General features: G+C 37.2%; 3 protein-coding genes across 7 annotated transcripts; 1 reads left to right on the top strand and 2 right to left on the bottom strand.

Moving 5' to 3' along the window:
• The first annotated feature begins 3527 nt into the window (after nucleotides 1-3527).
• On the top strand, nucleotides 3528-13094 carry LOC308688122 (uncharacterized protein). 4 transcript variants are annotated; one of them, XM_081361027.1, is made up of 9 exons: nucleotides 4499-5183; nucleotides 5711-6190; nucleotides 7103-7268; nucleotides 8023-8505; nucleotides 9384-9428; nucleotides 11314-11355; nucleotides 12261-12328; nucleotides 12607-12650; nucleotides 12906-13094. In XM_081361027.1, exons 2-9 carry the CDS (start codon nucleotides 5978-5980, stop codon nucleotides 12967-12969), a joined length of 1125 nt encoding a protein of 374 aa, XP_081217153.1. In that variant the 5' UTR covers nucleotides 4499-5183; nucleotides 5711-5977; the 3' UTR covers nucleotides 12970-13094. The 4 variants fall into 4 exon arrangements, with proteins under 4 accessions (XP_081217152.1, XP_081217154.1, XP_081217153.1 ...); XM_081361026.1 differs by having other exon boundaries at nucleotides 3528-6190; XM_081361029.1 differs by lacking the exon at nucleotides 12261-12328 and having other exon boundaries at nucleotides 12906-12988.
• A 5656-nt stretch (nucleotides 13095-18750) lies between these two features.
• LOC308688468 (uncharacterized protein) lies at nucleotides 18751-28983 on the bottom strand. Of its 2 annotated transcripts, none has more exons than XM_081361517.1 (18): nucleotides 25728-28983; nucleotides 25251-25368; nucleotides 24887-24979; nucleotides 24545-24755; nucleotides 24041-24210; nucleotides 23847-23945; nucleotides 23243-23475; nucleotides 22977-23155; nucleotides 22796-22889; nucleotides 22306-22650; nucleotides 21975-22092; nucleotides 21808-21899; nucleotides 21588-21705; nucleotides 21194-21310; nucleotides 20390-20581; nucleotides 20012-20164; nucleotides 19135-19337; nucleotides 18751-18986 (listed from the first exon to the last, which is right to left on the bottom strand). In XM_081361517.1, exons 1-17 carry the CDS (start codon nucleotides 25827-25829, stop codon nucleotides 19135-19137), a joined length of 2637 nt encoding a protein of 878 aa, XP_081217643.1. In that variant the 5' UTR covers nucleotides 25830-28983; the 3' UTR covers nucleotides 18751-18986. The 2 variants fall into 2 exon arrangements, with proteins under 2 accessions (XP_081217643.1, XP_081217644.1); XM_081361518.1 differs by having other exon boundaries at nucleotides 19135-19331; nucleotides 25728-28980.
• A 36813-nt stretch (nucleotides 28984-65796) lies between these two features.
• uncx4.1 (Unc4.1 homeobox (C. elegans)) lies at nucleotides 65797-69857 on the bottom strand (the record flags this gene model as incomplete). Its single annotated transcript, XM_081360871.1, has 3 exons — nucleotides 65797-67009; nucleotides 68697-68872; nucleotides 69596-69857. The coding sequence occupies 3 exons, from the start codon at nucleotides 69855-69857 to the stop codon at nucleotides 66101-66103; spliced, it is 1347 nt and encodes a 448-aa protein (XP_081216997.1). The 3' UTR covers nucleotides 65797-66100.
• Between the last annotated feature and the right edge of the window lie 2232 nt (nucleotides 69858-72089).

Here is a 72089-nt window from a genome sequence, read left to right as displayed (position 1 = left end):
TGGTAAACTCCACTTTTACAGCCTTGTTATGCTTATGATTGTGCTCTTATATACTATTCTAACTTAGCCTAGAAATCTAGACGCACCCTAGCGGCAGCAAAATGTATTTCGCAGCCAGGTACGTCTAGCAACTCTCAATAAACCTTCTCGCTGCAAAAACCCAGATTGGGTCAGGCTAATCACGTTGTGTATAGAGTAGGCGGGGGCGGGCTTAACATACACGACAGAGTTGCGACGGTTACCTGGCTGCTGCTACTTGAAAACAAAGAATGGCGGCTGCTGATGGAGGACAACGGTCTTTCGAATCGGCTTTGGCCGCGACTCTGGAGGACTTGGAGTTAATTTTTTCTTTGAGAAAAGAGCAAAGAACGGCACTTAAGTCATTCTTTAAAAAAGGAAGATGTGTTCGTCGTTTTGCCGGCCAGATATGGCAAAAGTTGAATCTATCAACTAAGCTCCGCTGTTGGGAAAACGCTCTGGGGTGCGTTTCCCGAAAGCATCGTTGGCCAACTATGGTCGCAAGTTCATCGCAATGTCCATTGAACTCTATTGGTAACGACGGAACTTGCGACCATAGTTGGCCAACGATGCTTTCGGGAAACGCACCCCTGGTTGGTTGAAGCGCTGTCCTATTGCGTGCAGAGGGAATTTGAAAGACAGCCGTTTATCCCGCCCCTCGGATTGAGCCGTAACTATGGTGAGTTTCCAGACCTAACATCTTGATGTAGGTCTGGCTTGCCAGGCTAATTCTAACTCAAACTTTCAGGAAAAATGTTTTTTAGATAAAAACAGAGAGTTTTCGGAAGCTTAGGAAATTCACGTACAATGAAGTGTGGGACTGTCGTGTAGTTCGTTTATAGACATCCTTTAGCTTTTTACTTCTGGCGACTGCATTTAGGTTCAAAAGTAATAAAAGTTGTGTTCATTTGTGAAAATAATCTTGATGGACAAAACGTGTTAAAGTATCATAAACTTTTGTTGATCACAGAGCTTGTTTTTTGCAATAATCCCAAAGCCTGTGGAAAAAAATCCTAGTTGAGGGAACCAGTGTGGTGATAACTGCTGGTTGCAGGCACATATATATATATATATATAGTACCAGTCAAAAGTTTGGAAACATTACTATTTTTAATGTTTTTGAAAGAAGTCCCTTATGCTCATCAAGCCTGCATTTATTTGATCAAAAATACAGAAAAAAAATTAATATTCTGATATATTATTACAATTTAAAATAATTGGTTTTCAATTTATTATACTTTAAATGATCATTTATTTCTGTGATGCAAAGCTGAATTTTCAGGATCATTACTCCAGTCTATCACATGATCCTTTAGAAATCATTCTAATATGATGATTCATTATCAAAGTTGGAAACAGTTCTGTTGCTTAATATTTTTTCATAACCTGTGATACTTTTTTAGGATACTTTGATGTATAAAAAGTAAAAAAATAAAAAAGAATAAAAAAGAAGCAAATGTTTTAAAAATAGAAATCTTTTGTAACAACAATATACACTACTGGTCAGTAATTTGGGGTCAGTAATTTTTTTCTTTCTTTTTTTTAAATAAATCAATACTTTTATTCAGCAAGGATGTGTTAAATTGATAAAAAGTGATAGTAAAGAAGATTTATATTATTAGAAAATATTTTTTTTATTTTAAATAAATGCAGTTCTTTTTGACCTTTTATTCATCAAATATATTAGGCAGCAGAATTGTTTCCAACACATATAATTAATCAGAATATTAGAATGATTTCTAAAGGATCATGTGATAGACTGGATGTCACATGTGACACTGAAGACTGGAGTTATGATGCTGAAAATTCAGCTTTGCATCACAGGAATAAATTATCTTTTAAAGTATATTCAAATAGAAAACTATTATTCTAAGTTGTAATAATATTTCACAATATTACTGTTTTTTTAATCAAATAAATGCAGGCTTGATGAGCAGATTAAACTTCTTTCAAAAACATTAAAAATAGTAATGTTTCCAAACTTTTGACCTGTACTGTATATATATTATATATTATTTGGAAGTAAGACTGTGACACTATTATTTTTTTTGTTTTTAGTCTGGCAAATGTAGACATCTATCTTTTGCAGATGCAAGGTACGCTTGAAAGAGCAGCAAACTGTCTTCTTTCTCTCTTCATTTGCTTTCACCTGCTCTTAGCCTATCCGCTCCACCACACCAATGTCAACACATCCTCTTCATGTCAAGACAGATTGGTGCATTATCCCGATGCTAAGCCTTGCATTTCAATCACTGCTTTCCCATTCCTGCGCCACGTATTGATTTTGATAAAAAACAACTTGCTAATCCAAATAAACAACATCTCAGTGAGCCATTCAAGCTAACAGAAATATTAGCACAGCATGATCCCTTGGCTGGGCTAGCCCAGGGTCTACCAGAGCTCCTGACCTGGCAGGGGGTTGCAGTGGAGGGTGGGGGCAGTTGTGTGTGTGTTTGAGGGGGATGCTTTTGCATGAACATCAAACCAGCAGTAGTGGCAGATTCCACTTCATTAATGCACCATAATTCAATGACTGTCAAATTTGCACATACATTTCTTGGCAGATTTTTATTTTAAGCTGTAAATTGAATTCACTGCCTCCCGAATTAAACGGATAGTTCATCCAAAAATGGAAATTCTGTCATCATACACTCACTCTCTTGTCGAGACTTTATTTTCTCTGCTGAACACAAATGTGGAAATTCTAACAAGTGTTTCAATTGTTTGAGCCCATATATGAAAGTCAATGCAACATTGCTAAAACAACATTGAACTATTGATTTCATCGTATGGACAAAAAAAATGGTAAAAATGGATACTGTGACATTTTTCTAAATATCTTTTATGTGCTTCACAGAAGAATGAAAGTAATACAGGTTTGAAACAACATGTGGTTGAGAAAATGATGATAGAATGTTTAATCCTTTAAATTCATGCTCTGAATGGGTTGCACCGAAACTAGCCTGACTGGGCCTCTCATTGCCATCTAAAAACAACATTAATCATCTGTGATAGGCCTACATGACCCTCAAACTCGCCTTACTGCTAGATTTACCTCAGACAAATTCAAGTGATGTTAATTTTAAGTTTAGGCCTCTCCCACCTCCTCCCACAGGCCCTTAGCTGCCCCAGTGACCCCTGGGCTAGTTCCACTCACTGCTGCCAACCCAGTCTCACGGCAGTTCGTGACATAGTCACGAAATTTAATCTATTGATTCGTGTTCGTGGACACGATTTTCCCCATTTTTTCGTGTCACTCAGCACGACTTTCAATCTAATGTATTTCAATGGGACGTATTTTTCGTGCCTGCACCACGTTTTTCTTTCGAGAGCACAGTATTGTTTTTTTTCTCAATTGTTATTCATTTTGCAAACTTTAAGAGCTACATTACTCAATATTTAATCAATAGATTTTAATCCTCGTTTTTATTGCTTTATATTCGGTAGGCTACTCAACATTAATCTATTTATTCGTGTCCAAGGGCACAAATATCCTTATTTTTTTCGTGTCACTCAGCACGACATTCAATGTATTTCAATGGGACGTATTTTTCGTGCTTGCACGTCTTTCTTTCGAGAACACACTATTTTTTTTCTCAAATGTTTGGCTATTCCTTTTGCAAAATTTAAGGGCTACATTGCTCAACATTTAATCAGGAGATTTTAATCCTCGTTGTATTGTAGCCTATTCGGTAGGCTACTCAACACGAATTTATTCGTGTCCAAAGGCATTTCATTTTTTTCGTGTCACTCAGCACGACTTTCAATCTAATGTATTTCAATGGGGCGTATTTTTCGTGCTTGCACCACGTTTTTCTTTCGAGAGTTGTTTTTTCTCAATTGGTATTCATTTTGCCAACTTTAAGGGCTACATTACACAACATTTAATCAGGAGATTTTAATCCTTGTTTTTATTGCTTTATATTCGGTATAGGCTACTCAACATGAATCTATTTATTAGTGTCCATGGGCTCAAATTTTCTTCTTTTTTTCGTGTCATTCAGCACGACTTTCAATCCAATGTATTTCAATGGGACGTATTTTTCGTGCCTGCACCACGTTTTTTTTTCGAGAGCACCGTATTGTTTTTTCTCAATTGTTATTAATTTTGCAGACTTTAAGGGCTACATTACACAACATTTAATCAGGTGATTTTAATCCTCGTTTTTATTGCTTTATATTCGGTATAGGCTACTCAACATGAATCTATTGATTCGTGTTCATAGGCACGAATTTCCTTCTTTTTTTCGTGTCACTCAGCACGACTTTCAATCTAATGTATTTCAATGGGACGTATTTTTCGTGCCTGCACCACGTTTTTTTTCGAGAGCACGGTAGGCTATTGTTTTTTCTCAATTGTTATTAATTTTGCAGACTTTAAGGGCTACATTACTCAACATTTAATCAGGTGATTTCAATCCTCGTTTTTATTACTTTATATTCGGTATAGGCTACTCAACACAAATTGATTCGTGTCCATGGGCACGAATTTCCTTCCTTTTTTCGTGTCACTCAGCACGACTTTCAATCTAATGTATTTCAATGGGACGTCTTTTTCGTGCCTGCACCACGTTTTTCTTTCAAAACACAGTATTGTTATTTTTATTTTTTTTTGTGATTCATTTAGAAAACTTTAGGGGCTACTTTGCCCATCATTTAATCAGGAGATTTTAATCCTTGTTTTATTGCTTTTTAAATTATAATCGGTAGGCTACTCAACATTGTAAACCATCGTCAGTGCTTCCTTACATTAAAAAAATATGTATATTATTCCTGAATGCGAGTGCAAAGTTGAGTTACGGCTATTGCTTCTAAATATTCCTGTTTCTTTGCTGAAAAATACCGGTTTTCCATCGGTTTGGCGTGTCAAATCTAACAGTAACTACATTTCCCACGAGCCTTATCGACCGTTACTATGGATGACGACAGATAAAACTGAGGACCCGCCACCGATTCTCTTTTAATGATATCCTCATCTTTTTTCAACACACACGCGAAAGTGTGCTTGATAATTCAACAATACTATGTGTTATGGCCATCAGTTTTATTTGTTTCCAGTATTACCCATGATCATCAGCTTCCGTTGCTATGGAGACGGAGCCAGCCCGCCCTGTAATTGGGTGATTTCTTCAGTGATTTCTCATTGCGCTCAAACCACTTTCCAGGTAAGTTGCTAGGCTCATTCGTACGTAACGATCACGTTTTGCTATAAATAATTGATGCATTTGCCATATTAGATTCACATGATTTACACGTTAGGGCAACGAATTAAAGCCCGTCCAAGGTTTGCTCATTATCAGAAAAAAATCCTGTGAAATTAGGCTTGCTAAATGGATAGCCAACTTCAACATGCTAACTCTAACGTTAGTTATCTAAAATATGTAATTTTCTCTCGATCATCGTGGTTCACCCACAGTGTCACTGTAATGTGTCAGTAATAACAATATTATCACTTGGTCTAAACTTATACTGCACATAACGCTGCCTTTTAATCTGGGATGTCGAACCCCAGGCACATGTTACGCGCGCGCGCCTTTAAAAAAAAATTACGCGCACAGGAAATAGGAGCAACGTGAATCTGTATTTATTTATTTTAAGTATTTATAAGAAAATGGGAATCACTCACTATTAGGGTCATTAATAGGGTACATAAACACTACATAATCAACATTTTCTGTTGTTCTCCATGCAGATCCTGTCAAACACATCACCTGTCCGAACCTATAGCCACACCTGATTTCAAAACCCAAAGGCACTTTTAAGAGCCAACCTCAATCTCTTCTTTATTTTCTATATCTCACATTCTCTCTGTTCTCAATATCTATATTTCTCTCTCCATCTATCTCACAGTCTTTATCTATTGCTCGTTCTTTTCTCTCTGTCTGTCTTTGTCTACTTGTCTCTTATCCATCTTTGTCTGTCTGTCTGTCTGTCTGTCTGTCTGTATCTGACTGTTATAATGCCGGGGGGGTCTACAAAAAAGAACTGCCCTTTTTGTCAGGGCATTTTATTTTGTGCACAAAAGGTCTGTTCACACTGTAAAAAGGAGCAACCTCAGAAGCAGCGCCTCAAGAAGAAGCTTCAGAGGTTTGATGAGAAGCGAGATGAATGGGTGGTTGGTCGTAAGAAAAACCACAACATTGCATCCATCAAGGATGAAGCCAATATCCTGGTACGTACAATTTCATACATGACATTAAACTTTCCAGATCATCTAGGAAGTACATTCAGTGGTACCATTTGTTATTAAGTGAGCATGCCAGCGCAAGGTCAGAAAGACAGTATTTTTTGCCAATATAGATAAAGTTAAATTATTTTTTTCTAATGATACTTTGTCCTCCCTGTGTCATCAGAACTAATTTAAAAGTACAATTTAACTATCAAATTTGAAGGTAGATGTAATTGTGATTTTTAGTTTTTATTTTAGTGGTAGGCTAATACCCTAAAGTAAACACATCTTCACCATAACACATCACAGACCTTAATGATCTACCAGAGCAAAATTTGAACACACAGCAAATATAATTGATACTCAGGAATTCTTGAGTTCATAACAAATACAGGCATGTATTGTGACAGAATTGCAATATAATAATCAAACTTTCTTATCGAGTGGATGAGAAATAACAAATGAACTGCATTCATACTGTACTACTCAAAACAACAATGTGCACGTGTCTACTGTAAATATGTGCAGCATTCACCCATTTGGTCATGTTATCACTAAGGTTCTGCCTTTTTAAAATAAATCTTTAGATTGTCATTGTCCAGTTGCACAATGGCTACATAATCTTATCAACGTAGGTGCAAAACCCAAGCTCCTAATATTACAAAAAGTTATATTTTAACCTTATTTTCTATATATATTTGTTTTTTTTGCTTCTACTGTATGAGCCTTCCTGTTTGCACATACTTGGTTTTACAAAAGCAAAACTCACTATTAGGTTAAAAATCCTGAATGGCAGTAACCTGGATGCTGTCATTAATAATGTTATATTTTCTTAATAATTAATATTCCTAGTTATTTTTTATGTTGTTTTTCTATTTCATTAAACAGCAAAAATACACAATGTTGTCATTGCAGCTTGAGAAACTCCATGCCATTGGATACAAGCCAGTTCTGCTTCTTGGAAAGGAGACCAAAAAAAAAGAAATGAAGTGTGAAATATTAACCCCTCGCTGCACCCTCTCCGCCTATGCCCAGGACTACCTTCAGAAGATAGGTTCATTTTATGAATACCTTTGTGAAGGTGAGATGCATGCACTGTATCTTAAAGTCACAGTTCACAATTTGTGTTGAGAGCGCAAAAGATTTTATTATCTTAAAGGAGATTTAACATTGAGCTTAATTTTTTGTAAATCACAAAAATCTGGACATACTAATTGAACACATGAAATTCGCAAAGACACGTTTTGGTTACTGGGTCAATGAATTAAATGTATATATATATATATATATATATATATATATATATATATATATATATATATATATATATATATATATATATATATATATATATATATATATATATATATATATATATATATCAATAAAACAATATCAAGGACGGCGCTAAAATGTAGAGCATTACCAGAAATAACACAAAGAAAAAGAAAACAATCAAATGTTGGCTGGATACACCAAAAACTTACACTGCTACTAACTTTGAGGCATAACCCAGACTGTAAACAAACATTATACTTGTCATTTTTTGAATAGATATTATGAGCAGTTTGGGTTTTATTTTCCCGACTTAAAGATATATTGTATTGGTTATAGTCATTGGAAATCAATCAAATATATTGCAGATATCTAATACATCCAGTTGACACTCAATAGTTCTCCTGCAATCAAAAGTGCCTTCAAATCTGGTTGGGCAAAATTTGGACTAGGCCTATATGATTCAAACAGATTAAAACTTAAAACAGGTACAGATCAAGCTTATGGTTAACCTCTATGTTTTAAATAAGCAAAACACAACACTTGTTTAACTTGCACAGGTTGGACCCAGGATTCCAGTGGCAATGATGATCAGCTGATTACGCTGCATCTCACACCCTGTGACCCATTGGAGAACAAGCAACCGGAAGAAGGTGAGCAGGCGAGCCCCGTGGAGGGGCAGGTGGATCAGGCGAGCCCCGTGGAGGGGCAGGTGGAGCAGGCGAGCCCCGTGGAGGGGCAGGTGGAGCAGGCGAGCCCCGTGGAGGGGCAGGTGGAGCAGGCGAGCCCCGTGGAGGGGCAGGTGGAGCAGGCGAGCCCCGTGGAGGGGCAGGTGGAGCAGGCGAGCCCCGTGGAGGGGCAGGTGGAGCAGACGAGCCCCGTGGAGGGGCAGGTGGAGCAGACGAGCCCTGTGGAGGGGCAGGTGGAGCAGACGAGCCCTGTGGAGGGGCAGGTGGAGCAGACGAGCCCTGTGGAGGGGCAGGTGGAGCAGACGAGCCCTGTGGAGGGGCAGGTGGAGCAGACGAGCCCAATGGAGGGGCAAGGTAATTAGAACAAATTTAAAGAGTTACAGTTTATATTTGTAAAGGCCTAAAGTGTTTGACCAATGGGTTACCTTGAATTTACTTGACTTCCAGTTTATTTCCCCCATAGAGCTTGATGCAGGTTAGGGCTCTTTTCAGCATCGACATTGCAATGTGTGCATGTGAAATAGTCACAATGCAGGATGCATGATGTCAAGTAGGGGAAATGAACTCAAACACACCATGCTATAACTTTTTTGCTGGTTGATAAATTAAAACTCACAAGGTTCTCATTTTCCATGGATAATCTGCTAGAAAAGTTGATCTGATATTACATAATTAGATGGTCTATCCGATTCTGTACTAGGGCTTTTGGAAGGAATTTTGTGAGTCTATTATAAATCTAAAAGTAAAAAAAAATGCTACTAATCGAATGCTGAAATTACTTGGCCAAAATTAAAGATTAAAGATATTAGGATAATTTGAATATTCAAAATAATTGGGAATGTCAGTGTCCCATGCACACTAAACTTGAAGGCAACATATCTCAATTTATCAGATTGCTATGAAATTTGATGAGCACATTTCATGCTCACAACCACACCACCATTTTCCCACCCCTTGCGTTCCTTGATCAAGTCAGCGAAGGATCAGCTCTTGTTGAAACAAATTAGGATTATCACAAACAGGATGGACATAAGCGAGAAAGTGAAACACGTGGAGTAAATGGAGCAACCTTAATTCAATCGCAATAAGACTACATGTACTTTACACCTATTAATACATGTACTGCCACACTTGTGCGACGTTGTGGTCTTTCAGTATTTTAAATAATAAGTTAAAGATTTATTTGGTATATGAGTAATTTTCTTTCTCCAAACCCATTGCTGTCTTCACAGGGTCAGCCAGGGGCACAGTTGCAAGTCGCAAAAAGAAAAAGTCAGGTATGTAAATAATGTTTGTTGGGTAATTATTGGTGGTTCTGATAACTGTTACCATAGCTCATTAGTCAAGCAGATTCTCTTAAAGGGTTAGTTCACCCAAAAATGAAAATTCTGTCAGTAATTACTCTCCCTCATGTTGTTCCAACATTCATGTTTACCTCGAAGCTAATACTCCCGCTAGCATACAATAGCCACATTAGCAGTTAGCTGCTGTTTGTTACACACAGTAGAGCAATAAAAACACAGTCTTAAGGCCCGTTCACACCAAGGATGATAACTATAAAGATAACGATAAAGATATAATTCTAAAAATCGTTCTCCATATTAAAGAATAACAGAGTTCACACCACAACTATAACGATAAAGATATGAGGAACGATATCATAGGGATCACTTTCAGAACGATTTTTTTCCAGCTGTCGAACGATAAAACACTGACAGCCAATCAGAATCCATTCTAATTTAAAGGTCTCGCGCATTTAAAATGGATCTGGATCATCCGGGCGCGCGCGTGCTTAGAATAAAAAGTCCGTTATCGGTCGCTGGTGTGGACACATATATAGTTATCTTTATCGTTATCTTTATAGTTATCGTGCTTGGTGTGAACGGGCCTTTACCGTTTCAATTGCAGGCAAGTCTCTGATTGTTGAAAATGGCCCCTTTTTCCCGAGCTTCGATGCCAACTTCGCCTGATATTGCCCCAAATTTGTGAAGGATTCCGGCGTAAAATGTTTAGTTAGCACAGACACCAAACGTTAAGCCAGTGGGAAGGGTTGTAGGAACCGCGTCATTAAAAATGAATTTAATCCACTGGTCCCTGATAGCTAGGTCCGTTCTTGGTAGAGAAAACACATTTACATGTTGATTCTGGCAGTCAACAACAGAGCAACTCACGTGTGCACTACGTTTCTGCATCTTTCGCGACTGAATTGAATATGAGGGGGTAAGGGGCAGGGCAGGCTTCCCGCGGCATAGGTCTGCGGTGTCCATATATGGTATATCCTGCCCCGTCATGACGTCAAGTCGGGGCTGAAATTAAAATCTCGTATTTGAGTGCGCGTGCACGCTTGCTGGTTGATGAATCCTGGGGTAAACAAACGCTTCACTTTTAAATATCGGCTTCCCGGCCAGTGTATAATCGTTAGGCAATCATAACATACATTGATTCTCGTGGAAAAGTGAAAATTACAGGTTATGACTCCTTTAAGATTGAGCAACTGGAGTCACTTGGACTATATTAACAATCTCTTTAATACATTTTCTGGGCCAGCAAGTTTCAATCCCTTAGTAGCCTATGGAAATGTGATCCAGCTCTCAGATTTAATCAAAAATATCTTAATTTGTGATCCGAAGATGAACGAAGGTCTTACGGGGTTGGAAGAACAACATGAGGGTGAGTAATTACTGACAGAATTTTCATATTTGGGTGAACTAACCCTTTAAGTAAATAAATGAATTACGCAAATAGAATTTAAAGGGGACCTATTATGCTAATTTCCAGTTCTATATTTTTGTTCTGATAGTCCACTAGAGTAGCTTTGCATTATCCTTAAAAAAAAATCCTTATTTATCTTGAACTGGTCCTTTATGCAGACCCTGTCTGAAACGAGTCGTTTTAGATGGAGTATTCTATAAGCCTACTATGATTACTATTCTAATGAGCCTCAGCCTGCATGTCATGTAAAATGTGGAGCCAAATATAAACAGCGTGTTTGCAGACACATTAACTGAAATAGAGGATGGTCTTTTTCCATATTTCAGGGGTCTCTACTCTCTAGACACACCAGGGAGTCAGGGACACATATTTATGTTGAAAAGACATTACAAAGTGCATTTTGTCTAATTAATGTAAATGTGTTTTTTTGTTTTTTGTTTTTTCTCACAGGGGGACCAAGGCATATGCCGGAAAGGAAAAGGTCACAAAAGAGTAAGTGCATTGCATGTAAATGCAATGATTGATACTTTGCTATACATTGCAACTTTTACCCCGGTTTATTTGCTATAGTTCCATTGCTTTTTTTTAACTACTTAAAACAGACAATTAGTCAAAATTTTATTTATTTATTTAATCATTTAGCAAAAGCTTTTATCCAAAGCGACTTAGCGACCCGCAACAGGGCAACAATATGTAAATGTCTTGACCAGTCCAGCTAGTCCAGCGTAGCACACATAACCATGATTATTCATAATAGATATAGAATAGTAATAATAATAATAATAATAATAATAGTAGTACATAATAGTAATAGTGAGATTAGTACAATTGACAACCTATAAAATCCAACAGGCTTAATTAGTCTAATTTGACCAAAATGCATTGTAGTAGTAGAAGCAGCAGCAGTGGAGTATTCTCAGTTGTGAGCTGTGGCTTAGCAGTAGTATGGTTATTCAAGCAAGCATACCACATTGGAAATTAGTGATTTGGTTCCATGGTACATGTTTTGATTAGTGATAAACATCACTTGTTGTCATCCTTGCAAGTCTGCTCCCTACTTAAAGGGATACTCCACTTTTTTTGGAAATAGGCTCATTTTACAACTCCCCCATAGTTGTACAGTCAAAATACAGTAATATGTAGCAGCGCCTGAAAATGGTCGACCCTAGTCTACCGAGCTGGGGACTATTTTCAGGCGCTGCGTCATATCATTACGTCTGCTGGACTCATGGTACGGCAGCAAAGTTTCTTGATTATTACGCAGGAATGAGAGTATAGTTCCTAGCCATATCAGCCTAGAAAATCACAAAGTGATTCATAGTTGTAAGTCTTCATAGTTGTGTTTATTTTGTTCCTAAACTAACTAATAAGTATTTGAAACGTGTTTTTGTTCACAGATTGCTCCTACCACACTCGCCTAGAGGCTTTCCCCATCAGGAGTGTAGTAAGAGAAAGAGTGAGAAAGGTTAGACAGTCATAAAGGAACTGCAGAGTGTAGGCAGTATGCAGAGTGCAATATAGGATTTAGAAACTTCCTTGTGAGTTGGCAAATACATATTACAGTATACATACCATAATTGTTAGGTAGATGCTTTTTATGTGTTTGGTCTTTTTTGAATTACAGTTTAGAAAGGAGTGTCTACTGAAAATAATGACCCATTGTATCAATGAAACTCAGTGCCTATAACCAGACATAATAGCCTTATGCTAAGAATGGAATTATTTATTTATTTTTCTTGATAGGGCAAAGCAGAAATGTTGGTTGACTGGGAGCCCTGTCCAGTATGGTAAGTATTTCTCTGTTCTTCTGCTTTATGAATTAGAGATAGGGGGGTTGGCTACAATACTTTTTCTATTAATCCGTTCTGTTTCAGATTAAACAAGCATTATAACAAGTGTAAAGCACACATCATTACAGAACTATAACAGTTTCATTTTCCATCTATGAAGGACCACCACCATTAATGCATGCATGAAGGTGGTGGTCCTTCATAGATGGAAAATTAAACTGTTATTCCCTAAAAATTCCCTTCTGTTTTTAGTGGTGAGCAGTGGGCCCAGTCCTGGCAGCCAAAGGATTCTCTCCGAAATAATGAAAATAAATAAAATGTATGTTTTGAACTCCATTTTGGTTTCAGCGTATTTATTCAATTGTTTCTGTTTTGCATTTGAAGTCGTATCTCATCTTTCTGTAGTAATGAAAAGGTGAAAATCTCCAAGAATGTGACCTGGAGTTTAATCTCGAGAGGGCTGTACTAGAAATGTACTTAATCCAACTGAATTTTCTTCTTCAGATGTTATTCAAAAGCATGTTTTCATATTTCATGATTATACATTGCACTTTTATTTTATTACAGTTGACGCGTAACTTGATTTCATGTTCTGTTGTCTGTGCTTTTCAAAGTTCACTTAACCTCACTGTGCACTGTTAAGAAATACAGCCTTATGGCTTGTTTGACATGAAGCTTAAATATGAAGTTCAACAAATAAGACTGACCTTCTTTATACTCACTCATTACTTTATATCTTTTACATTCTCTCTCACTCTCTTCTACTCCAAACTCATCAGCTGACTGGGCGTTTTACGTCTTAAACCAAATGTATTTTCTTCTCAACCCTCTTGAGCCAATCGTGTCATAGGTCCCTCCGCTGTGCTCATCAGGAGAAGAGCTCCACATTCATCCAGATCTCAGCATTGCTACTCACCCCTTCACCACCACCAGTGTCGGCTCCATGTAGGGGATATCCCTCTTCATATCATGCATTTCTCTACAGTACACCTTTAAAAGAACGATGTTTCGATGTGTTCCAATTGCCAAAGACTATATAGTTTCTACTTGTCATGCACCTTGTCAATAAATTTGTTTGATCACCCTTTAAGCCTCTTGTGAGTAATAAAGCAATACATAAGCATTTGGTGTATTTTCACTTATATTTTTGTGAAAGACCACAAATACACTATGATAACACTTGCAAAAGATGATAATTTTTGTTTTTACTTTTCCATACATCAAATTCAAAACAATATGATGATGTGGTTGAGACAAAAGAAACAACCTTCATTGAGTATATTTATATGTGGAATTTGTTTAACTTTACAAGTGGATTCTTTTTAAATGAAAATGTAGCCTATATATAATTTAATCAGGGCCTTCAAGTTTTATAAAAAAATTGGAGTGAGGTTACATTTGTTTGGGGAGGAGCCCCTCAAATATTTGAAACAGTGACCCCTCGGCCCCAAGTTTTTGCTTGCAGTTCAGTTTTATCTATTGTTCATAATTGACCAGCACAAACAAATTATAACAATTGGTAAATCTGATGAAAAAAACATGCATATTTAATCCAAATAAAATAAATGGTTTTATATATTTCAAAAGATAAAGCATAGAACTGTGCGGAGCCGCTTGTTGGCTGAAGTACCAGTTCCATCTGTCACACTTTGATCTCTCTCACACACGTGATCTCTCTCTCTCTCTCTCTCTCTCTCTCTCTCTCTCTCTCTCTCTCTCTCTCTCTCTCTCTCTCACACACACACACACACACTGATTTAATTATAAAGATACATGGATCACCATGATTTTAGCTTCTAGAATAGAACAGTTTTTGTCACTAGTTAAAAGACAAATATTGATTTATTGTGAAGGTCTTGATCTGGACAGTATATCGCACATTTTGTCTCCTAATGCTGACATATTTATACACAGCAGTTTATTACATTCATCAGGGCAGGGGGCAAAACAAACACGTGGAGGCCATAATTAAATAATAATAATAAAAAATTAAAGGTCGCTCTTTGAAGGACTAAACTCCCGCCGACAAACTCGAATTCATTTCTACTGTAGGCTACAGCCTATAGCCTACCAGCTAAAACCACAGATGTTAAATCCTGGCGATTTTGTTTCACCCTGATCATCTAAATGCAGCATAATGTATGTTTTGGCTGTATAATGTATGTTTCTTGATATATATAATAGTAAAGACACATTTTTATAACCCTGGTCGGGAAACCAGAAGAACTACAAGTATGGTGGCTGATTTGTACACTTTGTAAGAAGTTCTATGGCGCGTCTCTTGTGGGAATTGTAGTTTATAAATAGCGTACATTGGAGATGGCCCTGATGGTTGTCCTACAACTACAATATCAGTTAAATATACTTAATGACCTGAGATCCTAGCGATTTTTTTTTATTTTGATCATTACTATCACTATATACACAAACTGTAGTTTTTTTAGGAGCCATGTAGAATCTCAAAAACAAACACACTCTACAATACACACTGGTGAGATAGGCTACATGCAAACCAATACTACAAAAACTAATGCGGTAATACGCAAGCGATGTTGGTTGTGGTTCTCTCCTTCAAAAACGTTTTCACATGATGAACACAACAAAAATTCAAAAATTCAAAAATTCAAACACAACAAAAATTTTTTTTTTTTCATTCCTTAATACAAAACAATACACCAAATAACACCAATAAAGATGATTCTGCTCCAGCATCCCATCTTTGGTCCTAACCAGTCATTGGGGGTAAAATCCCCTGGGACGCATGAAATGAAATGTGCAGGCAGACTTCTTCCAATCCATCGTGTCCTACAAAATTAGAAGCACTGATAATGCATCCTTTTTATAAAATGGAAGCATATATCTGTATGTGAGGCAATTTGATGCATTTCTTTTCATTAAAGTAGTATAGTGCAACAGCCACCATACATGTACAGTATGTGTAGTCACAGCACAGAGTACAGCACTCAAAAGTTACAGTAGAGAGCAGTCTGACCCCTACTGTACCTTTTTTCCTCCCTGAAGTTTCTGATACAGTTTTTCTTGATTGTTTACACACATTTTCTGAAAGCATGCCTCATATTCTCAGAACTCTACACACAAATCAAAAAACACACACACAATGGGCAAAACCCCTCAATTCTCCTGCAAAATGAAACTTTACATTCAAAACAATGTTATTTCTTCTCAAAATGGTATTTTGTTTTCAAATGACACACACAAACCATCATATGAATAGACATTTATAAGAACCAGTTGAACACTGATGTGTTCAGTGTAAAACACTATGATGAATGGAAAACACTTCTTCTCCATCCATCATAATGACTTAGGTATTTTCTTGTTCAGTGTTACACTTACTACAGACAGTACATACATAAATGTTGTAAAATATCTGAGAATATTGTTTTTATACTCAGAACACACAAATACACGGTAACAAATACATTTTATTGTTCCCACAAAAACAATGTACACAGTGTACATCCCAACCAATTAAAAAGTTGTACATAGAGTTGTCTACATACAAAACAACAGAAGAATTGCCTGTGTACATTTACAGTAAAAAATGTTGGCATCCATTGCCCCATTGAAGAGCTGACCTGTTGCTCTTTTATGCTAAAGCTCTGATTGTTAATTGTAAAACTGTGTGACGGGTGTTTGCCCATATGAAGAGTCAGTGTGCATATTTGAATGGCAGTGTGTTCCTTGTGAAAACAAGAGATTTTCTGCATGAAAATTGTGCCATAAGCAGAGAATTGTGTGTAGTGTTTTGAAAATGGTTTTAGAACTGCAATTTGAGTGTAAAGCAGGAATTGTCCTTGTAGTTTCGCAGAATTGGTTCAGGGGGTTCGTGAATGCGTTACATGTTGTGCTCATTGTGTCTCAAGTACCAGTATTTGTGTGTAAACAATTGAGAAAAACTGTAATGGAAGCGACGGTGAAGTGACTCTCAAGTTTGGCTGTACTCGTCGCCCAGCCTCCTTAGTCATAGCCTACCATGGACAAGAACATGGTCAACTAAAAAGGCACAAATCTCATCTGAGACTGCTTGTCTTTTTGCCCTCCCCCTTCTCCTCCCCCTCTCATCTTATCCCTTTCATCGATATATTGAAGGTTCTCGATTGCTGTGTGACCAGTTTTGACTCTTTGTGTTTCCTCCTGGGTGATTGTGTGCTAATTGAGCTGAAGCTGTGCTGAATGCTAGTGCTTTCTAAATTACAACATTGTGTACGGCAATGATAAATGAAGGGATATGTGTGTAAAGTTTTGCAGTGAAAGTTCAAGAAATCTTACTCATGTGTCAAAACTGGGGAATAGTGTTTATAGTTTGGGGAAAAGGGTGTGCTTTTTGATGAATGGTGTTATGGTTTTGAAATTTTAGGGTTAGGGTTAGTGTTTCAGCAATCGAGTAAAACTGTAACATGCCTTAACACACCTTAGATACACATTACTTATTATACTAGATCGATCTTGTTTAATTACAAGCCAGGTTGGTTTGAAAATAAGTAAAAAGACATGCATTAAAGTAATGAATTAATAATGCAGTGTGATGTTAAATTAAAAAAAATTCCACATATAAATACGTGATGTTTTTTTTCTCCAGCTATTGACTTTTATCAACCATAAAAATATAAAATCTTATTTTTCAATAATAATGGATGAAAAAGAAAAAAACATAAAATGCTCATCTTTGGAAATACTTTATTTCTTGTCTTTTACAACAATACTACTGAAAATACACCAAATGCATATTTGTCAAACAAGCCATAAGGCTGTATTTAAAAAACACTGGACTGTGAGGTTAAGTTCACTTGAAAAGCTCCAGCAGAAAAGAGAATCAAGTCATCTGTAATAATATACAATAAAGAATAATCATAACAAAAAAACAGTGTATTTTTCTGTTACATACTATAATGCATCTGTGCAGTAATATAAAATTACACAACAGTTATATCCTACAGTATAATACACTCAATCAAATAGCGATCCATAGGCAGCCTCTGAAAAAAAAAATGACATAGACAGACACAGACACTGCTGCTGCACCGCAGAATAAGTAAATGTGGAGAAATGCAAGTAATCAAGAATGAGTTTTTACATCATGGCCTAAATGTGATGATAAAGGAATGGTCATGAGGTCACCAAAGTCATCATGTGCTTACAAGATTTCATGGCAATCTGCACAATTAGACAATATCAAATACAATGTCAAATTTTACATTCTGGTCTAATGGTTGTGCTACAGGGAATGTCATGAGGTCAACAAAAATGACATGATTCATTGCTCAGCAAAATACAAAAATTGGTTCATAACATTTGTTGTATGCAAGTCAAAAGTTTGGCCTGATGTTGGTGCAAAAGGAAAGGTCACAGGGTCACCACAATCAAGGGGAGTCTCTCTTAAAAGAGTATGAATACACTACCCAAATATCATGTGAGCCCAGTAATTACATCTGGTAATATCATACATGCTAAGTTGACATTTTTGGCTAAGATTGGTGCACCTATACTGGTAGGTTTGTGCATCTTCATTGAACTGTGCAATGTGCTTACTAAATTTAGGACATACTAGCTTTGGGACATACTACTTTGTCATCTTAATGGACAGATCTGTCGCGTGCATCATGTCACCGTTAACTGCCCTGTCAATCATCTTGTTAAAATTCTCCATTCAATCTAATTTTATTTTCTACCGTTTCGGAGAGAAATGTAGTTGCACGTTGATCTGCCAGTCGTGGGTCTTTCATGCGGAGACTCTCCTCATGTGTTTGCAATTTGAATATAATGATGTAAAAGTTAATGGCTAAAACGTATCTTTACAAAAGTCCACAATGCATCTGCAGATGCAATATAATGTAGACAACACTGAATAAATACATTTTCGTCAGGTTAGATACTGATAATTAATCACTCTAACCCCTTTATCTAAACCTCTCTACATAACCGCTGGATTCACGCGTCCTCCATGTCTGTAGTTTTTTAACACTTTTCACTCGTGTTTGTAGTTCTAACCGAATCCTCGTCCAACGCGCGATGGGTTGTGGGCAATATTAGCCGTTATAGTGTGCATTGATCTGCACTTCGGATTCTGACCGGAAATAGTAGACCATCCGGGTATATTTGGAACACTCATTTCAACGATTTGGGACGTACTAATTCTATTTTCGAATGCTATTTAGGATGGATAGTATGCGAATTGGGACGCACCTACAGTTTGAATTTTCAACAAGATATAATGCACACAGATTTTGATGAGGTAAATCAGCATACTAATAATACACAGATATAGGGCAAGTCCATTTCCTTCAACACAGTCCTTCGTTCAGCTTCCATCTGGGGAAATACAGAAAACAATAATAAGAGGCTGAATTTCAGCTGTTTTAGCATAAATAAAATACACAAATAAATTACTAAGAATAACAGTATTAGGGGGTTATTCCAAAAACTAACAAACATACATATTAATAAATAAATAAATGACCTAAATTGTGTTTTCCTCTTCATCCTCACTGGTGTCTGGACTACTGAGGCCACTTTGATCTTCCTCTTCAACATGTAGAAGGACAGAGGCCTCAGGACCTAAGGCAGTCTTATACTGTTGGAGGACCACTTGGAACCTTTCTGACACCTCTGACAGTCTTCTTCTTAAGAGACAGCAAAGTCCCTCATTTCCCTTGTCTACGTCTCAAAATACAAAAGAGATTACATTAAAGACAAACTATGTTAAGATTATTCAATAAGGCCAAAGAACTAACCTATTAAAATCTACATAGCAGGATGGTTGCCATTTTTATGTGTATCGCTGACATGGGACCAGGCTAGCTTCTGTATAAAACGACTTGAGGCAACATGACGGCTCACTGAGATGACTTTATGGAGGGAGGCCCAAAGCAGCATATAAGCGTTTTGTGCCCATGTCTGATAGCTGTTTTAAGTTAACAGTTTTCTTCTTCACTACAGTTATGCTGAAGTAACACATTGTGTTAGTTCCTGACCATCAAGGTTTTCTATGTTGACTGGAGGAAATAATAATAAGATTAATCTTGATGTTATGCTAACCCCATGTAACATATCAGGACACAAATTACAATGGTCAAAATTCTTTTGTTCATTTACGCTTTCAAGTAACAGCCATAATACAACATATCTGCACATCTTTCAAGCATCAATCTTTACAACCTTACTGACTTGTTACCATAGCTACAGTAACAATTGTAATCCCCATTTTATGTATATCCCAAAGGACCACGGCAAAGAGAGCCATAACCGTTCTACTCCATCCAAGTTCTGTGACTGATGTGTTTTTTTGTATGTTTTTTTTAAACACATTAGATGGACAGGGTTTTAATTAAACTTACCCTCCTCAGCCAACTTGTTCTTGAGAACCATTGCCAGGCTCTGCAACCACGTGCAGTGTTGTGCCATCTCCAACACCAAAACGCTTGTTTCCTCATGCAGTCGCCTTGTTAACATCACTTGGTCGTGCACTCGTTTCTTGATCGAAATATTTGCTAAGAATCAATAACAGTTACATGTATCCATGAGACAATCTTGCATAATCACTGCAAACATTGACTTTTTTTTAATCAAATCGATACATAAGAAAACTGAAAATACACCATTAAACTAAATTAATATTACAACACTCAATATGTAACATGCATGCCTTAGTTCAGTATACTCTATAAAGCAGAACTGTAAATAAATTCCTGTGAAGCATCTACAAACAGACATACCACTGCCATGAACCTCCCACGGCCATATTTGAGACACAGTACTCTCTCCAGTTAGGGAATGCTCCACCACAGCTACGTCAATGTTTGTTGCCGATTCTAGTACAAGATCATTGTATTTCTGTATCTCCTGAAGAAGGAGTTTTTTGTCTTCTGCCAGCTTCCTTCGAAGGCGATGGCGAAACTTGCTGCTGTCTAGAAAGACATGAAGTACAGAGGCAGAGGTTTTTGACAGAACTCTTCAACAATAAAAAAATTATAGCACCAAAAAATTGAAAAGCAAAGCTGCAGTTATTGAAAACATAATGAAATACAGTATGTGAAAATTATAATGTAGACTGACATGGGAAACAAATTGTCCAAGGTGTAACATTTAGGGGGGAATCTATTTGCATGATTTTCATGATTGCCTGAAAATAATAATTGTGCATTAATTAATTTAGAATTGGCAGTTTTTTATCTAAATACGTTCCCCTTCCACGGAGGCCTCTATGTTGCACCTCCATGTTCCTACAGTAGCCCACAACGGACAAACAAACACTAGATAGTACCTCTCACATTTTCTCGTCGGCTACCGTAGCTTGGAAAGATAGAGGTGAGGGAAGCTGGTTGCAATCGTCAAACCTCACTGATAGATGCCACTAATTCCTACCACTAAATCCTACAGACTGGTCATTTAAAGAACAGAATTCAACGATTGAGCTGAACTGTGCTACTACACTTATTTGCTAATTCCATGTTGGTGGAGTAGGATGCATACAGTAGCCTGAACTTATCAACCTATTATATTATATTATATAGTTATACCATTCTGACGGTAGAGGGTTCGCTTCCGGTGCCTCACACTAAGGTAGAGCCCCTCAATTGACTGCTGAAGTCCTCTGTGTGTGGTGCCTTGACTGGCACGAGATGTATCAGGTGTCTCTGTAGAAGATATAACGAAAGCAAATTCACTGTTAAAACAACACAGAACCGTTTCTCTGCTTGAATTTCATGTAAAACCTTTTAATCAAACTTATTTAAACTTTGTATGTGCACTTCCTGCAGGAAACTGGAATATACTAATAAACCTGACATCATAAATGTGGCATCACATTAGATGATGATCAACCTACTATTTTTTGCTGCTCTTTAATATCAAACATAAAATTTAGATTGTAGAAAGGGATGTTTGTTGTTTCTTTTATCTGGTCATGCTTACCACCAGCTGCCCATTCCTTTACATCAGATAGCCACTGTGACACCACTTCATCTGTGCAATCTAGCTCTGTTTTTAGGTCAGCTAGCCTTGCAGTCTCATCATGGAGTCTCTGACAAGTCTGATGAACAGTGTTATACAATAATAAGGATTAAAACTTGATTAACAACAGGCCAAGTAAACACAACAAAAGGACACACAAAACAATTAATATGAGACTTACCTTCACATATCTTGTGGAAAGTGCCTGATGTAAAGAGATATTTTTTTTCTCGTTCCACCCCATTGCATGCAACGTAAGCATGTCCACCCGTGCTGTTGAAAGCAAATAATGAGGTTATGATGATCAATCTAAAAATTTTTTACAAGAATATTGCAAACTCCGGTCACCTGCTTTGGACATATATTTGGTCGTCAGGGCACAACGTGAGAGGTAGCTGTTCACTTGCTCCACCTCCTCACCAGCGGTAGTCCCTGCTCCTTCCTGGTTCCTGCCACTCCAATTAATCTGTTAGTAAAGGGTGGAAGAAATTCAATTTAATTTTATTTATATAGCCCAATATCACAAACCACAATTTGCATCAAAGGGCATTACATTCCATGCAAGAAATGGTTATGCAAAAACACAAGATAACATAGTGTAGCTTAACTTATATTTAATATTATTAATGTGCTTGTAAATATTACAAATGTACATAAGATGCCAAAATATTATACACACCTCACACTTAGTAGCATGGGCTCGAGCATGCATTACACTGAGAAAGGGTTTCATAGTGGTCAGTTCCTGAAGAGCAGGAAGGACACTAGCAACTTTCTCCAGGTATGGCCAGTATTTGCATGCCACGTCCATTGCGAAGAATTGTGCCTTGGCTGGCATGAGCTCCTTCTGAAGGTACAGAGGGTAGGCAAATATCTCCCCCCTGTACATATTAAGGGCTTTCAAAAGGAACCCATGGCGACACACAGCAACCTCCATCCCCTCTTCATCCAATTTTGAAGCCCTCCTTGAAGTTTCCCTCGCTGCTGTCCACTGGGAGTCCCCACATGTGCCTCTTCCCTGTGTCTATGAAACACAAAACAAACACGACAAATCAAATAAAAGCAATGGTGTCATTCAATATATGGCATTTTGATTTTGTAATTGATATGCAGGAGTAATTGAAGTGGGGGTTACGTTTATTATTGTAACAACTATTTTGTCAACTTGCATTTTTCACTGCTTTCTGTATGGTGTCGACAAATCTAGACACCGCGCTGTCTTCAGCCACAAAGAGCCCCTCAAAAAAGCCAGGATCATCAGAGCTGAGGAAGAAAGAAAAATAGAAAATCCATTCATGAAATATATGAAGTAAGAAAATAAATCAATAAAAAGACTGGAAGAAAGATCACCTTCCGTTTCGGCGAAAGCGATATAGCTTTCTGTTTCCATCTGCTGAAACAGCCAACATTTCTGGTGTGCAGGCTGGGCAGGTGAAAGGAGCACTACAGCAGAGCTGGTCTTCCTCAAATGATGCATACGAAAGCTCTAAGAAGCTACGCTGCAGTGCATCGCCGTTGATAGATCCAGACTGGAAAATATATAGAATGAAATAGTATTTTGATATTGTCTGCTTATGGAATTTTTTTTATAAAATGGTAATAACATTTACACTTACTCTTCCTCCACACTTAGTGCGATGTTCCAGCAGCTTTGCGAAGGCTTGTCTGGAGAATCCCGGAGAGATGATCTTGAGTTCCTGAAAGGAGCTCAAGAGGTCCAGTGTATAAAGTGTGGAATTGGTGACGGAGGCTGGCCAATATCCACTTCTTAGGAGGTCTTTAAAGTCAGGGGTCCACTGCTGCTGGCATGTTTGACATTCATACAATGGCTGATGCAAGTCAAAACGCCCTTGGAACAAAAAAAAATAATTAAAAATATAATACACATTTACCACATACTTAATTTTACAACACTTAGTTCATTATGCACATTGTGAATGGTTAAGAGACATTGCGCAAGTTCCTATAATCCCACATTTATATTTTCAAATTCACTAAATTCCACACTGCTGTGTTGATTGGACATCATGCTGGAAAGATGCTAGGACAAAAAAAAAAAAAAAAACATCTGTCTTTGTTTCAGTTAATAACATTACCATGTGCTATTCCATATTTCTGTCACTTCTGCAATTGTAAGCACAATGCCACAGCACAATAGTGTGAAAAACATCACATCTACAATATATATATATATATATATTTTTATTTTATTTTTTTTACCATTGATGGTAATTAAAATCACTGGTTTGCCTGGTAACACAGTGAAGTTTGTGCCTCCACAGGAGCAGTCTGGCACCTTCACAGTTGGCAAAATGCAAGCTGGCAAAAAGAAGGAAAACCAATCATTTAGATTATCTGTAACTGTCTGCAGACACACATTGAACAGCAAAATTAAAGCTTTCGTGAGAACGTACCTTGCTCATGGGTGCAATATCCATCCTCCCCTTTAATGATGCATGTGGTCGGAGGAATGGCTTCAAAAAAACCACGAATCATGCATTCCCTGTTGTGGAGTGGATGTTTTTTGTGATGCAATACATCACAGTCCCCACAGAACCACTCCTCAGGAAGACACTCCCTGCACCTAAGGAGAAAATTATATATATAAAATTAATATTATAATATAATACATTATTATATGTTATATGAATAACTCATATAAAGTACTGTACACTCTATTTAAGCTATTTACCTTTTACTAGGTTTGATTTTATTGTATAGGATTGCATAGTGCCTCAGTGTTTAGCACTGTCACCTCACAGCAAGAAGGTCCTAGATGTACTTTTCTCATTAATGTGTTTTTCATCTGGGTATCTAAGTCTTCTCCCATCCCAAAAGACATGCATCTTAGCCTATAAAGCAGGGCACTCTGCAAACCTACCCTGGGTAATTGAAGTTTGATATTAATGAAAACCAACCTAATAACAGCAGGCTCGTTGCAAAGGCAACACAGGGGATGACCAACAGCCTCTATTGAAATAAGGCATTTTAGGTGGTATGGTCTTGCTTCTTTCCAGCGCTCAGAGGCTTTCTGCTGCCGAAAAGACCATGATGATGCAGAGCTACTTTGAGGCTGAGCAGCAGAAGGACATGACGCCAAAATATCAGAGAGCCTCTCCATATTTTTTTCTGTAAAGAAAATCCAAAAATAAAGCGGTAAGGGATAATTTAGATAAGGAACAATTAAAAGTCAACTGATCAGTATTAGAATGAACACTTTTTTTATACTGTGCAAGCTTAAATTAATCACTGTGAATTACCAAATTCCCCTTGAGGATTTAGTTTTGTTGAGATTGCAGTAAGTGGAACCTCCACACTGGATGACAGGGAGCCCTCAACCGTGGGGTATGTGGCTGTAAAACAGCACATAGAAGAATAAGAACAAGTTAGGCTATCACACTCTATTCTTGTTCTTCTTTTCAAACTATATACTAAACAATTTATGAAATCAGACATATTTTTGTTAAGTACTTGGTAGTGTCTTCTACAATAGTGTCACTAATGTTTTTTTAGTTATTTGAATATCTTAAACTCTCAATAAACAATTACAGTGTTCTAATTTGAGTTGGTCCAACATTATCATTGTAAATTCCTCCTACAAATGTCAAATAATTCAGATATAACCTGTAGCGGAGGCATGGCGTCGCCCTCCTCGCCTCCCCCTCGGCTTACCACGTCCTACAGAGTCCCTTTTAGAGGTGTGTGGAGGGTCTCGTACACGTTTCCTCTCATCAGCTGCTCTCTGTGTATTGGAGTGAATATTTCTTGTAAGACTGATGTTGATAAAAGTACGGTAACCAAAAGGCAGGTAACTTGTGAAAGGAAAACACAACATAGTGTGTTAGTAAGGTGTTGAACAGCTTAAATGAGCCTTGGAATAGATTCTCCAAGTCTCTGTAACTCAGAGGGATGGAACTGCATATACTACTATTATTATTATTATATTCCCTTATTAACACGTCACAGAACATGGCAGGATGCATCATGCAATATACCTGTATAAAATCTTCTGCACTCATCATTCTTACATATTCCTCATCACGTTTTACTTTAATTTATGTTTGTTTTTATAAAATGATTGAGGTGTACAAAAACTCTAACCTTGGCTTCAGCTAGAATGTGTTCATGTTTCAGCTCCAGAGCCATGCGTCTCCCCTCTTGGTAGTGGGGATCCTTTGAATCAAGTTTATGCTTGGTGGCCATTGCAATGCAGTCAGATACAGACAGACAGTCAGATACAGACAGACAGTCAGATACAGACAGACAGACAGACAGTCAGATACAAACAGACAGACTGACAAAGATGGGTAAGACAGACAAGTAGTGCTAGACAAAGACAGACAGGGAGGAAAGAAAGAGCAATAGATAAAGACTGTGAGATAGATAAAGATTGAGGATGAAAGAGAGGATGTAAGATATAGAAAATAATGAAGAGATAGAGGTTGGCTCTTAAAAGTGCCTTTGGGTTTTGAAAATCAGGTTCGGATAGGTTCGACAGGTGATATGTTTGACAGGATCTGCATGGAGAACAACAGAAAATGTTAATTATGTAGTGTTGTTGATATAAGATTTAAAAAGTGTACCCTAATAGTGAGTGATTCCCATTTTCTTGTAAATGCTTAGGATAAATAAATACAGATTCACGTTGTTTCTATTTCCTGTGCTACTGTTAAAAGTCGCGTAAGTTAACATTTTTTTTTAAAGGCGCGTAACATGTGCCTGGGGTTCGCCATAAAGGCAGCGTTATGTGCAGTATAACGTTAGACCAAGTGATAATATTGTTATTACTAACACATTACAGTGACGTTGAGTGTGAACCACGATGATCGAGAGAAAATCACATCATCTAAATGTCCCCAATTACTATTCCCCCAATAAATTCTCAATAAGCAGTTACACGTCCAAAATATATGTGGACTACATCATGTGGACATGATATATATATCACAACATGTTTTTTTTATGTGGAAATAGGCTAACGTTACTCATAATTTTATTTTGTATATATACATCTACAGCTATATATCTAGGCTTAGAACATGTTTTTTTTTTTTTTAACTCGTAATTTTCTTCATTTTGGACGTGTAAATAATGCTTATGAATTCATCTTGCTTATTAGACTGTTGTAAGCGACTTACCGTGGTGGAATCGCGCTGGGCAATGGTTTCTGCGATGGTCGCACACAGTGACGTGTTGCACAAAATTGCGCCAAAATATCAATCATAATTAAAAGTACAGTCTTAATATTTTATATCCGTGCTCAATTTTAAAGGGGTCAGCATAAATGTCCAAGTGAAGGAAAAACGAGTATGTAGCCATTACATTTAAACACATATCACTTCCCAGAATACATCCATCTCTTTGCGAAAGGATATGTCCATATAAAGTAATATAAACATTTCTGCAGTAGGCTATATAATTAATTTATTACAACTGCATAAACAGTATTGAGATGAAAGTTCTATAAAAGTAGGCTATTCTTTTTTTCTTTTTTCTTTTTTGGGGCGCAGAAAAAAAAGAAAAGTAGGCTCACTATAAGCCATTGCAATTTGAAATAACATCGACAATTATAAAATATCCCACAATAAATTAAGGCATGTTTTAAGCCTACAGCAAATATGCAGTCCTGCAATTATGTCGTTTTAATGTAGTCCACAATAATATAAAAAAGAGGAAAAATCGTGATATTACCGATTTAGAAAAGGGTTTCAGCTAGCTACCCTCAACGTCGGCTTATGGACGTGAGGGGGAAATTACCACAATATGTGATCGAAAATTATAAAATATCCCACCTAAATGAAGGAATGTTTTAAGCAAATAGAAAATATACCGTCTTGTAATTATGTAATTTTAATGTAGCCCAAAATTATATAAAAAGAGAGGAAAAAGAGTTAGGTTTAGGAAAATAATAAAAGTTCAAAATTCAAAGATGAGTGATTTGCACTCAAATCTATCGGACGACCCTCTCCGTTGTCAAGTGACGAATAGGGGGTACCCTCAACGTCGGCTTTGGACGTGAGGGGGAAATGACCAAACGGCATAGCCTATGCTGAGCCTATGTGACGAATAGGGGTGAGACCATGTTGCAAAGAAAGACGTGGTGCAGGCACGAAAAATACGTCCCTTTGAAATACATTAGATTGAAAGTCGTGCTGAGTGACACGAAAAAAAGAAGGAAATTCGTGCCTAGGGACACGAATCAATAGATTCATGTTGAGTAGCCTATACCGAATATAAAGTAATAAAAACGAGAATTAAAATCACCTGATTAAATGTTGTGTAATGTAGCCCTTAAAGTCTGCAAAATTAATAACAATTGAGAAAAAACTATAGCCTACTGTGCTCTCGAAAGAAAAACGTGGTGCAAGCACGAAAAATATGTCCCATTGAAATACATTAGATTGAAAGTCGTGCTGAGTGACACGAAAAAAGGAAGGAAATTCGTGCCTATGGACACGAATCAATTTGTGCTGAGTAGCGTACCGAATACAATACAACGAGGATTAAAATCTCCTGATTAAATGTTGAGTAATGTAGCCCTTAAAGTTTGCAAAAGGAATAGCCAAACATTTGAGAAAAAAACAATAGTGTGCTCTCGAAAGAAAGACGTGGTGCATACGCCCCATTGAAATACATTAGATTGAAAGTCGTGCTGAGTGACACGAAAAAAAGAAGGAAATTCGTGCCCATAGACACGAATCAATTTGTTTTTGAGTAACCTACCGAATACAATACAGAGATGATTAAAACCACCTGATTAAATGTTGTGTAATGTAGCCCTTAAAGTCTGCAAAATAATAACAATTGAGAAAAAACAATACTGTGCTCTCGAAAGAAAAACGTGGTGCAAGCACGAAAAATACGTCCAATTGAAATACATTAGATTGAAAGTCGTGCTGAGTGACACGAAAAAAGGAAGGAAATTCGTGCCTATGGACACGAATAAATTCGTGTTGAGTAGCCTACCGAATACAATACAACGAGGATTAAAATCTCCTGATTAAATGTTGAGTAATGTAGCCCTTTAAGTTTGCAAAAGGAATAGCCCAACATTTGAGAAAAAACAATTGTGTGTTCCCGAAAGAAAGACGTGCAAGCACGAAAAATACGTCCCATTGAAATACATTGAATGTCGTGCTGGGTGACACGAAAAAAAGAAGGATATTTGTGCCCTTGGACACGAATAAATAGATTAATGTTGAGTAGCCAACCGAATATAAAGCAATAAAAACGACGATTAAAATCTCTTGATTAAATATTGAGTAATGTAGCTCTTAGCAAAATGAATTACAATTGAGAAAAAACAATACTGTGCTCTCGAAAGAAAAACGTGGTGCAGGCACGAAAAATACGTCCCATTGAAATACATTAGATTGAAAGTCGTGCTGAGTGACACGAAAAAATAGGGAAAATCGTGTCCACGAACACGAATCAATAGATTAAATTTCGTGACTATGTCACGAACTGCCGTGAGACTGGGTTGGTGCTAGTGTGCCGCTACCGTGTCTAGGGTATAATTTAAGGATGTCACTCTCCTATCATATTTGACAGTATAAGATGTGTAAATTTTTGACATCTGTAGTGAGATTTACATGCAAAATTCAGTCCCTGTGTGATCCTCGCTTTGCAAAAAATAGCACTTTAAGAAACATCCATCTCGAATGCTTAGAATATTACACTCTTTACCACCATATCTGTGACAAAAGCTATTTAAAAGTTTATTTAAAACATTAATCTTAAAGGCAGTTGTTCTGAAAAAAAAAGACTAATTCTGAAATGATTTTGTAATTATCTCTAAGCTCACACCATTCGTTGATATATATATATATATATATATATATATATATATATATATCTTAATGCTAGTCTTGCATTATAAGTACATTTTGTTTAATAATGTGTGAAAGCCTTATTGGAGCTCCAATGAACAGTCAGTTTTACAAAGAGAACAAGCTACAGTCTTATAATTGTAATTCATTAGTGGTGATTGCAATGGCTTTGATTAGACTGACTATTTTTATTGCCTGGTGGAGAATAATATATATATATTTTTTTTTTAAAGTCTGTAAGTAACCACCCAAATCATCCTAGCAAGCTCCTAGCACCACTCATATTTTCTTCAAAAATGTAAATATACAATTTATACATGTTTTATTCCTTATAAAATGCAATAATAGAATGTTAATGGATATTTAAATAACATATTAAATATGTATGGCATATTTTGATGCGAGTGCATGTGTAGGGATGCTTAAGTGTGTGTGTGAGTACACATCTGATAGCATTAGCTAATGATTACTCTCCGATGTTATGAGATTGATGACTGTTAATTATACACACAATTAGTCTCCTAATTAAACATTTATCACACAGTTCAGAGGGAGAGGGAGAGGGAGCTTGAGTTTATGATGGCTTTCATGCCATATTTATCGTGTGTGCGTGCATGTGTGTGTGTGTACAGTTGTACAACTATCTTTGTGAGGACCAGTTTGAGACCCCTTTAAAGGCCTGTTTGAATTTGGTCAAGACTTGGTTTTAGGGTTAAAGTTATAATTAGGTTTAGAAACTAGAGACTGCATTGTGTCAATAAATGTCCTCACAAAGATAGATGTACAAGTGTGTGTGTGTGTGTGTGTGTGTGTCTGAGGTTAAATTACTGCTCTATCCCCCCTGGTTGGGTTTCTTTTTTCCTTCCTGCAGGTTTCCAGTTTTGCTTTTCTTCTGTGATGTTTTTGTTTTTCAGGGATGAAACGACCCATCGGATGAATGCATGTCAGAAAAGTGTGACCCTCTCTCTTTCTCTCTCCTCTCCCCCTTTCTCTTTTTTCTCACTCTCACTCGGTATCCGGAGTTTGCAGGCCTTTCTTTGTGATCCGTGGTGGATAATGGTCATTCCTGCTGCTCCGGCAAACAGTGGATCAGGAGAGCATTTCCAGGTGACCAGAAAGAGACCATGGGACAGAGGGAGGGCTAAATTGTACACAGTAAATGTTAAAATATCAGTTGTGCTGATTAACAACTAATTGTTATTTAAAGACGCACTACATAAATTATTTTCTGTATTTTTGCTGTTTATACATTGCTTGCAAGAAATTTGATTTCGTCAGAATACACTGATAATACACAAATCACAGTGCCCTGTAAATCCTGATTTTAAGTTTTCCATTTATGTTTCTGTCATTTATGTTATGTTTCTCTGCCTATTTTCCTGAACTATTGATATAAACGAATCACTGTATCACACAGAAAAAAAGTTTTTATTTACCAATGCCAATGTACTTTTTGCAGGCATATTTGTCGGCAGTTATTAAGTTATTCTGCAACAAAAGTGTCTAATAATTGGGGTGTTGTTGAGTATTTAGCTGGTCATGTGATCTCAGCATGAGGGTAGACCATTCTTAAATCAAGGCCAATGAAATTACTGAAGCGGCTTATCTCATTTGAGCGTACATTATTTCAAACATATTTTGTTCATTATTTATCATCATATTTCATTTATTTATTTTGGTAACTTTTAATGTTGAACAATTACTTTGGGCAACTTTAAAAAAAGAAATCAAATTTTCAGTAAAATGGATTAATTAAAGTTGTCGAGAAATCAAATTTGACCCTTTTTATTTCTTTAATGCATGTTACTGGATCAGTACGTTGTTTTATAAATTTTTTTTGTGTGTGTGTAAGACTTTATATTACAGTGTCCTTGTTACACGTTACATAAATCTACAGTAATAACAGTAATTTACGCATAATTTCATAAAACTCATCTTTGATCACCAAAATGACATATTTAAATGTTTTTTTTTCACATGATTTTTTTAATTTATGCCTTAAAATAGCTTTAATGTAACTACACCCTTGCTTCATTTAATATACACTAATTCATGAATATGCAAGTTAGCCCCGCCTCCACTCACACAGCTGTACAAGGCGATGTATCAGAATGGGAATGCATTTTATGTATCGCTCTCTACAACGTCGGACACATAACAGTAATTAATATGATTAGCCTTTTGCTTGACTATGTTATCAAACAGCTAATAATGTGTTGCTTATGTTACACAAACCATGTTCCCGCTCTCCATCTCAGAGTCAGAAAGCTGCTTTCTAAAAATCGAAATCCTTAGAAACGTTTTGAACAACTTAGAATGTCAGTGGAGAAAAACATATAACATAAAATCGTAATGTACATCATAAACATAAATCACCCACGCTCTGTATTGCTAAATGTACCTGATTTTTCATATCAACAGAAAAATATACAGGAATAACCTGGCTTCTCTCGAGACTCCCCTGCTTTGCATCAGTTAATTATATGCTAAAGCCCGCCGGCACGTTGACATGTTTGGTTACAAGTTAGTTTGTGATGTAAGAAACACCAGCGATTTCAAACCGAGTTTTTGACTTTTTTTCACTGCAGTTTTAAGGAGAAAATACTCTGTTAACTTTAAGTTAACCACACTCTGCCTTCATTGCAGTATGCAACGCTTACTTTTCACAACCCAATCAACAACCGATGGATAAAGTCAAGTCCCACCCTATGTTTTTTCTCGTTCGATAGTGGTTTCGTATTCTCAGTCAGCTTCCGTTTCATGCTGACTTTTGGTCAGAGTTACTAAGTCTGATTAATTCATCTGCAGGTCTGTTGAATCATTTTCAGCCACCAGCTGTTTGCAGAGACGGCACAGTACGGGTCTCTGAGGAAATTTAGGTAGGTACTACTTTTTCCTGTTCCCACAAAAAGACAGTGGTATCATGTACCCTTCGGTGGTGTACAAAATATATCTCCTGCAGACCTCCTCCTGCACCACCTGACAGATTTAAAGTGTGAGAACAGAGATAGCCTTACAAAAAAAGTACTTTAGGATTACCATGGTACGGGGTATCAGATGCAGATGGTAATACCATTGTACTTTGATAGTTCTACCATGTTGCTGAAAGATTACCATATTCATGTGCTGTTTCGTGTAGCATTCCAAGGTACTTAAAAAAATACCATGGTGTGTTAGCATGGAAAATGACATAAAAACCAAAGTATGACCATGGTATATATCCAAAAAACAATCATATTACTATGGTATCATGTCATTGACATCACAGAAAGGATGTATCAGACATTTGTGGAGTAAAAAAGAAATTTTGCGATATTAAGCAGCTTTTCTCAGAAGCTTTTATTCTTTTCTACTTGTCTTCAACTGTTGTTTTTATGAAAGTCGTGAAAGGAAAAGTGTGTTTACACCAGGAAAAGAGAGGGGGAATGTGTATGTGGTGTGTGTGTTCATATCACTGACAGCCGAGCGAGGTTATGAAAACAGTCATTCTTCCCGTCATCGCTTCATAGCCGGTGATTTAGCGGCGAGCCGCCCCGGTGCAGCAGTAAAACGGCAGGCAGAGATTTACAGTGCACTCTGGGATATCACTCAGCCCAGGGGCCACCTTGCCACATCGTCCCAGCTCACCTGCTACTGTGTTTTACCAGCCAAGCCTGAACACCCCCTACACCCCCCAGACCTCACACACCCCAAACCCACTGGACCTCATTCAGAGAGTTAAGCTTCTGATTGATCAATAGAAACATCAATCAGACCTGACTGATAATAACTTGTTGAATGTGAATAGAGACTTCAAGGATTTTCTGGGAAATGAACTGTACAGAACACAATACAGATGTCATTATTAATATCATTCTCTCTCTCTCTCTCTCTCTCTCTCTCTCTCTCTCTCTCTCTCTCTCTCTCTATATATATATATATATATATATATATATATACACACTCTATATAAACACTATATACTTTATATAGAGTATACTATATATTAATACTATATATATACACACACAACTGAAGAAAACACAAGCCAGTAGAAAAAACACCAGCAAACTAAGAAATCATCTTCATCAGTTTGACAACATATGTGCTACAAATATTCACAATGCAACCAAATACAGAAATGTGCTGGAATTGAAAATACAGAACTCCAATAACATCAAAGCTAGTCAAATAGATAGCTATAGAACCGGGCATCTGTAATCTGAGTTATATTTTACAAAATTGCTGAAACTACAAGATCAGCTTTTCAATATGGGATTTTTAGTTGTAATAAGGTTATTGTGGTCCATATTAATGTTATCACTGATATTTCAACAATGCATAATCAATGTAATTTATCTCTTGAAAATGACCAATTTCATTTCAGATTGTTTAATCTGTCAAATTGTAATATGGACATTCCCGCTCACTGCTGTCATGAACTGCTTATGTAAGTTGCATACCGTGACTAAAGAATCACTGCAAATGTGTCATGCATGACAAATATCTTTCCTCATGATCTTTTTTATATCTGCTATTTCTATGCTAACAATAATTGATTATGTCATGCCTCAATGCATTGTCTGTCACATTTTCTTCAGGGGCAGCGTAATTGGTTTGCCATGCTCTCTCCTCTTGGGCTGAATGCTTACTAGATGACATTAGCCTACTGGTGTTACTTTATCCACTGGTATCTCTGAATGTATTCTTTTAAGGCGGTATCTGCTATTTTATGTGTTCTATGACAGGGTCCCATAAAGATAACAGCATGCATGGCACAAAATGCATCTATATTTGTAGATCCACAGTCCAACTTGTGGCAGATTTGAGATCAGAAATTCTGCTGTATATGAAAAATGCTTTTTTATTAACTTATTATAGATATTCAAGCATGATTATTTATATTATTCTGTAATTCACATGCATTTGATGGACACTATTATCTAAAGCGTGAGGTTTTAGATGCACATAAAATATTATTTTCAGTACATACAAATTCAGGTTTCGTAAGGGCAAACAGCACAAAGTGTTTGTTTGAAGTATTTAAAAACAGATGTTAATAGCATTTATTAAAAAATAATTGTTATGCAGAGTTTTAGGAGTGATGACCCTATTTACGTGCTGGAGTATCAAAATTTGTGGATGAGTCAAGGCATACCTGCACTCTAAAAAATAAAAGGTTATTTGGTTCCATAAAGAGACTTTGACATCCATGGAACCTTTCAAATGTACAAAAGCTTTTTTTATATTGGAAAAGAGTTCTTTGGATCAAAGGACTGTTCACTGAAATGTTTTTTGGGGGGAACCAAAACTGGTTCTTCTATGGCATTGCTGTGAAACCCCCTTTTTGGAAACTTTATTTTTAAGTGTGTGCGATTGACTCAACATCAAACTTAAAAATAAATGCATTAGTGTTGAAATCCTCATTATAGTGCTCTGTTTAATTTATGATTCTGACGGCAATGGCAGTGGTGGTTTTCCATGCTGTCCTGCTCTGACTGGTTAATGTTGTTTTGTTGTCGTCCATGTGACTAATGGAGAGAGCATGTGTTTACTTTCGTCACCATGTGTTTACCTCAAACTACAGGGCCTGTCGTAAATGTCGGCTTGAAGCCTGGCTGTGTGTGTGTGTGTGTGTGATCCTCACCAGGACGGTGTGAACAGGAGCGGAGACATAACCCTTGATAACACCTGTTTCCTGTTTTCAGGTGATCAGTGCTAGATTTGTTGGACAGGGCCGAAGATCAATTGGTCACAGAAACCCCCATCTTCCCCCAGTGTAGAGCGTGGGAAAGTCTGATTGGGTGAGTGTGCATTGAATTATTAACAGAGTGACTGTGTACAGTATATTATTCAGGATTAACTCTGAAAAAAAAAAAAAGTGTATCCGTTTGTGCTCCAATAGTCTACATACAGTGTATAATGTATGTAGTATTTCATTGTATGATATATAAAATATAACAAAGGCACACACACAATCTTTCACTGTGCGGTTATAGTAAAATTAGTTTTGATCACCTTTGATCTGTGTCTGTTTATAGTTCTATAGTTAGTTGTCTTAACCTATAAAAAGAAGGTGATATGTATTTTCTTTATGCTGTTCACAGGTCAAAAAGTCTTTGTCTTGTCCGTGACACTTTTTTCTCTTCCTAATATCTCTATAATGTGACCTGTTGCTACAAACCACATTTTTCTGATAAAAGAACTCATTTATTCTCTTTGTAGCTTTGTAAAGAGACAATTATGTTGTAAAATTTGGGATGTGTGCTCCTCATTCAAAGATGTTGTACCAATATGAAGATGTTAATGGAAAAATGATGTCATGCATTTTAACCTGTAGAACATGTCCAGACGTGTTCATTTTGTCTTTTCTTCTCCCATAATAACCTTTGGTTAAACTCAATTTCAAACTGAACACTCAATTTACTGAAGCCAAGTTCTTTAATTTTGAGGAATGCATGCAGCACTTCAAGAATGAAGTGCATTTCTAAGAATTTCGATATCTTAGCTTTGATTATATTGAAAATGTTCAAAGGCTCATCAATTGAACAGAATGAATGGATGGATGAATGGACGGATCAATGGACAGATAAGTGGGTGTATAAATGGATAAACGCCACTGGCAGTACTATGGTACAGAGATGCTAATACCATGGTGCTTTTGTACTGTGAATGGCTACCATATTTAGGTACAACAAAAATAAAGCTTTAATTAAAGCCATAAAAAGCTGGTATTCCATGGCACATGTCTAAAATTCATGATTAATAGAGATATTATATTGGAGTACTACACACAAGCAGAAAGACATTTTGAGAATGAGATCCTTAATAAATTACATTACTGAAAAGACTATATGTCAGTTTGGCAGATGAGATTTAGTCCAAGTAGAGTGAATTGTCAGTATTTTGGGATGAATTTCTCATATTCCACACCAAACACACACACACACACACACTCAGCAGGGTGATCGTTTCTCCCAGGTCAGGAGGTACATGGGAATTATCACTTTTGGAGACTCTCACCTGTTTTCTTTGTGACCATACAAATCTCTGTGTCCCACGTCCAACATGTGAAACTGCTGTGTATGCGTGGACTCAAACATATGTCTTTCAGATGGTGTCTGTCACAGTGATTTAATGTTCAGGAGTGTGTGAATATATCAGTATATCTGATTGCAATTGATATTGGAATTTTATTTGTTGTTGGGCAGTTTCAGTATAATGTTTATAAAGGTCCTTATCAATAAATTCCCTCTAATGTCTTAAATGGTTCAGCTTTATAAAACTTAAGTAGCAACCTTGTAGTTGCCTCATAGATTTCCATTAATTTAGTCATCGCTAAAATCTACATTTTCAAATGCAAATTTATATCACTTCAAATTCTGCCATAATTTGCTTATAAAGTCAACATATAATTATGTTGGCAGTGGGTTCACAACATGCTCTCTCACCTCACACCTTTTCCTAACATACTGTGATGCGACAGATGGGAAGTTATCACTAGAGAGCATTCATTTCTTTTGCGTTGTCCTCAATAATTATGTGTCAAAGAAAACAGCGCAGACCCATTCAACAACTACATACACAGGAAGCACTCAGTTCAGCATGGGATTACTGTATATCTGAAGGGGTTTCTTTTCTGAAGGGCCTCATCTGTCCAATGAATTTTTGTTTAATTTTTCCTCCTGCCAAATCACTTCATTTGTTATGAAATTAGGCCTTCTGCACCATCCTTCCTTAAACTGGCTATATGTAAGAATTTTCATGTATGAATTTTGCCTGGAAAATCAAAAGGATTAGGTAACAATTATGCGCCTTTCCCGAGAGCCTCTCTTTTGTACTATGAAACGAATGCTTCAGTACGTTCAGGATAATGCCGAAAGAGCTATTATGTACTGTAATGTCAATGTGTTATGCAAAGAAAGGGGATTAAAAGTCAAACTATAGTATCACATAGCCAGAACTAGGCTATGTAGTCTAGTCTCAAATATATTTTATAATCAAAGTATCATAATTTTATTTTATTTACCTCATCTGTCAACATGAATCGCAGGCCTTGTGCAAACATATCCACATCACTATGCTTTCTGCTGATTTCTCACCGCTGTCATTTTTTGTTGTTTCAAGGCCTACTTTATTATAAAGAGGAAAGCGCTCAGCACATATTACATATTCATCTAACCGTCATTCTCAGAAGCTTGGACGGCATCTGGATGTTCTTTAACAGTATCTCTGCAAAGGTATTTCCAACTTCTTTTGAATTGTATGCGAAAAATGATAAACAACTTCGCTCTGAGTAAATCATGGAATTGGATCACGTTCAGTCTCTTGCATGTTGTGCGAGCACGAGCAATACGTTGCTGGCCGCAGTTCACTTAAAGGTAGGGTAGGCAATTTTGGAGGCTAGCAATAGCGAGCTAGCTTTGAAAGCATAAGATCCCACCCTCCCTTCAGAGCATTTCCAAAGCCATGCCTCCAAAACACATGAAGCGTCACGAGACGAGAGAAGGCGTTTAATTACCTCATGTCTCAAAGCACATAACATTACAATAGTAATGACTAAACAAATTACAGAGCTCTTTCTTGTACCACCTGTCTGCTGCAGATTCATTTCGACGTTGATAGTGTTGACAGAAAATCAAAAATCCGAGCCTGAGAACGTGAACAGCTCTCGTAATTACAGTTAAGACATGCGTGAGACTTCCACAGATGTACATCTTTATATATTTAGACTACTTCTATTGTTGATTGCTATCAGAATGCGAAGAGAGTTTTAAATTAGTATTACAAAAATTGTTAATAAAAAAATTTGCCTCCCCAAGCTTAAACTGCCTCCGATGTCGCTAATAACAAAGGGTTCTGAATTCTACATATGATATATAGCACCTTTATGTGATTGTTATTTTCGAAATGAGGGTTACCTGAATCTTTTGAAACGGGTTTGATGTTTATGTTGCTCTTTATTTTTACAAAATGATTTGGGCATTTAGATCTCGTGTATTGACAATGTCCTGGTATTATCGCTTATTGAATAATATTTTTGCTTCAGAATGAGAAACTAATTAAGTTATTCATGTTTAAGAATCATAAATCACAGAAGTGGGGATCAATTGCGGAGAGTAATCAATTGCGGAGAATTATACAAATCAGGGAATGATGCAAATATAGCCTCAAAATTGTAATTTGCACAGCAAAATTCAGTTCTGTGCGCTTCCGTTCCATGGAAAGCAGGCTGAAAAACCATAACGTTAATCTATAATGACCCTAATTTGCATAAAAAGGAGGGCCTATATTTGCACATTTAGCGCCTGGTTAAACTGGATTGGGGGGTTAGTGAATAAGAACGGTTTCGGCGTTGAAATACAGCATGCAACTGTTCACTGAATTCCCCACTGTGTGTCTTGCCATCCCTTTTTTATCTCTTTATTTACTCACCCTCTCTTTTTTATATAAATGTCAGTTGTACATTGCGCGAGTGATGATCTAAAAGCTTATAGAGAGAGAAAGGTCAGTCGTGATGGTTAATTGATTTTATAGTGACATTGGAGGAGAGTGGAAGGAAATTGCTGTCTCTTATGAGTCCCATTTTACCCAGGGCTAACATGACACTGTGACAGTATTATTTGGCTCAGCAGTCTGGGAAAGGCGGCTATCATATTGCTATTATATCACCCATCCACAATCATTTAGATTACACACACAATTCTCTCACATCAATTACGTTATTATACCCAAAGACATTCGCAGACAAACTGAGGACTGTAATGCAAAGCCTATAGCGGGAGCGACGCACATTCACGCTAACACATCCACTGTTTAGGGGGAGATTGGGGTTTTATTGGCCGAGCCGGTGGAGCGGGACTGCAGGATAATGGGTAGTTATCCTGCCCGCCGTTTCGGCTTGCCAGAGCACAGAGTCTTCACGAATAAAACGCAAGAATCGCTGTAATCGGAAGCTAAACAGGAATTTTTCCGAGGGCGCAGGGATGTTTAGCCCCCTGCTGATTGGCCTGGATACCAGGGGCCCGAGCAATCTCATTCCACTTTACAGAGAGAGAGCCTTGTCAAGGTCAGCAGAATGTAAAGTCAGATTGAAAGGGAGATAGGAGGGAGATGCTGTTAGATTCACTATATCTTTCTGTTCTCTTTCCATTACAGTGACTCATATTCAGTCTGACACTAGACTTTAAACCCGGGCATGGTGGATAACACGGGAACAGAGAGAGCTCACAGCTGTCACTCATGATGATTGATTGGCAGGGGCTTGTTTGATGGTTCACTAGAGCTCATTTGATCTGAAGAGTCCCAGTTGTGTTTATGAGTGTGTGCTTATGCATAAATGAATACATACTTTAGACAAGTTTTTTTTTTTTTTTTTTTTAAAGAGCAATAGTGAGTTAATGTCAGTAGAGTAAAGTAAAAGTTGATATATTTATGTTTATACATTAATAAATATTATTTAATGCCATCGAGCAGGGATTTTCAATCTTTTAGATGCCATGGAGTCCCAAATATGATCATCCTCGTGTGAGGGATGCCATAAACACCCAAATTATACACTGAAAAAAATATATTATAAATATAAACTTTATATTAAGTTACAGTATATATTTTTTTCTACTCACTATAGTATGCAATGTACTATAATGTACTGTTACATGTATAATTTATGTTTAATTGAAAAAAAATTATAAAAAAAAATTAATATTGTATTTGATAAAAATTAATCTATTTAATATATTAATAACTAACTTTTTATTTTAATCACATTATTATTATTATTTATTTTTATTTATTATAATTATTATTATTATTATTTTTTTACAGTTTTTCTCTAGACTTCCACAGACCCCAACCACCCCCCAGGGTAATTCTTTTGATTAATAAAAGCATGTGATTTTCAATGTATGTTACAACATCAGTCCATGCGTTAAGCTAGAATCCGTTGTAATATCTGCAGTATTGCCATATCTGATCTTAAATGTTTTATGATTGAGATCTCAATGAGTTCACATTCTGTGCTCTGAAATCAATACCTGTCACTGTCTATCAGTAGAAGACATATGAGCTACACAAAGACACACACACACACACATTTAATCACATGCATTGTCATTTCAGATTTAAAAGCAAAATGACAATTATTTATTTATTAAATGATATGTAAAGATCCTGTTTGATTGATAGTAGACTTCAAACTGCAGCATGATTAGTGTATATTCACACAAGCATGTGTTAAAATAGTTATATAATAATTTAATATAATAATAGTTGTTATAATCCACAGACTAACATAATTATAATTACACTAAGATGTAATGGCTGCTGAAGAGGAATAAATTACATTTCAAAATATATTACAATAGAAAACAGATAGGCTGTTTTAAATTAATAATATTTAACAATCTCAGTCTTTTTACTGTATTTTTGATCAAATACATGCAGCCTTGGAGAGCATAAGAGGTTTATTTGAAAAACATTAGGAGAATATTACCGACCTCAAACTTTTGAACGGTTATGTTGAGAAACATAAAAAATTAAGTTTGTGTTGACGTGCTAAAATCATGTAATCTAATATTTTTTCAAAAATTTCATAGTTCCGTTGACTCTTTTCACTGTTGAAAGCAATGATTGACAAAGATGCATGTGTTAATGCCATCAAGTCATCACTGACAACTCGGGCATACGTTATGCATCAAGATACCAAATGATAATTCCAATACCTCAAATGGCAGTAAATTTGAGACATTAGTGTACTCAATTTGTTCTGAAAGAGATATGTGGTCTTTTATGTAAATGAATGTAGCATTTAGCATTGTTGCAACTGTATATAATTGAGCTAATATGTGTATTAGGGATATGTTTAATTTAGAGTCAGGCCCATCAGAGACAATAACTGTTTTGAATGCACTTAAGCATTGTTTAAGTCGTATGGCAAAAAATTCCAATTCCAATTTATCCCACAATGCAGGAAATGGATGACTATAACGATCCAACCTGAATTAAGCAAATTAAGGCTGCAACAATCCTTATCTAAACCTTTGTTCTTCATTTCTGACCAATGCCAATTTAGCTGGTCTAGGCTGTTTTTCCCCAGCAGTTTGCTTTTGGATTTCACATTCAGCAGGCAAATTAAAGCTTTTTCGAAAGCCAAGTACCTACTTTGATTCTGAGGGAATTACCAAATGTGTTTCATAAGTGAAACGGAGGATTAATTGATTCATTGATAAATGTAATGACGTTCTTTTCACATGCGACATCTCCGTGGTAGAGCCCGCGTAGTCTATTCATCTACTGGGATACGAGAAGTCGAGAACTGACAGTAATTACTGCAGATGAGGCGACTGACAAGCTTATCAAACGGGATTCAAAAACCAGCGGCAACATCAAAGAAGTGCAATTTATACACATCAAAAAACAGCTTTAGCCCTCGGTGCTTCACTTACACACTTACAGCGCATCAAACAACTTAAGTGCCCGTGCTTCACTCCAACAATACATCTGTCTCTCTCTCATGGCGATCACTCGAAGTACCAAAAACAGCTTGTGGGACTTATCAAATAGTTGTTTTTAGGAAAAATCAAGAGTGTCAAACCATAACGTGAACAAAGCTGAAATGTCTGCAATGCCTCATATTCATCGTTTATAATACTGTGGGAGGTGATAATATTTAACTTTGGCAACATATTTAGAATTTTAGTAAATCACTGATCAGTCAAATGTGTCAGATTGTATTACCATCCAGCATCCAGCTAATACTAAGATGATCACAAGCAATATATGCTCAAAGGTTTTAGAGATGGGCAGATTGGACAATAAAATAATCTTTGACTTAATTAACATTTTTAATGAGGAAAATTCAGCTTTGAATTTAAGTGCCCCATTGAAGGGTTTTGTTGAAGGACTCACTTTGTTCACAATGAACAAGACAGCACATTACATAGATTATTTTTTGAAGTTTACTTAAACACTGCTACCTTAAAGAGAAAGTTCACCCAAAAATATGCATTCGTTCATTCGTCTTCTGTGGAACATATAAGAAAATATTTGGAAGTTTTTGTCTGTATATTGAAAGTCAGTGAGGTCCAAAAGAATATTGGGCCCCACTAACATTCATTGAATGAAAAAACATTTTTCAAGACACCTTCTGTTGTGTTTTGACATATACAGAATTTTCATTTTTTGTAAACTATCCTTTTAGGAACTGTATATAGAAAACCCATTGCCTGGCATATATAAATTCAGCTTGTTTTAATTTTTAGAAGTACTAGAGTTTTTAAGCAATTAGTGTTTGATAAATTAAAGTCAGCGTGAAAAATAAGTCGCTATAGTCTTTTCTTCCCTGTTGTGATGTAAATCCGAGTGAAACGGCTTCTTGAACAATGTAGGGCAGGGCTTGATTTTGTCCATTGAGAATTGATTGGATCATTGGGTGGTTTGTTATTGGATGATCTCATGTGAGTGACAGGTTGCCCCGCCCTCACGCCAGTTAACACATCATCATAGAAGAGATGTCACTGCAAGAGAGAGGGGAAGTTCTTTTGATTAAGCATTGAGGGCACATATAAAAAATAATAATAATGTGCACAAATAAATCATTTATAATAAATACTCCAATATTCCATTGAAAAATTAGAACTGTCAATTTTGATTTCACGGTGACTTTAACATAGCACATTCTAACCAGCGGTTGTCTTTTCTCTTTCACCTGCTGTTTGCAGTGGAGTTAAGAGCAGGTTTAGAGTAATCTACTCTGGCAGTCTGTTTCAATGGACACTAACAAGTGAGTGTGAAAGAAAGGCAGCTCTAATGTCTCAATCATTTACTGCTCATTGGTTTCTACCTGAGCTATTCATCGGCCCACTGCTTAACAGAGGAAATGCATGAGTGTAACCATCCGGATCAACTCGTTCATACATTTGAGCATACACACGTGTGCGTACATGATTAACACTGTATTTCTTTTTTTAATTTTACGCCAAGCCGATTTCCTTTGCGCTACCCAGAATTCATATATACATGCCGAATATCTTTGAGAGACTAGTTGCGTCCCAATTTGCATACTGTCAAACCATGGGCAAGATGAGAATTGGTGCATCCCAAATCATACGAAAATCAAATGTGTTTAAAATAGTATGCCTGTAAAAGTGCTTGGATTGCATGACTTACTATTTCTGATGGATTTTCAAACTGTGTATTCATGCATGCTTTTTTGGCTACTACACTTTGCGCAAAAAAAGGTTTTGTGAAGGTTCTTTTGCAACTCTTTGAGTGAGAAATGGCAAGGAATGAAACCTCAGTCTGCAACACAGTGTTTTTTTTTTTATAACTTTTGCAACATGAACTCGTAAGGTAATGAATTTACCTTTTGAGCTAAAACAAACAGCATTTGACAAAGGGTTCTGTGAAATCACTATACCATTTTATGACATATTATATCATAATATTGGCCCACTGAAATATTGTATATCACCAGAAATGTACATACTATAAATTGAGATGCAGTGCATAGCTTTTATTCGGTAGTAACCCGAGCACAAAAAGAACTACAAAATTCGACTGCTTTACGGCATACGTCACTTCCCCCACCACTTCCTCAAATTTGGACGTGAGAGGCCAACCAGCGTTTGTTTTCGGCTTTCGTGCGTATGTTTTTGTCATGGGGGCTGTTTACACCTGACCACTTCATGCGTTTTCTCAGATCGGATAGCTATCCGATCGTGAAAAGACCAGGTGTAAATGCCCTCCGAAACGCATTCGAAGCGGATTTGAATCCGATCGCTCAAACCACTTCAGGAGGAGGTCTGTGCCGCATTCCAGACGAAACTGGACAAGTGTAAATGCATCTGGTTGTTGAAACCACATATGTAAATTGTACTCCTCCCAAAAATGCTAAAAAAATAACTAAATAAACGTGTGAAAGCGTGTTATATATAGGCATTATGTAATGTTATAGCCAGATATGACGACGCTACTGGAACACGCATCGCCACAGATGAGAAGCTGAGCATCTATTCATTAAGCCAACGTGCAAACTATCGCAAATCAAAGTGAAAGTAAGTCGCAGACGCTTAACACACAATCATCATCATCATTAAAAGTAAAGAAATGAAATGATCTTACCAGGGCTGTTGCCGCTCTCTCTTATTGCGGTCTTTGATTTTGAAATTTTAGCTGATGATCAATAAAATGCAGCTCATATCTGTTGCTTTCGGTGACGTGCACTCCATTAAATCCGCATATAGCGCGGGAATTGAAGATCGGATTTAAATCCGTTTCGCAAAAACACATTTATGTGACCAGGTGTAAATAGAATCGTTTTGATAAATCTGATAGCTATCCGATCTGAGAAAACGCATGAAGTGGCCAGTAAATAAATCTCTTATTTGTAAATTTGTTTGCATTCTATGTTGTATGTTGTTGCGCTTGCTTGTAGTATGTCGTTTTTTTACATGCTGTTCATTCATCCATTGCTGATAATTAGACCAGTCCAATAATTTCCACATATGTCTAGCTAGCTTTCGATTATCAGAGCTGTTAACAGACTTGCTAACAAACACTCGTTTCTCTTACGTGTTTTTTGCGTTATGTTTTATTGCCTAGCTTGCCTCACGAACTAGTTTGCCAGCTGAACTCAGGTGTTGTGAGCCTGAGGTGTATTTATCACGTAGTCCTGAGGGATATCAGACGACTCTGTTGACGTTGATTCTTGCGATTATCATGAGAACAGTTTTCAATATCTCACATAATTATCAGGACATAAATAACGTAGAGGTTGTAAATAGTGTAAACGAGCACAATTTGCAAACTATTATGATAAATTGCAATAATCATGTATTCGGAGTCTATCTGTGCCTGTTCCATGCCCGACGCAGGTACCGGTGTACGGAGGGTGGAGGGGTATTTACGACAGTGCAAGTATTCTACAGCTACTCTAGGGGTCGCTGTTTGACAAAAACACAATTGTTACACAGTGTGCCTTTAACTTTATTACTTAATAATATATTATAATAATATAATAATAATAATATATTACTTAATTTTAAAGGGTTAGTTCACCAAAAAATGAAAATTCTGTCATTAATTACTCACCCTCATGTTGTTCCAAACCCGTAAGACTTTCGTTCATCCTCGGAGAACAAATGAAGATCTTTTTGATGAAATCTACGAGCTTTCTGTCCCTCCATTGACAGCTACGCAACTACCACGTTCAATCCCCAGAAAGGTAGTGCGTTGGAGATTTAATATTTTGTAAATAGAGTGGTAAATTATGTTTTTTGCGCAAACAAAGCACTTGCGTTGCTTCATAAAATTGAGGTTAAACCACTGGAGTCACATGAATTACTCTAATCATGTCTTTACTACCCTATCTTGGGATTGAAAGTGGTAGTTGCGCAACTGTCAATGGACAAATCTGCTCTCAGATTTCATCAAATACATCTTAATTTGTGTTCCGAAGATGAACGAAAGACTTGCGTGTTTGGAATGAAATGAGGGTGAGTTATTAATGACAAAATTTTCATTTTGGGTGAACTAACCCATTAAGATAAACATGCTTTCGCAACCTATTTTACTTCCATAAACTTCCATAGCCTTATTTATGAGTGCAACTGTAAGAAGCAGGGCAAAAGTTTATTTGTTCTTCATCAGACAATTAATTATATTTATTTACATATATATAATTTTTATATAATTATAATTATTTATATATAGGAATAATATGCACTCACTGATTAATTGTATTCTAATAAAAGGTCATTTTGTCAATATGTTGTTACTTTAAACCAAAGGAGATTCATTTGATAGCCTGCCAGTGATTGTAATTTCAGGGAGAATAGCATGAATTAAATGTTGTATAGGTCACGTTCAAATCCAGTTTCAGTGTAATCCAGTTTCAGAAAGTGACCAACTACAAGGAAACACAGAGAGTACTTCTTTTCAGCCCCCCTTTCTGTGTGTGTTTGTGTCTGTCTCACCCTTTTCACTCTCTGATAGCTGTTAGGTGGTAGATAAAGAGATTGGAGTGTTTTATTGATCTACAGCAAGACCAATGACCTCCAATCAACACCTGCCAAGACAGTTTAGAGCTCGCGTTCTGAAACGCTCACGAGAACACACACCTATAGATAAACACCCCCATCGCTTTCCTTACGCATCGACAAGCGCTCAATCAGCTAATCAGGGTTAACGAGGAAGTGTGTACATTCAGAAATCAAGCTCAAGCGGAGATTGAAATTGAATAAAGAGTTACCACTGGTTGCACCACTGAAATATGGTGTCCTACATTACGTTCATCTCAGTTCCATCCCCTCCTCCCTCTTTACACATTAGTTAGCCAATTACTGAGTGGGACTGGGGAAGGGGTCATATTCTCCAGAGGAGAGGGAAGTGTCAGACACCGCTAGACTTATATGCGTGCACACACACACACACACACATAAGACAAACTAATAATTCCAGAGAGATCATACTGTATGTGCCTGCCTGTACATATGCATATTTGTTTTGTAGTAAATGTATTTATTACATTTATATTTTTAGACATCTTCATACTCAAACTTACAATAAGGTAAGGCAGAAATGTCAGTTACCATACAATATATTTCAGCTACCTAACCTGATAATTGCATTATATTATATTATATTATATCATATCAATCATATTATATCATATTATATTATATTGCTGCATGCTAAATAGGCTCCAAAAATCACACAATTTATAAATAATTTAATTATCAACTGACTGTATTATCTTGCTTATTGCAAGGCTATTTAATAAATAATGGACATTTATATTTATTTAATATATAAATAATATACATTTATTTTATTACATTTATATTTTTAGACACTTTCTTACTTAAACAATTTACAAATAAGGTAAAAACATAAATGTCAATTAAGTTGCCAATATAATATATCAGCTACATACCCTGATAATTGCCTTTTATATTATATTATATTATATTATATTATATTATATTATATTATATTATATTATATTATATTATATTATATTATATTATATTATATTATATTATATTATATTATATTATATTGATGTATGCTAAATGGGCCTCAAAAATCACACGTAATAATTTGTACCGTACAGTTGATTTTGTTATAATTATCAACTGGACTGTATCTTGCTTATTGTAAGGCTAACAAATACATAAACAATGGACAGGAAATATAGATCTGAGTCTATTATTTTATAATGTGAGAAGAGTGAGGCTGTGGATTGATATGAAACTATACCAAATATATTTGAAGGCGTATATTTGCTCAGATTGACCAATCAGAATCAAGCATTCCAGAAAGGCGTGTATTAAATGTAACTAATAAATAATCAGTAAATAGTTTAGTCATGTAGGTATATGCAGTGTACATGTTGTTTTTAAAAGTGCCTTATTCAACTATAAATGAATAAAAATATACATATTTTTACACTTTTTTGGAACTTTTTTTCTTTCTGTTTTACAATGCTTTTTCTGCTCTGTTCCAAAAATGCTAATTGTTCCATCAGGCCAGAAGAGTTGGTCTTTCTCTGTGTGTGTGTGTGTGTGTGTGTGTGTGTGTGTGTGTGTGTGTGTGTGTGTGTGTGTGTGTGTGTGTGTGTGTGTGTGTGTGTGTGTGTGTGTGTGTGTGTGTGTGTGTGTGTGTGTGTGTGTGTGTGTGTGTTATTATTAGACAATCAGTTTCACCGCCTTGCCAGTCCACTACCCACAATTCCAGTGCTGCACTGGGACTTTCCTGATGAAAGAATGTGAGTATGTGGTTGTCTATTAAGATATGTAAATTTCTAATCTCTCAAAGCCCGCTTTCACACCATCCTCTCCCTCTTTCTCTCTCCCACACTCTTCCCTCGCTTCTTTTTCGCTGCCTCTCATGTCAACAGCAGTATTATAGTGATTTGTGTAGTGTATTTCAGAACTGTCTTTTGAGAGCACAGCTCATTGCTAATTAGAATCATAGAGGATGAACAAAGCTGGATGTCAGGCTTTAATTAGTACAGCACAAATGTATATTTCAGCACACACACTCTAGGCAGGTATTCACAAACACTTTATGCACATCAACACTTAAAATGCAATTATACTTCTGCCAATCACAGTCGTCACCGTCTACAGCAGCTGCACTGGTGACACTGTAATACCTCAAATCTTCTGCTGAATGTTCCTGGTGTCCTGCTGGACACCACAAAATCTATGGGCGCGGAACATTCCCAACAGGCACATCTGACCGTTCTGGGGAAAAATTAAACAAGAGCCAGGGAAAGACAAATGAGATTGGAAAGACACAGATAGGTGTGGACAGCATAGGACATGCATCATCAGGAATCAATGACGCGTATGAAGTTAAGCCGAATATGGACGTTTACTATAGGTTATACTGTCAGAAAACGATGCAAATTGATTAATGTGGATGATGCATTGTAAGGGTGCAAATGAGAAACACTATTATTCGTGAAAGTGTTGTTCCGGTTGTATTGTGACCATCCTTAATGAATGAATACCATTCAAAAGTTTGGAGTCGGTAATGTTTTTTTTTTTTCCCTATGTGTCTCTTATGCTCACCAAGGATACTTTTTTAACCAAAAAAAATATAACTTTTTTTATTTCAATACATTTTAAAATGTAATTAATTCCTGTGATGGCAAGGCTGTATTTTCAGCATCATTCCTCCAGTCTGCAGTGTCACATGATCCTTCAGAAATCTTTCTAACATGCTGATTTGCTGCTCAAGAAACATTTCTTATTATTATCAGTGTTGAAAACAGTTGCTTAATATCTATAATCATTCATGTTTTTTCCATGATTCTTTAATGAACAAAGTTTAAAAGAACAGCATTTATTTGGAATAGAATTCTTTTGTAACATTATAAATGTCATCACTGTCACTTTTTATCTATTTTAATGCATCTTTGCCTAATTAAAATATTAATTTATTTACGGGAACAATCGTACTGACCCCAAACCTATGAACCGTATATAAATATATATAAGTTGTTTGTTGAAAGATTCTGAAATATCTGGCAATTAAAAACCTTGATAGATAGATATATCGGTCTATTAAGAGATGACAAAGTTCTACTATTATAATGCAACACTCAGACAATAAAAGATAATGAAGCTAATAAAACTGGGGAGAGGAAAATGCAACTCAGTGTGTGGAGCATGTTAAGGAGTTTGGTCCAATATACTGATAATCTACAAGCAGCTCAGGGAGACTTTCTTGAGGTTTTTTCATTTCTTTTGTTGTTGTAAAAGTCCATTATAAATTCCATATATTTTTTGATTTAGTTGAAAAAAGGCAAACACAATAAAAACACACTGGCTTAATTTCAGACTATATAATGAAGGTAAATTTTAGTTAACTCAAGGATGTCAAGTATTGTCATTTTTTTAGGTAAGTTTTATAATATGTTTAAAATGTTTGAGAACATAACTTTATAACATTTATTTTTATAGGCTGTTCATTTCATTTTAAATAATTATATTAAAAATATGTAAAAAAAATGATCAAAATGAACAAAATTGATATAATGATTCAATAAATCATCAATCCCTCTTCCAAAACGTGTTTTTGTCTTACCGTGATTCACTATGGTAAGCCAGTTATAAGTGTTTTTATATTTTAGACCTGATGGGATGGTTTCCATGGGAATTTTGCAACGCATTCTCATCCTAGAGCGTCATATACTGACGCTTTTGACATTTCGTCTACATCCAACGCACATGGCACCCTTTAGCGTCAATATGAGACGCAGATAGCTTTGTTCGGTTATGGGTAGGTTTAGGTCTGGGGTAGGGTTAGGGTTAGACCGCTAGGAGGCGCCTTCTGGCCCATATCTATCTGCGTCTCATATTGACACTAAAGGGTGCCATGTGCGTTGGATGTAGACGAAATGTCAAAAGCGTCAGTATATGACGCCTTGGGATGAGAACGGGCTGGAATTTTGTGTACACAAGTCACTCGCTCTTGTGTCTCGTCATATCTGTAAATGGAGAAAATTTGCTCCAGCTACTTTGACGAGTGTTTGGTGCGGGAGTCGAATAGGTTAGCTTTCACAACGAGTGAGAAAGTTTGACATGGAGCAGCTAAATCACCCGTTTAAAAAAAAAAAAACGCCGAACAGAGATGAGTCTGTTGGCATAAAGAGAATGTGACAGAGCTCGTAATAAAACCAGAATCAACATTGGTTTGGGTTTCAGAGATGGCGAGAGCTGAGGCATTTGATGTGTTGTAAAACTGATGGACAGATGGTGTTTTATTACTCAACAGGTGAGTAAGGTGTTTAACTGAACAGATAAATTGCCATGTGTCGCTCTCTAACAGAGTTCATTGTAAAGCACTGTCTATTGTGAAGGGTCATTTCATTATGGTTGGTGTAGCGCTGTGCTGGAATTTATTTTCAAGGAAGAACCGTATTAATGGGTAAAGCTACAGTAACATATTCAGCTAGTCAGCCTGAGATCTTTTCCATCTAAACTGGTTATATCTCCCAAGCCTAGTAGTGAATGTTTAATGAGCAGTAGAATAATTCATCCACACAGTCAAGCACAACCAAAACAATGTTCTTCTGCAAAATGCATGCAGTTAACAAATTAACATTTCTATTGGCCAAAACATTTAATATTTCTTTTATTTTTACATTTTTGCGAATTATTTTGTTTCATAGTTGTTTTATTGTTTAAATATTGCTGAACTGGATGTTTAAATGGTATATTCCTTTGTGACAACTTACCCCATATATGTTCCAGCTATTGGAAGCATGTCATCTTTTTGTGGTTGGTAACAGTGGAAATGTCCTATAGTTTTTTTTTTTTTTTTTTTTTTTTTTTTTTTAGCTAAGGCTGTGTCTGTATAGAAAATGACTTTCAAAAATAAATCCACCCTGAGGAATATTCATTGGAGTAAAAAGTGAAACAACTAGCACAAGTTTCCCTTATAGCCCTATGTAAAAAAAAAAAAAAGTATTATTACTAAATTAATGTATGTGACTATATTACAGAAACACTTTTATAGGCTATATATTTTCATAAATATATTTTTTATACATTTATCTCATTAACCATTAACATTTTATTGCAATTTTGAAGCCATATCAAATCTCCATTTCTTTTCCATTTTTTCACTCTCTCTCGCTCTGCCTCGGGTCTTATAGGTGCTAGACGGGGAGACATTTAATCGGCCGAATCGAGCTTTCATATCTATTACAAAAATCAAATAATGCACCATGATTTACTCCCCCTAGCAACCAAGGCGCAGAGCCATAGCAACTGGCATAGCCCAAGGTGCTAGGTTTAATCAGGTTGAAAATATTTCAATTATTGTGTTGGTTTTGAGCGTGTGCGTGTGTGTGTATGTGTGACCTAACTCGGGATCATTTTGATTTTAACAGGTAGGAGAAATAGTGTGGTAAGAGGAAATGGAATCACTGGTGTTTTACCTTTGTGTTGAAGTGTGTGTGTGTGGGGGATCGGTGACATTTGATTCTTGACTTTCCTGACAGAATCTGTGGACAAAACATCAAATCTTATCCAGCTGATTTTAAATGAGTCTCTCTCTGTCTTTGTCTCTCTGTCTCTCACTCTCTCTGTTGTTTAGTGTTAAATATTCACGCAGCTCGTTCACAGTCCCAGGAAGACGCATCAGCTCCCATTTAGCACTTGGTGTTTAGGGAAATACCACCCGAAACCTGGAAACCTTCAGGGGATAAACACAACTCGCAAGGATAACTCATATAAAATGTGTGAGTACACGTGCCTGTATGTGTGTTGGTGTAAGTGTGTGTTCTAGTTTGATGTCCTTGGTAGGTTGCACACTAAATGAGCTATGGCTGTTATTACTGTGTCTGCTCACCCTAGCGGCCTGGGCAGAGTTCAACCTGAAATTAGTCACGCCTAATACTGCGAACCGCTGGAGTGCTTTGCCTAGAAGGCCAAGAGTAGCCAACTGCTGCTTCATATTAGCAATAGCATACAGGATTGGTGATAATTAAAGGTAAAAAAAGAATGAATCTTTAGTCGTTAAAATCACATGGACCTGGTTTCACAGACAGGGCTTAGATTAAGCAGGATTAGGCCTTCAGTTAGAACATTTAAAGACCCCCTGTGGTGAAAATCAAGCTTTTAATGTTGTTTATATGTCTATGTGGTCTTTTTAATATGCTTTAAGAAAAAACATGTACAAATGCATAAGTCAACACCATTGCTGAGTATTTTCTCCTTAAAAGTGCTGTGAATCAAAGACAGTCTCAAAAACTTGGTTTGAAATTGCGGGTGTTTCTGACGTCACAAACTACCTTGTAACCAATCAGGACAACGTGTGATCGTCAACGAGTGGATCTCTGAGCTGGTGTGAGTGAGTGGAGGCGGGACTAATCAGAATTTTCGTAGAACTGTGTTTACTAAATGAGGCAAGGGTGTTGAGTTACATTCAAGCTATTTTAAGGCATGAAGAATTTATTTTCAAGGAAAAAACGTGTAGGCTAAATATGTCATTTTGGTGATCAAAGATGAGTTTTAAGGGATACAATTATTGACTACAGGGGGACTTTAAGTGGCTTTTATAAATGTGCACCTAGAAAACATTACTGGTGTGCATCTTGAGACAAAACAATGGCTCTGATATATTTTAGGATATGTCAGTGCAAGTTGCTTTCAGTTAAAACAGCTCAAGCATGCATTTTATTCTGGCTTAAGCCTCGTCTGTGAAACCAGGGAAGAAGTCATCATTAGGTGTATTGTCTGCTGAATACTCTAGTTTACATTTTCTAGATGCTCAAATTAAAGGGGACCTACAAATTCTTGATTTTGTTGTTGGGGTCTACTAGAATAGACTTTCATTCTTCAATGTAAAAAATAAATAAATACAATTTTCACATAAACCGCTTTTCCACCATCGGGCCGAACCGTTCTCTGCTCTGATTGGTCGGCTGGACCAGTGTGTTGTGATTGGTCAGCTGCTTCAAGTGCATTTTGGTAATGTCATGCCCCCTTACCATAACTGTGAGTTTCAACACATAACACAACTCAACCAGTCCTTTCTTGTTCTTTTTTGTTTTTGTTTTTTTGCATATGTCTTGGACAGGATTTATTTAAATTAGGTAAGGGTTAATGCCCGACGAGGTGTCCATTATCAGGTATTAATGGACGACGGCGAGGCGTGAACCGTCCGACGCGCAGCGGAGGTCCATTAATACCTGACAATGGACACCTCGTCGGGCATTAACCCGCTTATACCATGGTCACTTACGAAAGAAAGAAATATTTAATCAATTAATAATACTTTAATGTGTTTTAGAGTAAAAATCGTGAGGGTTTTTATTTATTAAGTCGAGCGCACTATTTAATATCTCCCGTATACAGGCGTTGCCAAGCAACGTGGCCACAGCGACCCGACCGCAGCAGTTGATCAGTGAGTTTGAGCCAGCGCAATCATCAGGCAAATTGACGGGACGCCTTTCCTAGGTGTACATTATCACTTTTTAACGGACACCCTGCAGCCAATCAGAATCGAGTATTCACCCAGACCATGGTATAAGGTTATTTAATGTGTACATTCCCGGAAGAAACTCAAGACTAGAAGTTTCAGGGAGTTCAGAAACAGAGTGCACTGATATAGAGAATAACTCCCTTTGAATTGGACTTAGTGCTTTGTAACTTTTCAGACCTTTTTTAATGCTCAAACAGCTGATCAATGTGTCCATTACAGCAGATGACCAATAACTGTGACACAACATTGTCTCAAATGCTGTATTTCAAGGGCTATTGTGTTTTAAAGTGCCCCTATAATGCTATTTTAAAGGTTCTTAATTTTGTTTTGGAAGTCTCCTACAATAGGTCTACATGCATCCAAGGTAAAAAAAAAATGCTTTAATTTTCTCATAATACACATTGCAGCATCAACTCTTTTATCGCAGTGTCTGAAACATTTTGAGATCAGAGATCTGGTCTCTCTATACCACTCTGTTACGTGAGCCTACTCTGCTCTGATTGGTCAGATGGCTCATACTTCTGTGATTGGTCTACCGCTTACAGCTTTCATATCTGAATTTTAGCTCCAGAAGCTTTCTCAGCACTTGATACCGAAGACTTTAATTATACAAAGACGGTGCACTTAGATTACCTGTGAATAAGAGAAAGTGAAACACCCAATATGGCGGAACAAGTCCCACCTTCTAAATAAAAGAGTCAATCGCAGATTGAGTATAAGAAACAACATTTCTCATATTCATATCGGGACGGTTCATATCAGATTTTATTTATTTTTTTGCTTATTTGAAATATGTTATTTAAATGTAAGTTCGACTAGCAGTTTTTGAGATTACAGAATTTCTCCATTCAACTATAGACTTGGTATTGAACTATGATGTTGGTTTTATTGTATTAATTCTAACCTGAGTCCTCATCCTTTGGATTGGCTTTGGTAGCACAGCTGGTCGACAACACGAACCAAACTCTTCCAAGCATCTGCTACGACTACAGTGTTTGAGGGTCAAAGTAGACATAGTCCGTGGGCAGCCAATGAAAACCATAGGCGGGCTTTATGCAAATTTATTACAAACCCAGTAGGAGACAATAACTCCATTTATCGTGCACTTTGATCTTTGAAACTTTGCAGACATTTACATTCATAAACAGTTGTATTACACACTACATGAAAGGTAATTTCTGAAAAGGCATCATAGGTGAACTTAAAAATTTGACATCCACTATTTACAGAAAGTTTATTAACCATAAAATTGTAAGTACTTTTTTATTTAGAATTAAAATAGTCAAACCTTTTTCGGCTTTTCCTTTTTTAAGCATCAAAATTGCGTCAGTAAATAAAACAGTGAGCAAAATAGTTTCATCATTACATTTTCATTCTACATTTATTATGTAGTTTGATTATGGGTTAATTATTTTGCTTAGCTGATTAATATCTATGACTTAATTATATTAGTATTCAGTATTTCCTACTGTAGATAGTTAATGGTTTGAGCAGCAGTTGGTGAACTCAACTTATTTGTTTACTTGTAATTTTCTTTTTCTAGAATACAGAAACAATCTTTTTCCTCTTAATGCATTTAACAGTTTTATAATGGTTATTGACATTTACTCAGACATGCTATTTTTGCTCTGTATATTAAAGGTACAGTTCATCATGACTCCACATCTTGTAAACAGTGTAGTTGAAATAGAGCTCAACTGTCTTTCTCTTGTTCTTTGACTCTTTTAGCTAAAGGTTTACGAGAGAGAATGAGGGTTAAAAGAGAATGAGAGAACACTCACACAAACCCTTTTTAATTGCAGGAAGACTATGCCCACTGGGCCGCACCAAAGCAAATGGAAACTGAAATAAGATTTGTCAAATGAAACATTGGAAACAATGGACACTATTTAATTTAGCATATGAGTTATGCCAGCTTAAAACCCATTATATCTCATGGACTTGAGCCAAAGAGTGAGTGTGTGTGTGTGTGTGTGTGTGTGCGTGTGTGTGTGTGTGTGTGCGTGTGTGCGTGTGTGCGTGCGTGCATGTGCATGTGCATGTGCGTTGCAATACCAGTGGATGTTTGCTTCATTTTCCCCTTCAAGATAATTTTATATTAATGGGAACTTCCGATCATTTCCTTGTCCAAATTTCTGCACTCCTGTCAATGTAACAGATTTTACGCAGAATGTTCAACATGATGGAAATGACTAATCACTGACATCCACTTTACTATTAGCATCTGACCAAATCATTCCAATGCTGTCAGAATAAAGAATACATTTTTTAAACCTAAAGTTCTGAAATTGAATTATGGAATAGCACACTGTCATGATATCAGATTTATATCACCCCCTCTTTACCTCTGTATTTCTTTTCTGAAAATAATTTATTTGCAGGATGCAAACTGCAATTCTTTAGCATAAAAGATTGGTGATAAAGGTAAAAAAAAAAAAAAACTATTTTCTATTTTCTGTAAACACTGCAGATCACTGATTGGTCAGAGAGAATCGTCATTACCAACGTCATTGGATTTGCGATACGAGACACCAAACCCGAACAAATAAACTTCTTCGTCCTGAAGTGAAAAACATACACAAGCTGAGAATCAAGAACACCATTCCATCGATATGCTCCATTGCTCCTGTGTTGTGCGTTTCTTTGTGTTGCGAATTTGTTTGTGTCGCGCTTTCGATGATGTCACCCTTTTAAGTGGTACTAAACTGCAGTGGAAAAGCAGACCGAGCTGAGCTGAGCTATACCATGCAGTGGAAAAGCGGCATATTAGTAGGATGTGAATTGAGATTTTTATTTTAATTCTTTACCATACAGGATTGGTGATAATTAAGGTTAGAAAAAGTCTTTCAACTTCTGCAGTTTTCTGTGAGCATCACCCCAACAATTCAGACCAGCCAATGAGACTTTATCACATAACAATCATGCTTAAATATGATCATGTTACCATAGACTTGCTTGTGATGTTAGTCAATATCCTCTAATTAATGCTACTGGTATAGTTTCTCTTCAAATTGTTAATATCCCCATTCTTCATATCCCCATTAGTCTCAGAGTACGTTTACACGACAACAATGTACTAAAAATCTGTGAAAACGACTAAAAACTCTGTATTATGCATGCCAGGCCAGTAGTTGGCGATGCCACTTTGTAAAGAAAAACTATGGCTATAGACTGAACACGTAATACACATGCATGGCGTCACCATTTTCACAAAATCATGTTTTTGTAGTTTACACAGAGACGATAACGGTATCGTGTTTTTTGTCCTCATCCAATCACACACACCTGTGGGTCTGGCAGACTGAATCTTCTCTCTCTCTCTCTGTCTCTCAGCAGATGCTTGACTGGTCTCTCCCTGCTGGTCCTGGCAGGCTCTGGTGTGGCCAGGGGGTCAGTGCAGTCCAACCCAAAGTAAATAATTAGTGACACTGGCTGGAGCTCTTTGTCTATGTGCATGTGTGTGTATGTGTGAGCGTGTGTGTCTTAATTTGGCTAAAGCTCGCGGCCGTGAAGAGAGATGTCATTATTTACGCCAGATTATGGTTGCCGGGTGCCACCAAGGGAGTCTGTTGCCCATTCCACCGGAAAGCTGGCTTAAGCTGTTTATTTACCATTCCTTGTGAGTGTATGTGTGTGCGAGCGGAGGTTGGCGTTTTTTAATTCGCCTCATCCTCCATTTAACAAGCACTTCAGCGCATTTAGAATGAAATTAAAACTAATTAATTGGGTCTAATGTGATTTTTTATTTTTTTTAATCATTGTTGTTTTTGCTGTATTGGGATTTCCCATTTAACAAGCAGACCTGCCAGTGCTAATTAAAAAAATTCTATAATCAAATTGATAACACCTTTAATATGTTATATACACCGTGATGTTATATAATCCACCTTGTTTTACTACTTTTTTACTTTGCTGTTTTCCTAAAGTTCTTTCCGACATAAGGTGTTTTTTCCTGCATAACTGGTACATAATATATATATATACAGATGATGAAGTACTAATTTCACCCTATTTCTAACATTTGGAACATCAGTGAAACATCTTTTGGTGATAAAGTAGTTTCATTACATCTTGCTAATGTTATCAAGTCCCTCTAAATTTCATGCTGTCAGTTTTAAGAGAGAATTTACTGACATTGTGTTGTTTTTTAATGGTGCTTCAATAGGCCATTCTTATGAAAACTGGAATAGACATAAAGCCATTACACATATGTCCTACATTTGAGGTTACATTGTAGTTTTTATTCAACCTTTATTTAAGATACACATAAAAATAAATGTTATAGCATTTCTACCAAGGGTGGCATTGTAAACATGTCTTTTAATTATTCATCTTTTTAACAACAACAAAAATACTATTATTACAAATAAGTGTATTATTATTTATACATTATTACAATTTAAAATAACTGTTTTCTATTTTAATATCCTGTGAAGGCAGAGCTGTATTTTCAACATAATTACTCAAGTCTTCAGTGTCACATGATCCTTCAGAAATCATTCTAATTTAAACTGATAAAATAATTGCAGCCTTAGTGAGTAAAAAAGTATTTAAATAAATTATATATACAGTATATACCCTTTCTTTGTCCTTTTCTATTCTTGGTATTTTCTCTCTCTCTTGACCCCTTTCCTTGCATTGACTTCCCCAACTTCATCCCCAGGTCAGAAGATCACAGATAATGCCAGGCGAGGGGTATAGTGGGCATGTGTGTAAGACTGGGCCCAACTGCTCTGCTCTGCCCTGCCCTGGCACTTCCCTGGCACAAATTAAAGATAGCCCAGCCTCGGTGTGTGCCAATCTGCTGCTTCTCCCCATGCCTTCTGTGCCAACACCTCAACGAGTTTACAGATGACTGGTTCGGTATCTTCCTTGACACTTTTAATTCCATGTTTTGGATTCCAATGGTCACTTCGTATGCAGATTAAATTTATTTAAGGGAGGGAAAGAGTGGTACACACAGGGTTAACCGTGTGTGACCATCACTCAGTGTGTAATTCTTAAATTGGAGAAGCCTTTAATGAAACACATTTGGTCAGGTGATAATAACAGAATAAGGCTGGAGAATCATAATCGCGGGTGTGAGATCGTTACCAACACCAACATGCCCTGCACAAAGGCAGGGGGTCCATTTAAAGAAGTAGGCCTATATCGCATAGTCTTAATGACTTTCTTTTTTTAAACATTTTTTAAATGAATATAAACTGGTTTGATAAAAGTTATTGAATGGGATTAACGGGTGGGTGTGTATTGGGGTGCAAAAAGAGGCTGATGATTTATATAGGGTGAATGAAGGGTGGTAGGGACAATTTTTTGTTTCTTGCCATAAATTAAAAACAACAGCCCAACACATGATACACTTCTGTAATAGGCCCTACTGAAGATTTTACCTATCCATTTGATGAGGAAACAATGTTATATTAGGCTATGTTACTGTTTTATGTAAACTGAGCCAAAACCTTTTTTTTTTTGTTTCTTTTTTTTTTCATCTGTAAACATTTTGTGTGATTGGGACAGCACATATTTTCATTGATTTAGGCTAGAGTAAGCATATTTATTGAACAAGTTAGTTCATCCATTCATATGCAAGATTTAACAGTTTATAAATCCATCCTCAATTCATTCAACACTTGATTTAGGTAAAAGAAGGCTTGAAGTCCAAAAGTCATTGAAAAATGGAAATATGTGTGCGCCAGGTCCAAAATTCCTTTTTCTTTTTTTTTTTGTGTGGTAATTTTTGCATTAATGTTTGGGTGGCCACATCCCCAATAAATGGTAATACTGCAACAGAAACAGTAAAAAAATTAAATAAATGTTATGTTTCTATTTTCAGAATACAGCTGTTTTATTTTCGCAAATACATTTTTGTTGCTGAAAACCACCAATTTAGAACATACAGAACATTTTCTTAATTGGCAAAGCCTTTAAGCGCTGTCCCAATTACCCAAAATCTTGCTTTCCCATCCATCTGAATTGTGTTTGTGTGGTTAGGACAACATAAAAACAACCTAATTCTGAAAACAACATGATATTAACATTAACATTTTTACTGATTTTTTTGCAGTAGTGCATCATTTTCACGTTTCCATCAACATTTTTTTCTGCAATATAGCAATGACAAATATATGACCTTATTATGAAAACTACCTAAAACTCATGTCATTTCCCTCACTTCTTGTATTTCAGGGTCAACTTCCTGCTTGATGCCTGCCCGACCCACCTACACAATGTCACACCAATGAGGGTCTGAGACCCCATAATCAAAATTGAATGCCCTCAGTAAAAACAAAAAAGTTTTTATTTTCACTCATTAGGCAAGAAAATAATCGCTGTATATTTATACTGTCCCATTTGACACTTATCACCCTTAATTCACCAACAAGATTTGTATAAGACATGGAATTGAAGCAAAATCAGACCATGTGTGCCAAAAATTTTAATTCAGAACCTTAATTTAATTTTTACGATTTAACAGTTATAGGCCGATGCCTTTTCCATTAGCCTGATGTTCGACACACAATAGGTTATTTCTTCCCTGGCATTTACTCAATAAATAAATGAGCATAATATGGAAATATTAAATAGACAGGTATTTGACAACAGATGAAGAACCTGCATAGGTGATATAATAGCATATAGATATAGGTTTAGCTATATTCCCACTCTGTGCTTTACTGGAGACGTGTTTATTTTTCATTTTATATATTCGATTTTATTTATTCTTTTTTTCTTTTCAAAACCTGATAACTTGAACAGACAAAAAATAGATTCTCTGACGCACCTCTCCAATACTCCCAATGTTAATTTATATTAGTCAACCAGATAGAAGGGCATGTTAAAAGCCTAGGCCTTTAGGCTAACTCAAAATATTAAGTGAAACATTCTTCAGTTGCTGCATTGAGTGGAAGGCTATAGATGGATTGTGACAATTTAATATGATAGCCTACCTGTGCTTTAGGTCCAATTAAACAATGAGGACCCATCCGTGCTCAAATGTATGTGTGCAGGCCTATGTATTTGCACGGTGATGCTGAATCGATTTGACACCTCGGAATGAGGGAGATCTTATTTTTCACGCTCGTTTCGGGCTGTTGAAATAATCTGGTCTCATTAGTCGGCCGCCGAACTGGTCTGATTTATCCAGACTGTCAGTGACCCTGTAGTACCGCGGGTCCCGAATCAATCACCGAGCTTGAACGGCTAAACCTGAGACCAAAACGTGCTTGATTTATCTACCAAATTACAGAGGCCTAAAGACACGACCGAGGAAATTGTGCGCTACTCCCTCAAGCAGTGTAACATCTCAGGCCCACCCCCACTCAAAGGATCTCTAAACAAATTGTTGGGGGTCTTACAAACCACATTAAACGGGTTATTTCTATATTACATTAAGAAACTTTCAGTTGCATTTTAGGTCACCCAAAAACATTTTAATTTCACCTGCTGCTAAACAGACAGAACAAATTGCGTTAGCATGACGGCTACATCGCTCGAGCACTTTCAGAAATGATCAGTATCAAATGGTATATCGGTGTAGCAACTGACATTATTTATCAAATTATTATAAAGGCTATTCCTATTATACCACAGTTATTTCAGGGGGAAAAAATTTAAACAAAAACGATAGAGATGACAAAAGACATTACGGATTGCACTGACAAGAACCAGTTGATTTGGACCAACGCTATCTCACGACCAATTCGTACGAGTGAGTACGAGGTGGTTATAATTCGTACGATTTGTCTAAACCCCAGTGATGGGTAGGTTTAAAGGTGTGGTCAGGGGTAGGTCATTCGCACGAATTCATATGGATTGGGCAACTGTAAAATATGTACGATTCAGCAAAAATCATACGAATTCGGACGAATTGCCGTGAGATTACACTGCAAACAAAAATGTTCCGAAAATTTAGTCGCATGGAAACGAAGAGTGAATTTAGCAAAAGTTTGCAGTGCATGACATGTTATGACTGTAACAAGGCTTTGTTAAGTATGAAAATAAACGCATTTATCGCCATTGAACTTCGAGAAGGTGAACCCAAATGCATCTAAAAGTATCCATGGTCAGGGTGTAGCAGGTTTTGTGTCTGCTCCAAATTCAGTGTGAACACGATGGCCCAGTAGGCTATGTCCGCTTTGAGCCATATATAGGCCTAAATTCGACTGATGGAATGCAGCATTAAGGCCTGTTCACACCGGGACGAATTTCGCGCCTCGTGACTAAACAAAGGGCGCCAATGTGAGTGTGCACACCGGCGTGAAAAACGCCACGCGTAAAAGCGTCATTTTTAAAAAAACGCCTCGGGTTCGTTTTTTTTAGTTTGACGCGCCGCGTCAAAAACTATCCGACCAATGAGATTGGCGCTTTTGCTCACGTGTCTGGAGCTTCTGAAGTTACAGTAAAACACAACTTGGGGGCGCTCAAACACAAAACAGTCTTGCCGAGCACACATACGTAACGGCGAAGAAGATATAGGCTACACCAAGTAGCGTCTACACTGCCGGGAAGAAATAAGACGAGGAAGATGCAAGGCAACATGAATGTAGAGCTGCTGGTCTCGTTGGTGTCGGAACAAAGAACTATATGACAAACGCGACAGCGACTACAAAAATCTTGATAAAAGAGAACTGTTATGGAGTGGTTTATGTTTTACATTAAGCGCCATCTAATGTCAGGGAATGAATTTGCATGTTCACTCGGCTCATCGTCAGCGAAAATCGCTTGGGTGTGAACACAAAAAACGCGTTGAAAAACGCTGGCGAATAACGCGCGCCGATATTCGCCAGCGTTTTTCAACGCGTTTTTTGTGTTCACACCCAAGCGATTTTCGCTGACGCAAAAGCGCCAATCTCATTGGTCGGATAGTTTTTGACGCGGCGCGTCAAACCAAAAAAACGAATCCGAGGCGTTTTTTAAAAAATGACGCTTTTACGTGTGGCGTTTTTCGCGTCGGTGTGCACACTCACATTGGCGCCCTTTGTTTAGTCACGAGGCGTTAAACGTCTGCGAATATCGCGTGCGTGAATATCGCGTGTGAACAGGCCTTTAGGCTACTTAAAATTTGTAGGCCTGGTTGTGTTTTTTTTTTTTTTTAGAATTTCAGATTTTCATGTATCGTTTCAAGTTTCTATATTTAGCTACAATTTAATGTTTCAAATATTACATTTCATAACATTATTTCTGTTGCCTAATTATGTTGTCTATGATAAATGAGTGTATCATTCACGTGTATCATTAAACAATCTGTGTATATGCACTTTTTAATGGGAATTGACATTAAATTATTTAGGTTGATAGTTGATAGTTGATATCCTGAAAAAAAAAAGTTATACAGGACTATGAATAAACCTAAAAACACCTATAGCCTATATAATCACCTAAAATATACTCATTCAACATTCACATAAATATCAACGAAAAATATCTTGTTTATTTAGAGAAAAGGCCATGTGTCAATCCATATGCATGAGAATGACGTTTTGTATTAGAATTGTGCAAAGGTTTTCTTTTTAAATAAAAAATGTGACATGCAATTAAATTAAAAAGCTCAACCATTAATGAAACCATGATATCCTAATTCCAAAACACAATGTTTTGGGCCATCATCCACGTTAAGGTTTTTATGGGTGGGGATTTCAAAAAGAAAGACAACCCCGTTGTCCGTTGTCTGTGCATGCGGCTCTAGGGTGGCAATCTCTCCCGGGAGAAAAGAGGAAATGAGATACGGAGATAGAAGGCTACGGGAGGTGGTAAATTAGCTGCCTGATCCGCACTCATTGGCGCATACACTTCCCCCATTAACCACACTCTCTCCACCCGGCTCCCTCGCTCTCTCTCTCTCGCTGCTGTTTCTCCACTCAATACCCCGGGCATGGCGGCCTTGTAGATTTATCATGCGGAGAAATGAATGTATGATGATCAGTTAAATTGAAAATCAGCAGCCGGCTGTCGATGAGAAGCAACACCTTCGTAATTAGCAAGAGAAATTGGGGCTTACGGACAGATAATAGCGTAAAAACAATTTACACTCCTCCCTTCTCCGTTTATAATGAGTCTCAGTGCTCAAAGTGAAAACTTTTTACTCCCTGAATCTATAAACCGAGTTCATAACGTGTACAAGACTAGATTACAGCACTGGGGGCCTGACCAGACGTGAGGAGAGCCTGTAGTATCATCAATTCATTTAGTATAAATCAATTCATTGTTAGTCTTAATAAATTATTATGCTTAGCCCACTCGTGCTTGGTGGATCCCGAGTGCGTGGATGTGTCAGACCTTCACAATCAACTCATATAAAATATGCCACTGTAAAATATAGCCTTTCTTGCACTCATTTCGTACACTCATAACTACACTAAAACATTTATATTTCTCCTCGCTGAAGTAGCACATCCCCCCAGAGAAGATCCCTTCTCTCATTATTTTTCCTATAAGCTAGGTCTCATGCAGTGCAAATAGCAGTAACCCGAAATAAGAAATTATGTAAATGTTATTAAGGCTAGAAGATGTCATTCATAGGGTAAAGCTCAGTCCCTCCGTTTACTTTTAATTTATTTGCAAATACAGGGGCTCAGTGAAGATGACCGGAGGCTGGCAGTTTTACGTTTGTATAATACTGCCCACTTCTACAGAATCTAAACTGTGTGTTGAGAAAATCTTTTAAGAAACGTAATAATTATAGGTTTGCTTTAAGAATCCAAAATCCATCACAGACCCATGCTGGGACCGTCTTTCCTTCTTGACACAGACATCCCTGATCATATTGATCACCATAGCCTAATTCACTTATACCCGCTACTATTTCAGTGCAGATGCTGTAACGTGCCATCATGAGTTAACCCATGTAACATTATTATAGTAAACTGGTCTCTCTCTCTCTCTGTGTGTGTGTGTGTGTGTGTGTGTGTGTGTGTGTGTGTGTGTGTGTGTGTGTGTGTGTGTGTGGCCTAATAAACCCATTATTGGGGGGAAAAACGTCCCCACAAAAATGGCAATATCTGAAATCTTTGTCCTTGTGGGGACATTTTTTGGTCCCCATGAGGAAAACAGCTTATAAATCATATTAAGTGATGTTTTTTGAAAATGTAAAAATGCATAAAGTTTTCTGTAATGGATAGGTTTAGGGGTAGGGTTACAGTTTGTACAGTATAAAAATCATTATGTCTATGGAAAGTTCCCATAAAACATGAAAACAACGTGTGTGTGTGTGTGTGAGAGAGAGAGAGGGAGAGAGAGAGAGAGAGAGGGGAAGAAAGAGAGGGGGCTGTTCTTATAGAGCGACAAATGATCAATAGGCCGATAAGGCAGGAACATCAATGTACGCGACAGAACAATGAGGGATATCATCGAACATCTATCTTAATATTGCCGCCTACGCGTGCCCTGACAGGCCCGCGCGCCTCATGAAAATTCCACCCCGCGAATCACCCAGGCTTGCGCGCGCACGCACACACACACACATCCTCACACGTACGCTCGCAGCTGCCTGGGCTATTATTTCCCCATTTCAATCTGACTCGCCAGCCTTTCATGCTAATTCTATTATTGTTGGAAGTTTATGTGATTTCATATCGCTGGAATCGGTAATGCATAATAACCCTTCAGGCTAACAGAAAGAAAAAAAAACGTATCCTCCCAGCCGCCACCGGGAAAATAATTACTTTCATATCAAAACTCCACAGGAGCTGACCGAGTCCTACCGCCCGCGGCGTGAGACCTCATTTTAACTGGAGGTTTTGAATGAATGAATTTGTTAAAGCAATAAACACGAGCCTGCAGTACAGCAGCCTCTCAAAACGATAAACAAAACAGACAGGATAACCGTGAGCACTGAGGTGGCAATACAAGGTGTTTTCTTTGACAATATTTTATTATTCTTATTCTTATTACTTATCAAAATGTTACATATATAAATATTTCCGATACTTTATCATTTATACAACGTTTGAAGATATGTTGTTCTCGTGAGCTAACTTGTTCCTTAAAGTTAGACGAGTCGCTGAATTGGAACAGATATTTTACGCCGAAACAGATAGTTCACCTGAATAAAGAATATCCGTTTCTGAACAGTATAAAAAAAATGAATCAAAACAGTCCTGTATAGAAAAACGTGTCGTTATCAGCTTTGGGATTATGATAAGTCACTTGGCGCCACTGGATATTTCAGTCCATGTCAACGTCTTCCCCATCTTTGTTTGTGTCAGCATATTCAGACTGACACAGGTTAGGAGAGATGCTTTCTTTCTGGCTTGAGTTTGTGACAATGGACTCAGAGTCGTTTTCAAACGAATTTGATTCTGCAAAACATTTCTCTGAGCTTGTGTTTGAAGGCTGAATGGAAGAAGAGTTCTTGCTTTCTCTCTGCAGCTCGGTGTCTTTGCACGAGTGATTGATGTTTTTCTGGTTTGAGGTTGAGATGTCTGTTGAGGAACAGTTGTGACCCGAGTGTCCTGAATCCTGACTCGGTTTCATCGCTGTCTGTGGCACAATGAAACCCAGCGGCTGGGTAATGGGATATAAAAGAAAATGGCCTTTACCAACCAGTGGTCGCTGCGGCGGTAACTGAGAAAAATCCAGGATAGTTTTTCTCCTGGGACTTGATTCGGCAAGTAAACTCTCCACACTGAACGGGTTGAGTTTCTGGAGCGTGGGGGCGCGTGTGATGCCGTTCGCGGGGTCCATGGGCTCCGCTGCCTCGTTGACTGTACTGGCTCTTTGGTGGCGTGGATGTTGGTCACAGATATGTTCTGTATGCTGTCGGTGAGTGCTAGGCTGAGGCCCGGTGTGCGGAGTGGACTCGCTATCGGTGCTCTGCGATACTCCACTGTCGCTGTCAGATCCAGGCGTGTGGAAGAGATCACCAGCTAACAGCTTGTTCTGGGATTTCAGCAGTTTGCGCTCCTGTTTTCGCTTCTTCTTTTCCATGCGCTCCAACTCCCGTCGTGCGATCTCCTCTGGGTCCATTGGTTCGCCGCTGCAGGTGGTAGGGTGAGAGTTGTGGGCCGGTCGACCGGGCCCTTTCTTCGTGTTCTCCTTTTTGCGCCATTTAGCTCGCCGGTTTTGGAACCACACCTAGAAAGCAAAGGTTGAGATTTTTGGGTTGTTTCAAAATATGGCAGAATCAATTCATATAAATGAACCTCGAATTATTGTTATACAAATTGCTTGAATAAATCTGACAAGCTCCTGAAATCTACAAATATTTCGTTTCTTTATCGCAATATTATCCTGTAATTACAAATCACAGAATTGTGTCTTTTTATTTAATTGTATTAATGTATTAAATTAAATAAAACGGCAATATTGATTTTAAAAAAAATAAGCTAAAGGTTCAATAGCAGTCATTTTCTTAAAAAAATAAAAAGATGCTTGATTTCTGAAAACTCTTGTTTTTCTATTTGACATCCAAGCTTCATCAACAATATGACATGCACGAATTGGACAGAGGAAATGTTTTAATCTATACACTCTTAAAAATAAAGGTTCTTCATAGAACCTTTCCATGCCACAAAAGTAGAAAAGGCTTCTTCAGGATTTTTTTTTATTTTTTATTATCTGCACACTATGGGAAAAAAAAGGTTCTTTTAAAAACTGTTGACTGAAAGGTTCTTTGGGAAACCTTTCCATGGCATTGATGCTAAATCACCCATTTGGAACCTTTATTTCTAAGAGTAGGCATATTCTCTAGCATAAAGCCCTTAGCCACAGATGCGCTTGTCTTAATTGTCAATTGATTTAATGTAATGGCTCACTCTCAATCTTTCAATTAAGCCTGGTTCTTGCGTGGCTAATTTGGGCCTGTTCCCCTAAAGTTCATTTAGGCGCGTATAAGCGCTAGGACAGATTTGGCCCAGCAGAGGTAGAGAGCAGCAGGCTCGCACCTCACACCCAGACCCCTCACATGGCGACTGCCGTCTGTTCAGCGCTGATAACACCACAGTTAGCATCCACCAGCAGGCTAAGACGCATACTAACATAGAGACATCGAGGCTATACATGACAATAGCTGTGTATACGCATGAAATGTTAATGTCGCTAAAATCTGTGAGCACACAAACCTAACGATAAAGAAGGCTAATCTTCCTTGAGGAATAAGAATAATACAAAGCTTAGCTTTTAACTCCCCAAACAAGTCTGCTTCTCATCCAGCGTCGAATTTCGACAAAAAGGGAAAATGCAGACAAAGGCTGCACGTCCAACGCTTATAGCATCACAATCCACTGGCCTATATTTCATTTAGTAAAGAATTGGTAAAACTGATCATATATTAACTAAAATGTTAGCAAATGTGTTTAATATATTAGTCAATAAAACAGGACATTTGTATAATTTTAAAATATCTAAATGTCAGCATTTTTATCTTAATAAAATTAACAAATTGTTTATAATAATCTGCTTTAGAAGCTAAATCTGCTATGAATAAATTGTTGTCCACATCAGGCTATGTTATAAGATTTTTCACGTTTTTAATTGATGAAATGATGGTTGAACATTAAACATTTGAACATTGCTATTATTTTAAAATGTATATGCTGCTGTCATGCATTTAGAAAAATAATTCTAACTTTTAGCATTTAAAAGCTTACATTTTTAATTAGCATTTAGCATTGTAAAAAAAGGGGTAGGCCAATAGCATGGTTATATATAACATGGAGTGGATCTGCTATAGCTAATTGTGTGTCTGTTAATAATAAATAGGCCATTGCAATAAAGGTCAATGAAATATTTTGTTATGACATAAAAACAAACCAGCGTTTACCTGAACACGTGACTCAACAAGGTCTAGACGTAGCGCGAGCGCCTCGCGCATGAACACGTCCGGATAATGGCTTTCGTTGAACGCTTTCTCTAGTTCCTCCAGCTGCCAGCCCGTAAAATTTGTACGCGTTCGCCTCCGTTTACAACCAGGGCTTTCCTTGTCGGGGTCTCCAGCATCTAGGATCACAGACCATGTGAGAACGCGCATGCATACACACTGTTCTGCTTAGAATAGTCTACATAACATTATGGTAACAGACATGATTTAAAACACTACAATTTTATAACAATCCAGTGGTTGTCAAATAAAAAACTAGAATATTTTTTTTTTCCACTTGAGTCCAGTGCCCGATGTAATGACATTAAACTAATTAACCTTTAGGCCACATTAAAACATTTTTTTTCCTGTGATTGCCATGCATGATTCTTAAAATACAGCCTACAGAAATAATGTGATTAAGTTCAATGCCGTGTTTTATTTCACAGTCATTTGTAACACATTTAGCCTACATAATATGAGTGTTTATTGATTCACACAGTCTAGAATTACAAATAGACTTCGGCTAGCCCATAAAACATGAATCAAACGCCTTTAAAACCCACAGAAAATAATCTGTTATCATGATGAGGATTATAGCCAAATACATTTCATTATTATCAGTGTATTAGAAATCCGAGTAAAATCGGCCTACTTTCTAGTTTACCTGAAATCATGGAAACGAAACAAAGCTTCCATTTCTTAAGTGTGCAATTTACAAATAAAATAAAAGTATTCCATATTCTTTTGGCGAGCGAGAGGCCTCGCGTAACTTAAATATTGCCCCCAAACTGTTGATAATATAACTGTATAGCCTACTATATTCTACATGGAATAGAAGAAGCGGATATCCATTCTCTTACCGCTGAGTTTATACTGATTATCCCCGTTAACACCACATCCAGATACGAGCAATGGGTTGGAGTTTGCAACAGACGCTGAGCATGATCCGTTAAGTAATCCGTCTATAGAAAAAGGAACAGCGACCGCTGACTGTAGCTGGTGTCCGGTGATATCGTAAACATGATGGTGACCGAGGTGGTAGGGGAAACCCATTCCAACCATGCCCCCCAAAGAGCCTCCAAACTGGGCATGAGGATGCTCGAGGATCCGGCTATCCATCATTGCATCTCCGGAATCAGGGAAGCGTCTGTCTGGCCAAAACAAGCTCCAACTCTTCCCTCAGTGCGCATGCAGGAGCCGTGAAAGGACGTGCGGCGTTCACATGCTTTGCGATCCCAATTAAGGAATAAGGAGACCGAGGCAGGCGTGCAGGCTTTACGCTCTTTCCTACTTTGTCAACATCAACTCTCTCCTTGTCCAAATAACTAGCTCTCGCGCTAGGGAATTCGTGACCAATAAGAAACGTTAATCGTCGGTGACGTCAGAGCCACGACACGAGCGTTTTCCATATCGATTGCTAATTATACCTGACATCCACCTCAATAAACAATACCAGCGCTGTCACAACACGACACGAGACATCACAACTAGACGGGAGGGAGGGGAAAGGGGAGGAGGCGAAACCGGCAAATTGATTGATTCCCGACTAAATTCTAAACAGCGACTACATAAACACACACTGACTCTGTTCCAATAGCTTACTGTTCTGCTCTGAAAGCCTCGTTCGTTCGTTCTATGAAAACAAAATAACAAATAGGCTACTAACAACCGAAAACGTCAAGTGCCTCATACTTTTCAAGGAACGTCTTGCTCTCTCTGAACGCGTAAAATGATGTTCTCCCATTACGCGGAGGCATGGTTCCCTGAATAGAGTGATCCTATAACGGACGGAGAATCACCCACCCTGTTGCGAGCTGTCAAGATGAATTTAAAACTACAAGCACCTCAGCCTTTCTAATATCTGCACGCGAGCGAACTCATTTCCACTGTTCTGATTACTGTGGCCTTGATTTTGGCAGGTGTGATGAAAAAAAATTCAGGAGGTGGAAACAAAAGTGAGTCTGACAGAATAACTGAGGGGGGCAAGCTATATGAAAGCACAAACGTGTTTGTCTTATAGATTATTGGCTTATACGGAGTTAAAGAACTGACATGCTTAATAGGCTAACTTCATGCAAATAATCAATTACTTCTGATCATTTGTGTCTACTAGAGGGAGTGTGGTGTGAGAAGGTCATAATAATCCATTTTACAAATAAAATAATACATTTTAAAAGAAGGTAACAAATACATGCAATAATGACAATTTCCTAAGAAAAAAAAACACTTAATGTCATAAATTAAAATATTAAGGTGAAATCATATTGCACACTTCGCACGTTAGAGTGTATATTGGGCACGGAAAATATTTTCTGATTATGTGATGTAAAAATTATGTGATGGCTGTAAACTTTTAGTTTATATATATATATATATATATATATATATATATATATATATATATATATATATATAATGTAGTTCCTCTGCCTCTAATGTTTAATTAAACGCTGTCCAGCACGTGTTCAGGTTTTTGTGTGTGTGAGTGTAAGCGAGCGAGAGAGAGAGAGAGAGAGAGAGAGAGAGAAGAGAGAGATGGTTCTGAATACAGGATGGTAATCAATCCTGTCCATGTATAAAGTAGTATACGGGTCTTTCCCTCTCCCTGCTCTCATTCATTACCGAGAATTAATTCCACTTTATTTATCCAATTTCGCCAACTGCCAGAACGTTAATTTGAGTTGAAATTTCTCACCACTCGCTCGCTTGCACTGACCCTCAGTAGCACCCGGATGGTGTGTAGTAATAACCTAAATCTTTCAACAGAGGGGCACGAAAATTGTTACCTTATTAGCATGCAAATTGTTTAATTAATATTATTAAGAAGAAGCATATAATCCGTTCGTCACTTGACCCCGCAGTCTGTTGGCTGGCCGCCTCTCTGCATTTCAATGTGTTCATTTCAAATCAGCACTTTGAAAAAAAAAAGAAAAAAAGGCCTCTCTACTAAGGCTAGTCTCTTTCAAAGCACACAGTCCCTGCGTGAGCGCGCGTTTGATGCTACTTGGTTTGTATCTCTCTCCTCCACTCTTTATCCCAAAACATTTCATCACTTCGCATACAGGAATTATGGAAATCGTTTCATTCTGGTCCTCCCCCGACATCTAAGTTCAATAATTGGCTTCTTGTAGTTTGCTTTTTGAAAACCGCTTCTTGAAAGGGCACCCCTCCGGTTCTGAGCAAACGCTATCCGCTAGACGCGCGTGGCTCCTGGGTAGACAACCCTTGACACGCGGCCCCTGCGAAGCGTTGCAAAGCGCCCGTTGTTTTTAATCCGGCGGAGTGACTGTGTCAGATGCGCGGGCTTTAATTAACTTGATAATCATAAGTAGCCTACGCAAGCCACACAAGGGC

This window comes from Scardinius erythrophthalmus (assembly GCF_964197995.2).
Source record: "Scardinius erythrophthalmus genome assembly, chromosome: 3".
Lineage (NCBI taxonomy): Eukaryota > Metazoa > Chordata > Actinopteri > Cypriniformes > Leuciscidae > Scardinius > Scardinius erythrophthalmus.
Note: the sequence above shows the minus strand (reverse complement) of the source record. Positions and strands in the feature narration are given on the sequence as shown.

Excerpts from the sequence above, each read along its gene's own strand:
- LOC308688468 (XM_081361517.1), bottom strand. The coding sequence starts at position 25,829 with ATGGCCACCAAGCATAAACTTGATTCAAAGGATCCCCACTACCAAGAG. Across the intron at positions 24,980-25,250 it reads ACGCCATGCCTCCGCTACAG|CCACATACCCCACGGTTGAG; the intron begins GTTATATCTGAA and ends GCTGTTTTACAG. Across the intron at positions 23,476-23,846 it reads GATTTTAATTACCATCAATG|GGCGTTTTGACTTGCATCAG; the intron begins GTAAAAAAAATA and ends TTTTGTTCCAAG.
- LOC308688122 (XM_081361026.1), top strand. The coding sequence starts at position 5,978 with ATGCCGGGGGGGTCTACAAAAAAGAACTGCCCTTTTTGTCAGGGCATT. Across the intron at positions 11,356-12,260 it reads AAGGAAAAGGTCACAAAAGA|ATTGCTCCTACCACACTCGC; the intron begins GTAAGTGCATTG and ends TTTTGTTCACAG. Across the intron at positions 12,651-12,905 it reads TGGGAGCCCTGTCCAGTATG|TGGTGAGCAGTGGGCCCAGT; the intron begins GTAAGTATTTCT and ends TTCTGTTTTTAG.